The following is a 72,089-nucleotide window of genomic DNA, read 5'->3' as shown; positions in this document are numbered from 1 at the left end:
TGCTATTTCTTATTATAATAAGTTTTATCATACTTAATTTTTTCTTCAGCAGTAAATGATTTTAATTAATAAAAGGGGTAGTCCAGTTTTTCCTGCAAAAATTTCAAATTTTACGCTCGTTTTAATCATTTAGCCCTTCTTGAGTTTCAGACATTTGTGTTTCATATAGTGAATGCGACGTGAATGAATTTGTGAGCATTAACAAATTTCAGCTGAAATTTTTAATCATCTTTTAATGTTAAAATATCATATGACTTCCGGTCCAGACCGGATGTTCGTATATCGTAATCAGGCTTTTGACACCACTAGACTAAAAGATAAAAAAGCACAATACATTAAAACAAATTGAAGAAGTTTTCACTAAACATTACAAACTATTTATTTCTTTTAGAAAAACGTGTGAATCGAGTAGATACTTCAGATGCAGGAATATGTAGATTCAATATTCAATTTGTAAAAATTTTCAATTTGTAAAAATTTGTTTTACTATACTAAACAATTTGTAAAAATTTGTTTTACTATAAACATTTTAAAAAATGTTTATAGTAAAACAAAAAGATAATATTCTTAATGGATCAATAAATTATCGCTACTTGTTATGCTTCTGCACGTCTTATTATACTTTCCTGTTTACTTTTTGCATGAAGAAAAATGGAAAATGAAACATTCAATTACAACTAAATACAGTTTATTAGCGTAAATTTATTTTTTAAAATATATTTGAAAAATATATTTATAAATAAAAAATATTTGAAAAGATTTTTCAAAAAAATTTACGTTAATAAACTGTATTTAGTTGTAATTGAATAAATATAAAATATTTATAACTTTTATACTGGAGCAAGTTATAATAAGATTAACTAATCACAACTATCTAAATCACAAAGGAGTCACTCCTTTGTGATTTAGATAAAACCATTTCTGAATAGAGTTGCTCAGACGATAGATTGATTCTTACAGTTCTTATTGAAAAATGGCGCGAGAAGGAAGTTGAAGGATAGAGTAAGTTACAGCATGTCCAGATAACTTGCTCCAGTCACTACTGCCCATCACCTGATCCTTTATTAACATATACTATACATGTAGTATTTTGCCATTCTGCTCATGTGCTAGTAATCACAATGCCAGGATATGGTATTTCTCTCAAATTGCTACAAATATCAATAAAAAAATACACATCGATTTCCAGTCGGAAACGAATATAACACAAGTTATAAATTTTTCTTATATTAAACTTATAAGCCGAACACCCTGTATAATTTGTATATGGAAACTGATCGGATGAAATGAAAATTTACTGCTATTGTTATGGGAATTTAAAAAAATTACCAGAAACTTGAAGATGAGATCATTTATAAGATCAGCAATACTATCAGAGAACATTGAGCAATATAAAGAGTGAATATATTAGAAATAAAATGCTCAGATGGACATTCTTTCTGTCAAGACGATAAAGTTACAATATATAGAATGGAAAACAAATTAGATTTAAATGGCTTGGACAGATGAAACGACAGCAGGGCAATGTCCCAATAAAGAAAATAAAATATCGAAAGTGAAAGAATGTTGAGAAAAGAAAATTACAAAAGATTTGGAATAAAACAATAAATAAAATGTGGAAGAGAATAAAATAATAAAAGAAATGAGTAAGTGAATTCAAATCTAAATAAATGCTAAAATATTATGATAATTATTATAATAACGATTAATTAAATAGTAACATCTAAAATACATATTACATATTCTTACAATTATACAAACACAAATTATGTTACACATTCTTATGTACTGTACATATTTATAATATTCTGAATGCATATATATATAATTATATTCATAATGGAATTATTCTTTCTTTTAAAATTGTTTTTAATTAATGTTTGCATTTAGTAATTATTTTTCAATTATTTTATATTAAAATTTCTGCAATAATTTCTAGGCTGTCTCAAAAATAGTCATGTAATATAAAATAACTTAGATATAAATACTGTATATTCAAATTATATTACATTCAAAATTGAATTTAATGGTTTTCATTGAATAAATTGAATTACAGTTTAACTTTCTCCTTCAATTTATGTAATAATTTCTATGATAACAATTATTAAAATATTAATTGATTTCGATTAGTTTATTCACAATTCTCTGTTAAATATACTAGAGGTTATTGTCACATTATCTTGCACTGTATCTAACAATTGTTATATGGCAAATTTAACAAATACAGGTCGTTTATAGACAATTTGGACAATTTAATAATTTGTCAGCTTTTTCAGTATGACCAGAATTTTAATTTTATCGCATAATGTAATAATTTTTATCAAATCAGATTAGATGATAAAGAGAAGTAATTATAAGAAAGATGAGCTTTTTAAGGTCGTATTTAATGAACTGTTACTTAAGTTCTAGACGAAAGTCATGCGACGTAACATTAATGCATACATTAATTAATTAAAATTGTAAAATATGTAAATATTTAATATTAATAAAATTGAAACCTTAACAAAAATATTTATTTTTATTGTAAATTTTGTTTTTTGTATTATTTTATTACCGTTTACGCTTCAAACTTTACTGTATTTTTAAAAGGTTTTCAATGGTATTAGTCCTATAAAAGACTTTTTGAAAGCACATTGAATTTTAGGGCGATTCAGGAATATCCATTATTCCGCTAATACTTTTTTCTTTTTTTTCTTTTTTTTTTGCATTTCCAGAAACAGTAAGAATGAATGGTTCCACATGTTCTATGAAATTATCACATTTTTACAGTGTATCAATGAAACATGTTTCATTGGATTTCTCCAGATAAAAGCACTTTTGATGGCAGATAACGTCAATTTCTCCACGTCAGAAGTTTAAACGAATTGATTATTTTACTTGTGCCTATATTAACTGTGTGAATTAAAATCACAATGATAATTTTAAAATAATACGTACTGTACAGTACATGACATTCGTCATTTCACGAATCTTGTTTACAGTAATAATATCATACTTCATAAATCTGTTTAAGCATATCAGAGGAATAAGCAGTTCTTTTCTCACTTAAAATTTGGAATTTCTCGATGACTGTATCTAAGCTTTTAAATGATAATGAGCGTTATTCATAATTATTACAGTTTTTCTGAATTAGGTAATAACTGTTCTTTAAACCATCTACGAAAACAAATACTGTTAACTTCATAGTGATAAATTCGTTTCAGATCGAATAAAAGTAAGGAATTTGGGTACCATTAATAAAACTGCCATTGTTCCACGTTTTACCACGATGTTCATTTACCATATTTCATCTAAATAAAAAAATAAGGTATCTAGCAACCTTGCTTATATTGATGTAAATAACTAAATCTATGTGCAACAATTTCCGATAATGCGTAATGCCCTTAAACTAAATTTTTACCTCCTGTTTCTGTATATAGAGATGTCTATTTTGAAGCTTCTATATTATATTAATTGAAGCTTTTTCGTTAAAACGTAATTCAACGATAACTTATCCCCTTTAAATGAAATGTTTTCATTTATTTTTCTTTAATAGAAGAAAGCATCGGATAACTGCCATCTAAAAATTTCCAAAATTGTTACACGAACAACTGACGTATCGAAATAGTTCATATCTGTAACTAGAGCTTTTCGCGTCCTTATCTTTCCAGGAGTTAAAAGTTTCTTGGGTGAATCTGGCTTGTCAATGTTGTCAGCCATGACGTTCTAATCCTTTTGACCATCGATGCAGCTACACCAGCACATTTTGATGATTAATAGCCTCGCTGAAAGTTGTATTTTGATGACATAAGTGATTATGGACATTTAAAATGATAGTTCTAGCTCGATTGTGCAATGTTTCACCCTGTTTACAGATACACGTCTTATTTTCCGCCATTTTCCTGAAATAAACCGAAACCGGAACTAAAAATGATGTAATTATTCTTTTCATTTTTTACTTCCATCGAACTGAAATTCATTTTATATTAATTATAATAAAATTTGTATTTTATTTAGAATATTACTAAATAACTAAGTTAGAAGACAGGTAAGAAATGAAAATTTTCGTTTTCTAAGTAGCTATTGATTGAACGATACCAAATTATAGCATCTTATTCAATTCATCATGTATAAAGTATATCATAGCGCATGTGGCTACACCAACTTTTAGCTTATGATATCATTTACGGAACAGCGATTTCTAATTTTAATACTTGTATATTTATGTGATAATCATATACTTATATAATTTGTTTATATAATAAAGTTCAGAAATCTCGAAAGTCCAGTTGTGATGTTAGTCTCGTGTATGCTGCGTTAAGTTCTTGTAAGTTTAATAGCAAAATTTACGTCTTTATTTTCCACTATAACTTTATAGCCATGTTTTGGGTCCAGTATTTCATCATCCAGTATTCAGTAAATTTTAGCAGTATTTCATCATCCAGTATTCAGTAAATTTTAGCAGTATTTCATCATCCAGTATTCAGTAAATTTTAGCAGTATTTCATCATTGTGAGTTTCCTTCGCTGAACTATATCAAGTGTGGCAGGGAACTCCGAATATGAAGACAGTGAAGGTAAAACTTGTGAGATTACGAAATTCAATGACAGAGATACCTTCGATACATGGTCATTGGAGATCGAGATGGTCTTGGCCGAAAAGGGTGTATGGAAACACATCGAGTCACACATAAAGGACGACGACTCAAATATGATCAAAGCTATGCTTATTATTATTACGCCTCTAATTAATCATGTTGTAAGGCATGTCAAGCACTTTCCCAAGCAAAAATATGTTAAAGAAATGTCTCCTCTGCCACATGTAGCAAGTGTTTTAAGCATTGGCATCGCTTGACACACACAAACGGCATCAAGCAATGTCAAAGCTTAAAACATTTCATACTCCAAGGACATACAAATAGTTTGGCCTAGACAAATGGAGTTCTACAAGTATTTAGGATTCCAACAGGCCAAACTAACAGAACATACAGAAATAAAGCAAAGATGAATTTAAACATACCAAAGTACCTCGTAGGTTAAACACTATTCTCAGTACACAGTTAAAGTAATAAACACATATGTCGTCCCAGTACTCACTTATTCCTTTGGAGTTATACATTGAACTCACACAGATCTGGAGCAACTCGAAAGGAAAACAGGAACAACATTTACTAAGCATAAACAACATCATCCTAAATCCGCCACAGAAAGATTAACCCTTCCACGTAAAGATGACAGACGTGGCTTGGTTGACATAGTTAACCTTTACTACAAACATACAGACACTGCGAGAGTTTTTCTACAAAAAGCAAGAAACATTACAGTTACATAAAGCAGTAACTCTAGCAGATTGAAATAACACACGGTTAAACTTACATTTCTATCATATAGATACGACAAAACATATAAAAAGCATAGACAACATTAAGCAATCGAGGACTTGAAAGGTACTCCACAGCAGACATCGACCTGGCCCAGGATTTTGTTGACAAAACTGCGTCAAACAGCTGGTTAGCTCGAGGATGCCTCTTTGGAAAGACGGGAGGGTCTATGATTGCCATCAGGTCATACTAAAAGCTACAGAAAACACATACTGAAAGATATAACACTCACAAATGAAACATGTAGAAAATGTCACATTATGCCAGAAACTATACAACACATCGCTTCTGGGTGCAAGCTCTTGGCACAGGCAGGTTATTTACATAGACATAATCAAGTAGTTAATGTAATACACCAAGAGCTTGAAAATAAGCACAAATTATCAGACATGCAGGAACCATACTACAAATACATTCTACAGACAGTATTGGATAACAACACACACAAAATGTACTATGACACAGCCATAACCACAGATAAAACAATTTACCACAACAGAGCAGACATCACACTCATTGACAAACACAATAAAATCACATACATTATAGACATAGCCATTCCAAACACTCACAATGTTCAAAACACATTTACTGGAAAAATTGACAAGTACACAGAACTCACTCAGGAAATAAGGCATCTGTGGAGGATGAATAGAGTGCTTATTGTACCTGTCGTTCTCTCCTGTACAGGTGTGATACCACACACACTACACAAAAGCCTGGGAACATTACAGTTGAATAGAAATACATACATCACACTACAGAAGGCCACAATATTGAATACATGTGATATTGTTAGGAAGTTCCTGAATACTGACACTGACACCGACACACTTATTTAATTTTAAATTTTGTTTTGGTTACTATGCCTTGACTCTGGTCTGACATAGTACACAGCCACCGATGTCAACCGAGTATAACCCACTTAACCCAACATAATAATAATAATAATAATAATAATAAAAGATAACATGAGTATATAAACAAATGTACTGTACATTTTTATCACTGAATATAAGTTTATCACTTATATGTATAGTGGTGGTTTGTAAAAATCCGCTTTTAGCGTCCTAGGTCGAAAAACCACGCGACAGAGATAATTAGTCCCACCTGGGGTTTGGGGCTATAAACGGCCGGGAACAACAAAGGGAATAGCGTCTCCGTTCATGGTACACGTCAATGTGTTTGCCACGTGTTGGCCGACTTGTAAAACGTAAACAAGGGACAGACGCGTTTGTAAGCTACGTCGTCGGGCGTAGGGCGGACGTCTTTGGAAGCTCCCAAGGGAAAAAGAAGAACCGATTGGTCGCAAGTGGTCGCCGTTAGGGTTTCTGAAACGGGATCCCGGGATCCCGGGATCCCGGCTGTTTTTTTACCCCGGGAAATATCCCGGAAAATTTTTCTCATCCCGGGAAATCCCGCAATTTTTTTAAAAGTTCACTTTTTTCTTATTTTGTGTTAAGATTGAAGAAATTTTACAAATAGAAAGTATAATTAACTCATAAACTGTCAGAATGCCGGAAAGCATTTATATTTATTAATTTAAGCCTGCTTATTAGTTTTTTTTGTTTATATGTTTCAAAAATAAATAATTGTTGAACTGCGGGCTTTGTAGTAATCCTCAATTGATACGTTCTGAAGTGATTCCAACAGAGGTTTTAAAAATTTGTATATATATATATATTTACAGAAATTTTGCGAAAAACAATTCCTTACTACCACCTGCAGTGAATTATCTGGCAGAGTGAGAGCTCTGTATTCTCGCGATTATTATGAGCACAATTGCAATTGAATAAAATAACAATGTGGAACGTTTAACCTTTACCATAATACTACACATTCTATCTTTTTCTCCTGGTTTCAATGACCGGCCAAATCCCAATTAATTTCAAATAAGTTATTGCAGCTTTTTTGACAACGCGATTTTCTCGCTCGGTGTTATCGCTGTGCTGTCTCGCGATCATAACACGATAAGAAATTTAATACTTTTGATTCTGATGAAACCGTGTTGTAGTTTACTTTGCTTTTTTACAGACACACTACGGTGACATTATTCAATACTTGGCAGATTATTCATTACTTTATTCAGTTGGGACGCTATTTACAAATTTAATACTTTCAATTTTGCAACAATTAAAATCTATGTTTATTACGTAGCAATACCATTTAGTAATTGTGACCCGAACATTTATTTGGCTATTTTATCAATATTTTTTTAATTATTAAAAACAAAATTATAGACTTCATTACTGTCAATACTAGTTGTTAAATTTAAAAGAAAACATTCCCCCGAGTGCAAAAACAATTTGTTAGTCATTTAACTCACTACTGACAGATAAGGGAGTTTTTGAAAACAAAGTAATAAAACGATTAGCACTTTGTTGTCGTTCAAAGTGGGGGACTAGTAGAATCTATTACTTTCGCGGGAGAAAATAAAAAAAGCTTTACTCCCCTAAAGTTGAAAGATAATACAATCCTGTAAAATTTAACAAATCTGATGTGAATAACTGAAATTAAAATTATTTATAAATTGTGCATATGTCACACTTCCTTTTGTGAATTTGTGAGCTGCGAGTTAACTCAAGGATTTTCCTGTAATCGCCTATTATCTACATTTATACTACGTTATAATTTATAATTTATTTTGTTCGTAACCAATCCCTTTAATCAAGAATGTCAGAATCATTTGTTTGGAAATATTTCGTTAAGGATTTGAAACAAGAATTTGCAACCTGTAATGAATGTAAAACACAGATAAAGTGTAAAGGTTTTTCAACAAGCGGCCTTATCAGACATCTGCGTAACAAGCATAATATTGACAAATTATCTGTCACTAGTACTAAGCGTACAGCCGAGGAAACTGGAGAAACTAGCAGTAAGCGATTAGCCTCTCAACAAACCTTACCATCGCTTTTTATTAAAAAAGAAACGTGTGAAGAAATAGTAACAAAACTTGCGACTTTAGATGGCATCTCTATCAACTCTATTACAAAAAGTGAGTTCATCAGAAAATCATTGACAGACAGAGGATACACTTTACCAAAAAATCCATCAGATGTAATGGATCTCATCCATTCGCATTACAAACAAATCAAACAACGATTATGTTCTGAAATTGATAGCCAAATAAATGGAGGATCAAGGTTTAGTTTATCCTTGGATGAATATACTTCACTAAACAATCGCCGGTATTTAAATATAAACATACACAAAAGTGACGGAACATTTTGGAACTTAGGAATGGTGAAGATTTCCAATGTTCTACCTGCAGAAACTGCTGTCCAAGTAATCAAAGAAAAGTTAAAAGAATTTCACATATCTTTAGAAAAACACGTGGTGGCTTGTGTTACTGATGGTGCAGCTGTAATGGTGAAATTTGGAAGGTTAATTGAATGTGAGCATCAGTTATGTTATGCACACGGAATTCATTTAGCGGTATGTGATGTTTTGTACCAAAAGTCAACCACTTCAGTAGCAGTCCCTCTTTCTGAAGAAATTCAAACTGAAGATGAAGAGCGCAATGACGATATTGAGAAAGATGAAGAAGACTTTAGTTATAGTATTGATTTTGAAAGTGTTTTGTGTGAGCGTTTGGCTGAAGATCCTTTCGATATAGATATTTCATTTGAATTACATGACACACTAGGTAATGAAATCGTCTGTTCTCAAATCATTAATAAGGTTAGAAAAATAGCAAAATTTTTTCGCAAATCACCTTTAAAGAATAACATCTTACAAAAATACGTTGAACAGGAACATGGGAAAAATTTGCACTTATTTCTGGATTCCAAAACCCGATGGAATAGCCTTTTAGCCATGTTAGAGCGATTTATTAAAATAAGATCATCCATATCGAAAGCAATCATTGACTGTAATAAAGATACGGACAATTTTGATCTTGACAAACAAGAAGTTACTGTAATTCGTGACATCGTGGCATCACTGCAGCCATTAAAAGCTGGAGCAGAAAAGCTTGGCAACAGAGGATCGACTTTACTTTCATCGGAAGGTATTTTTTCTTTTATTATAAATGAGTTAAATCAACTAAACACACCTTTTTCAAGAAGACTAAAAGAGTCGTTTATTCGACGCATAGCAGAGAGAAGAAATGTAAAACTGACTGGCCTCATACAATATCTCAATAGTGGAAAGAATTATGGAAAAGTTTCAACTTTCCCAAGTGAAAAAAGTTTGCCAGCCTTACCAACCAAGACTATGTTAATTTTATCAGCAAAACAGATGTTAGATCGTCTTTTTGAAGTATCTACTGATTCTACTTCCGGTGATACAGATCAACTACCAGATGTCGCAAGCTCATCTGCAATGACTTTAGCTGAAAAGCTTGATGCTGCTATCAAAGAAGCTGAGATAGACAGATCAAGAAAAGTGGACAACAAAAGCAGTACTGAAACGCGTCTCGAGAACGAAATAGAAATCTTTGAGGCTACAGGTGAAAAAACACACAACATCTGTCTTCTGTTAAATGCGTTAAAAACGATTCCACCCACATCGATTGAATCAGAAAGGGCATTCTCGGCAGCAGGACTTTTTATTACCAAATTAAGAACCAGATTGAGTGATCGGAGTATCGACCATCTTTGTTTCTTAAAATCTCATTATAAAAATTTACAGTAATATTTGTATTATGTTTTATTTAAATAAAAAATATCATTTTCTAAGTTAGAAGTTTGATCAAAGTTCAGTTTTTTTCTTTAAATTTTTAACTCAATTTGTAGTTTTTTGTTATAAGCAGTTTCGAACAAACTTTAACAAATTTTTTTTTATTTGTGAATATTCTACGTAATTCAAAGGTATTTTTAATACATATTTTACACATCATTATTAATACGATTTTGGAGGTTGTAGAACACTTAAATTACTTTAAAAAATGAAAAATAATGATATCATTCGATTTCAAGATATTTTTTATATTTTAAAAATAATTTATTATATCCCGGGATTTCCCGGGATCCCGGGAAACAGTTCACTTTTATCCCGGAATCCCGGGACAAGCAAAAGACCGGGAAATAAGAAACATTAGTCGCCGTAGAATCCCTTAAAAGGTAAGGGTGGCGAGAGAAACGGGAAGAAGGGCGAGAGACCGGGTACGTGGTAGTCTCTGACACTAGAGAGCCTTTGAGGTGTAGAGAGAGCGTTCTCCTCTTACAAAGTCCTCTGAGAAGGGTTAGTGCAGAGACAGGACGGCCACGCGGTTGAGCCATCTCCGAAAAGCGACCTGAGTTCCCCGGAGTATAACAGTCTCCAATAGACAAGCCGACGTGAGATACCACATCCTTGTTGCATAGTGTATGTAATGTTGTCGAACTTGTACATCCTGTAAATATTTGTTGTGTAAATAAACTGTAAATATTCACTTGCTGAGTGTGGAGGTGTAGCTTTCCTCGAACCATCTTACGGACATTCTCGAGTTATAAAACCCAACTCGAGACGGATCATCGTAAAGATCGTAACGGATTACGTAAGGATCTTCACTTGGTTTGACTTTGAATTTAATTTATTCCAAGAAGCCGTTTGAAGTCCAAAACAATTTTTCCATTAGAAATAATGGAAAGCAAATTAATCCATTTTCAGTTCCTAAACACTACCCATTTCGATAAATTCGAAACAGCAAATACGCATAATTTAAGGTAAAAATAACACAATTAAATGTTCTAATAATAAATTAAAACACGAAAGCAATAAATGAAATACTTAATATTGTATTTAAAAAATGAAAATTGCATTTACTGGTCGCACATAGTCGACTTTGGCATTGTAAACATGGCGGTCAGATTTGCCATACATATGTACCGCTTTCACGCTTCGCGATAAGTTCCTTTCTCATCTTAGCCTATTTTAAGCCTTTTTCCTAATAGTTAGATTTTGTTGTTTCCACATACTACGCAAATGTCACGATTAATAGTAAAGGATAGACAAAGTTTTTTGGTATTTTTAACAGTTATCGTTAGCATATGTGTGACTTAATTTCAAGAATTGTGACATTTTACATTGTTTTGGAAATTTTGGGAGAATTTGTTTCGATTTGAAAACAAATCGATTTTCGAACAATTTTTAAGAATGAATTAAGTTCGTAAACTAGTTTGACTGAATTGCTAATTTTGAAATTGCCGTTTAGAAGTTTATTTTACGCTTCGAGCACATTTTTCGGTTAATGTTACCTTAGGATCCAAAATGGCGGCCAGGGAAATTTTTCCCTACGTTGGAGACTGCGACGGGGAAAAAATTTTTCCCTCCATTCAAGATGGCCGCGGTTCCGGCCGCCATCTTGAATTTCTCTGCAGACTCCGCGGATTTTTTCACCGAAATAAACAATAAAAAACAACAAAAAGAGGAGTTTTTTACTCACTTTTCGATTGTTCGATATTCTGAGTATGATCTCCTGTTTGGGGGTCGACGAAATTTTTCGAATCGTTGACAGTTCTATGTTCGACCACTACTCCTTCTATGTCGTCAATATGCATATATCCTTTCCATTCGTCCGTTATTATCGTACTGCCGGAATTCACGTATTTATAAACGATCCAATTCACAGTGTTTTCTGATCTGTCGTTCACCTGACATATGAAGCAATTCTTATCTTCATCGCAATGAATGCAAACGGACTCGGTCGGCTGTATGCTTAATTTTACAGCAAAATTCGATGCGTTATCGATACGGGGAGGCAAACCTAGCTCCGAAAAGTCGTCTTCCATCAACTTGTAGAAATCACGGAAAGTGCATCTCGACCGAAATTCGTCGTTGCAACTCAAATCGGCAAAACTAGTCATTATCGAACAATTGGCAATAAACTAAACGAGGGGGGTAAGGATAGGGAAAAAACACGCTTTTTCCTTAATTTCTGATTACTTGGTTCTCTAACTTTTAGGATTAAATTGTTATAAAAGAAATAACAGTACTTACTAATACTGGAGGAAATAATAATAATAAATATTCAACGACAGCAATTTGTGTGCGAATGAAATATCGTTACGAAAAAAAAAACACAGCAATTAATCCAATACGCAATTCGTCGCAACACAGCAGTAAACGATTCCAACTGGAAACTAGTCGATTTGCCTAAAATTGCCCAGAAATGACCAGAAATCACGTCACAGATCATGCATTTGCATATTCGTTCTTAACACACCTACGAATTTCCCGCCGATTTTACTCTTGCACGACGTCACGAAAAGGCTTCCTCTACCGTCGCAAATTTACACACTACCGTCTCTGTTTCGAGGTTACAGGATACTCGGCAACGTCGAATGCAGGGTAGAAACCGAATGGGGAAAAATTTCCCACGTCGTCGACGTCGCTACTCTAGGGAAAAATTTTTTCCCCGTCGCAGTCTCTGAAGTAGGGAAAAATTTCCCTGGCTGCCATTTTGGATCCTAAAGTAACATTAACCCATTTTTCATTCCGCGCACAGTTCGAACTTTGAAGCGTTCGAAATTAGAGTCGTTTGAAGTACGAGGTAACACTGTATTTAACTAATAAGTGTATATGTATATATACGTATATGCACTATAATATACAGTACATGCACATTACTACTTTTACATATAATATAAGATTATGAATATCCCAAATTTAAATTCAAATTTATCGTTTAACATAGAATAATAAATTTTACAAAAAATCAAAAATATAACACTAGTAATAATCGTTATTGATTTACTATTTTATACAGAAGGGAGATTATGTTTTTTATACAAAATTATTTTAACTATTATAGTGGTAATGTAAATAATATTTAACTAAATTTGTATATTTCAACTTATGATTTTGTCAAAAATAGAATAATAGTAATAAATTCTTCAATAATATATCTAGAAATATTTTGGTTAATGTTACCTATGGTGCCAAAATGGCGGTTCGTCTCCGATTCCAGCAAACAGAAGAAAAGAAACAACCTAACCTAACCTATTCGAATAATTTGGTTGGTAATAATTATTGTAATTTATTAGAATAGGTTAGGTTAGGTTAGAACGTGCGTCCCCACTGTTTCCTTTCTTCTGTTTGCTGGAATCAGAGACGAGTCGCCATTTTGGCACCATAAGTAACATTAACAAATATTTTTTCATAGAAGTCTTTAGAAAAAAATGGAATTTTGACTTATTATGATAGTTAATTGTTTATTGAGAAACATAGATTTCAGTTTAAATCAAATTTGAAATAATTCGAGTCTATTTTACTGCTTAAGATTTTAATGGTCATTATAATCAAATTAAAAAAGATCTTAAGTAATAGCAAATAATTTACACAATTATTAAAACATTGGAATGAGATTTATGTAGATCAGTTCTATAATTTGTATAACATATTACTGTATTTTAAAATTTCAAATAATACATTTAATTAACCGTACGTAATAATTACATCTGGATATAATAGTGTCTTTAATTTGACAAAATATTAACATGTAAGCCATTATTCTTAATACGGTAAAGATTTTGGAGTTTTCTTTTCAATAGTAAAATATAATTATGTTTACTTTTCTCCTTGTATCTACATGAAAATACAATAAAGTTCTGTTGAATTAATTAATACTTTCTATAGTATTATTGTATACATATATTATAATTCACTTTTCAGTTAAATAAACATTAAATATTCAAACAAAAACATCGAAATGTAAAAAAAATTGAACTAATAAAAAATTTTGACAATTTAGACAACAATCAAATTTTTTTTGTTAGGAGTTTTTCTTTAGTAAAGATAAACTTGGCGTTTCGAAGCGATATGTAAAAAACATTAATACGATAAAAACATTGTTGGTACCGCTTCGAAACGCGACGTTTATCTTTACCAAAGAAAAACGCCTAAGAAAAACAATTTGATTGCCGTATAAATTGTCATAATTTTTTATTGGCTCAATTTTTTTACATTTCGGATGTTTTTGTTTGGATATCAATTGTCTTTTGGTTAATAATTGTGGTATTACATCAAGACCTAAGACGATAACGTACTGTACAGTTCTGTCGGCGATCGGCGAGGCGACGGCCGTAAAATCATTATAAAAAGTGTTAATTGATATAAGTTTGAGCTTTTGTTTTTGTTTTGGAAAAACATTCCTTATAAGGATGAAATTAAGGCGATAAAAGTAAAATAACTGTGTGAGGAATCCCCGTGAACTTTGATCTATCGACCCGAAGTTTTGCCAGTAACTCACTGATAACGTTTAAAATGAGCTGTCTAGCCCCAATTGTTTTTCTCTAGGAGCGTCTGCAGTGCCGAATAAAGAAAATACAGCTTTTTGGAGTTTTTTTTTTTTTTTTTCACTTTTCGATTGCTTATATTTCTGCAACCCTTTTGTAGAAAAACCTGAAATTTTGCATACTGCCTTAAAAAACAAATATCTTTCGAACGAGATATTCAGAATTACTGCAGGATTTTGCGGGCAGAGAAATCGACCCCCGAAAATCGGTAACTCTGATTTTTACATATATAGTCAATGACTTTTTCACTTGGCGCGGAGTCACTGCCGTGACTCTCGATATTAATTTACAAATGAAGAAATAATGTATTTTTAATTCTACCTATAAATAAAACCAAAATATCATTTTAAGCGCGTACTATATTTTATTTTAATAAATAACTGTATAATTTATTTTCAAATAGTCTTTAGTATATATAAAATATCAGATTTTGTACAGATTACAGATTTAATATTTGGGAGTTTAGAGTATGACATATAGCCTAAACGATAATTACAATAATTAAATAGGTTTAGATTTTAATTTTTAGATTAATATTTTTATACTACGATATTTTCTCCATTAAGCAGTAAATAGTATAGTTTATATTTTTAAAATTAAACATGTCATCTCGTCGACATGCATTCGCCTATATTTTCTCTAAATCTGAATTTTTTGAAAAGCAAAAAATATCGAATATTTGTTCCTTTAGTTTTTCTGGTATAGTTCGTACAGTTGTAAACAAACAGACAGGCAGACAAATAACCTTTATTAGCACCCGACACCGCTAGGCACAATCGGGAACGTTGTTCATAAGGTACGGTACATTGCAGATACATACAGATACATAAACACAGAAGAATATAAATAAAATTTAAAAATTATATTAAAATTTAAAAAAAAATAAAATTAAGAATAAACAAACATAACGTAAGTAATAAGACAAAAATCGCATATTTACAGTAAGGAGGATGCTGGCTGGCATCGAACAGTACAGTAATTACGTAATGGGCGGCAGTACAAGCATAAAACATCTAGATAATAGTCGTTGTAACAGTTGTAAACACCTCAACTCCTCTTTTTTATATTTTATAGCAAAAACAAGCTATAACTAACTAATAATAGTGACTGCTGTCTGCCCCGCACATGACGTCATGTGTAACTTCTACGAATTTTGGGAGTCGTTACTGACATACATGTATACTTACACCGTGACAATGCATAAGGCTTTTACCATCGGAACATTCCTATTTTCAGCACTGTATTAATCGCCTCACAAAACACGTTCCTAAATTCTAATCGAGCAGACGCTGAGAGGACAGCGGAAACGTGATTCGAGAGTATTTTTGGAAGCTTCTCGACAGGCTGCTTTTTATGCTTAGGCAAACATGGCGGCGACCAAGCACAAAGAAAGTTAGAAAGAAAGTTTTTTTTATGGAGAAAACTTCAAAGCTGATGCCAACGGTAGTAAATCGTCATTTTTTCTTCCTTTATATTCTCTCTGGAAATTGCGCAAGAGGAACCTTTTTCTGTGCATTAAAATAAGCATTGTAGAAAATGCCGGAAACCCTGTTCTAGCCTGTCTAATACACGCCGAAAATAGGAATGTCCCCCATATAAGGGAGGTCATTTTCAGGTGACGATCTATAGTCATATCTAGCATCTTTGGCACGTTTCTTTATTTCGCCATTCCGTTACTACTTATTATTTATTCACAAAGTTTCAATATAGCATATAACCTTCTTCTCTTGCGATTGGTTTAACATATAAAATACATCATCTTAATAAAAAATTTAATGCAAAAATAGAAGAAAATACATAACAAAATGAAATAACAAAGAAATTACAAAAAAAATACTTTATAAGAGAAAATGTAAAATAACAAAATAAATTTGAAAAATTATCTGTAAATAAGTTTCATTATAAACTATATTTATCTGGACAGTTTGAAAAGAGGCATATATTTGCTATACTAAAGTAAAAATCAGAGAGATAACGTAAAATCTAGATGTTACAATCAAGAAGAAATTATGAATCCTACAAATGAATTAAGCAATATATATTTTATACTTCCAGTAATATCTATTACACTATAAAGTAAGAATTAATTTTATTCATATTTTCCAAATAATAAAATTTATGACTTTAGATTTTAATAAATTATTGTAGCATACTAACATTAAAATTACGTAGGAATAGTTATTTTTAATTAATCAATCGTTGTTAATAATAATAATAATAGGCTTATATTGCTAACAGGATAAATATTCATATCAATGCCGGTTTTAAATCCCGAGAAAAAAGTATTGAAATATAAATATATAATTTCGTAAATTAGAGAACAAATTCTTAAAATAATTTTAAAATTAGTGTTGCTTGTGTTTTGAAACATTGTTTATAAAATATTTAAATTCAAATAACTATTATTGTAGATCATGCAATATATATATATATATATATATATTCATAAAATAATAAAATGGTTGATTAGCTTATCAATAAAAGAAAAATATTTTTCAAAACATAAACTTTAATTTTATCTTTTAATATGATTCTGATACAAGGCCCAAGTAGGCACAATTTTAAAAGATAAAACGAGCAATTATTTATTATGACATCGTCACAATGTTGGGCTGCAATTTTTAATCATATTCTTAATTTATTTAATTTAAAATATGTTCTCTACCTCAACAGACAGTGAGAATTTATAGGTCTACATTTTTTTTCAAAATGCAGCCCAATTAAGGACAAGCTACTTTCACAAATAAACTGTAATGTATAAATTGCTGTACAATTTTTGAAAATGTAATTATTGTCTGTCCTGCCTTAATTTCGAGAACAGACTTAGCTTATGGACAGGGGATTCCGATTAACTATATACTAACTTCGGAAGTCATGTTATTTCAATTCAAATGTTCCCCTGCAGTTAGTAGATGACCGGCATGACTCTATTGTTAAAGAAAAAGTATAATGGGAAAGACATTGCTAGTTTGAGGTGGAGATCACATATTTTAAATTAAATAAATTAAAAATTATCAAAAATTGCAGCTCGGCATTATGATAATGTCACAATAAATAACTGCTCGTATTTATTATAAGCTTCAATCAGTAACAAAATTTTAATTTTCTCTAAACTTTTAAGAAATATTTGTTGCAATATTATCAAAAAACACCAGTATGGATGAAGATTTTAATTTTAAACTGTCTTTATCTAACATTTTATTAGAGTGATAACAAATCTTAGAATTAATTTTGTTTCAGATATTTTTATCATGTTTTTCTTTACTCATTCCACCATATGGGCACTAAGAAATCCTTCTAATAAAGCGTGAGTTCGGCGAGTCCATAATGAAGCCCGACATATTCAGGAATACCAACATAAATTTAAAATGTTTCATTGCTATGATATTTAAGTATAAACTCTAGAAATCATAAACCGATTTAAATTACTATCTTAAAAAAATAATTAAAAATTCATTATTTGCCATATTTGAATGCTTCACGGATATATTTAGCTTTATACATTACTATTGGTTATTGGCAGTTATTTTTTTATTTGTAAGAAATATTACACGATAAAATATTAATTAAATTTGAGCATTCTAAAAACTTTGTGGAAATAAATAATAAAAATAGCTTCAAATAAAATAAAAATATTTTTGAATTTATTTAATGTAAAGAAATATAATAATTATATTAATATAATAACAACAATATATCGAGTAGTGTAATTCTTTTCTATTTATTATACAGTATACTGTACTTAAGTTTTAAAAAATAGTTTAAAAAATATTAGTTTAATAATTTTAAAATAAATAATTTTCTAATACAATTTCGGTTAATGTTACCCTAGGTTCCGAGATGGCGACGGGGGAAATTTTTCCCTACGTTGGAGACTGCGACGGGGAAAAATTTTTCCCTCGATTCAAGATGGCCGCGTTTCCGGCCGCCATCTTGAATTTCTCTGCAGACTCCGCGGACGTTAACCGAAATAACCAAAAAAAAAAAAATTTTTTTTTACTCACTTTTCGATGGTGGTTGCCTACTTCTTCCTACTTTTTTTTTCCTTTCCGATCCATTCTTTTTTCGGTTTTGCCAGCTTGGATACTTTCCTTTTCTCTTGGTGCGGCTTTTTTCTTCCCTGTTCTTTTCGATTCGGCTGCTCTTTTATTGGTCGATTGGCGTTTCCCTCCGTTCGATTTATTACTACTTGGCCATATAAACGACAGAATGCAACCCCAAGAAATGTGGCCAAATTTACTTTTAAATGTTCCTTCAAAGGCAGAAGTCTTCGTTCCGCACTTACTACATCGCAAGAAACAGCTTTCTCTATTACTCCGATGATATAATTTGCATTTAGAATCGCACGGAATGCAAACGGACTCGGTCGGCTGTATGCCTAATTTTACAGCAAATTTCGGAAAGTTCAATGTGTTATCGATACGGGGAGGCAAACCTAGCTCCAAAAAGTCGTCTTCCATTAACTTGTAGAAATCATGGGTGGTGCAACTCGACCGAAATTCGTCGTTGAAACTCAAATCGGCAAAACTACTCATTATCGAATAATTGGCAATAAACTAAACGCGGGGAGGTGGTGAGGAAAGAAAATGAAATATCGTAACCAGAAAAATAAACAGCAATTATTCCAATACGCAATTCGTCGCAACACTGCAGTAAACGATTCCAACTGGAAACTAGTCGATTTGCATAAAATTGCATTGAAATGAACGGAAATCACGTCACAGATCGAGCATTTGCATATTCGTTCGTAACACCACTACGAATTTCCCGCCGATATTACTCTCGCACGACGTCACGAAAAGGCTCCCTCTACCGTCGCAAATTTACAGACGACCGTCGCAGTTTCGAGGTTACAGGATACTCGGCAACGTCGAACTCAGGGTTGAAACCGAACGGGGAAAAATTCTCAACGGCGTCGACGTCACGACTCTAGGGAAAAAATTTTTCCCCGCCGCAGTCGCCAAGATAGGGAAAAATTCCCACCGCCGCCATCTCGGAACTTAAGGTAACATTAACCACAATTTCTTTATAAATATATATTTTACAATTTTTCAAGTAGTCTATTATTTACTATAATGACCAAAACTCTAATTTGAAAACATTGTTCTTATATATTAAATCAATGTAAAAAATAATATTGTTTTAGAAAAATAAAACGTAGAAAGACTTTCAATGGATCAGTGGACTTTTCGACGCAAAATCAATTTAATAATTTAATCCTTTTGTTTAAAAAATCTTAATATAACTTATTAATAACCAAAGTGAAAACGTTGCTAATATATCAAAGAACAAACAACTTTTGATTTTCATAATTTTTAATCACATATTTCTTTTACAAATAATCAATCTTATTAACCGAATAACCAAGACTTCTAATTAGATTAAGCCATTTAGAAACTGTCATGTCGTTTTTTTTTGTCCATTTTTTATTGTAAACCTCACAAAGAAATGATCAATCAATTTATAAAACAAAAGTTTTTCGATTCGAACAAAAGAATTCTCAATATTTATGGCTTCAAAGTTAGATACGTTCTATTTCCCCAATTTAATTAAATCAGTATTAAAGATTAAACAAAACATTAACAAAAATGTAATTAAAACCTAACTTTAACGCGTTAAATAATTCAAAATAAATATTTACAATTTCTGAATGGTAAATTAATCCTATAATAAAAGAGCTTTGTCAAATTAATTACTTGGAAATTTTTGAAATTTTTCTTTGTTTATCAATATAAATTGCAAACTGCTGTTGCAAATTATTCTTTTAATTAGATGCTGATTTTCGTTAATCAATAAAAGTATATTTAATTTTTCCTTCTTATTGAAGTTATATAATTTGGAGTTTTTGGTTGGAAAAATTATTAAAAGTTAAAATATTTATCTGTCATACGTTTTTACTTGAAAATTTTTTTTAAAAAAAAGATTAAAGTTTTAAGCGATATATAAAGAAGTCTAACAACATTTGACGTTTAATTAAATAGAGAAAAAGATCAATAAGAGTTAAAAGAAATAAAGTTTGTTTCAGTGATCTGGAACAATCTTCCTTTTCTATCGGCAATTCAATTGTCAAGACAGGTGTGTAAAGACGACGTTTTATCTCATTTCTACTTAGAAAATATATAGATATGGAAGTTTTTGATTGTTTATATAACTCGTACATAAGACAACTGATTTATTTCAGATAAAAAATAAATAAATAATAATAATGTTAGTAATAGATAATTTCAGTAAAGTATTAATTTAAATAATAAAACTTTTACCTATTAAAGATTATATAATAATTTAAACAAATCAAACAAATCATTACATAGAATTTCAATATATAATATAATATAATAACATTTAAAAAAATTGTACTGGTACGATATTCCTTAATATACTTTAATTATATCAATAAGAAATAGGAATGAAGCAGGAAAAATTGATTGGATTTGTGACGCGATGTACTCGATCACAACAGACTATTAAGCTGACTTTGTCCATTACGAAAAAGTATGACGTAAAATGGCGTCTATCAACAAGGACGAGCTAAACTACAATTCGAACTATTATATATGATAAGAATCCCAAATTTTATATGACAGGAGTCAGTTGTCCGGCCGACTAGAGAACTGAAAAGGTGTTAATAAAAATCGGTTTCATTCGGATATAAATAGAATTTTAATTATTCAGAAATATAGTAAAACCACTCATTTTTATATATTCAAAAATCAATATTTTGTTGATTCAAATTGTTTATTCACGTCCGACTAATTGCATAACGTTAATACAGACGGACTGTTTATTTATTTTCTTGTATTACTTTGACATATATAAAATATATTTACATTGAAATAATACAAAATAGTGATAGACATTCATAATATCCATTGGCATACTTTACATTGAAACAAGTATGTAAATGGAGATCAAGTTACGTTTCGTATAAATTTAAATCAGAAATATTCTATCCTCTGTTAAGATTACTTATTTATATCGATGTTCTTACATTTTAAGAAACTCATAAACAAATATGTACAGAATTTATAAATGTTATACAATTTACACTTTACTATATTGACAACGTAAGAAAGAATATAAAATATTTGTCAAATATTTTTAAAAATTGTCATAAAAATTCTTAGGCAATGATATCTAATAAATATATTCATTATCGATCACATTTTTACATTATTAAAATACACGTGTCAATAGTGTCAATATAAATTTATGATAGATAAAGAAATTCTGCCGGAAACACTATATTTATATTTATATATTGTAAAATAACAGAATTTTATGTAAATGTGATCACGATGCTTCCGGAAAAACAGTTGACGACTTGGAAGAATAAACTTTAACTGATATCGAAGGAAAAAATTACTAAAAATCTATATTTTTTATCGTGTTAATAATTTATCGATCATGAACATATTTTTAGACACTGTTTTAAATTTCTATCAAACATAATATCGACATAACCATTTTTATTTTATAATATATATAAAAAAAAAAACTTTTAAAAGAAACGAATTATTTTTCTGATTGTAAAATTTTAAGAAAAAATAAATTTACATAAAAATCCTGTATATGAATTTAATATTAATATTTATGACACGCAAAAACACTAATACTATTTAAGAAAATCTTCTTATATCTTTTAATTATTTTTCCAGTTTAGTTAAAGAATTTTTAAAATTTTTCATTATTCTATTAAAAAACAAATTAATGAACTTATCAAAATAAAATATTCTTAATATTAATCACAACCTTTTCAGTTATTAATTAGAAACGTAAATATTTGAAACGAAATATAAATTCTTATTATTAATGTCATCTATTTTTATTCAATCTCCAGTCATTTTGTTATGGTATCTAAATCACAATACCGTTAAGGTGGAATTTCAATTTATTTTTCCAAAATTTGACAAAATTTACAATTTATCAAAATAATTTCCTACGTATCTTTACCAGGAAATTATTTTGATAAAGTTTTATTACACTAAATTCAGAAAGTTTTAAGAATTGGCTAGAATAGATTTTCGTCTTTATATAAAGATAGCTATTGGAATAAAGAGACATCAGATTTCTTTGAAACATGGAAAGGAACGAGCTTAGAATTTACCATTGAAATGCAGAAGGATGATAAAAAGGAAAACCGATTGAAAACAACGTTCTTTTTGGTCCAAAGAAAAGGTTTATGTAACAAATCTCATAAAACACAAAACTTTGTTATGACATATTAAATCTAGACAGAACACAACTCTAACCTGAAAGATTTATTTCTGAATTGATTTTTAAAGAAAATAAACTTTTATATGCTCTCTTTCATAGAGGCATTGTTTAAAAATAATAATAATAAAAATAAATGTAACAATACTATATAAAATTTCATATAATAATTTCTAATATTTTGCAATCTCTGATCCTATTTAAGCAAAGGATTGGAATGAAGAAAATGTCTTAAGGGTTTTGTTATTTTTCTTCAATCTTCTCTTTAAATAGGGTCAGGGACCAGAATAAATGAAATTTATGTAACTCTTCCTATTAAAATTAACACTAGATAACTTTCATCATACTATAATATACTAGATAGAGTCATATAAACTAGTATTAAGTTATATTTAAAATCTTCATTTGATCCAATTAAGAATAATATTCTTATATGCTAATAATTCATAATAAATCCATAATAAATTATTCTATATCAAACAGTTTTTTTTTAACTTATTAGTCGAAAATTATAATTATGCTTTACAAGCTTGAAAAGAAATGTATTTTATCGTATTAAAAATGCCACATAAACATATACATATATTTTAAATATTTGCATAAAAAGGATTATCTTGATATTAATATTAAACTATTCGTAACTGTCTTATTGAATAAAAATTGTCAGTTTGTTTTTAAAATTCTGGAAAATTTTTCAATGCAGAAAAGAGATTTACGCACATTTGGTTTGATATATCCAAATTATGTTTCAATGTTGCCGTATTATTCAATTCTAGAATTTTAAAATGCCAAATTCAATAAAAATTTATTGAGAGAGAAAAGGTTGTAAATTATTTACAATGTTTTTCCTTTTTTAAAATCATATTTAATTTAAGACGATTTTATATTATTTTATTATGTTACTATGAATTTTTATTAATATCAATTATCTAACGTTTTTTAAATAAGTCCATATTTTAAAAGATAATTTTTAGAAAGTTTCCTTTATCTTCATAATATATTATTATTATTATTTTTAATATTATTATTAAAATTCATGAAATAATTTACAATTTTATAGATTGATTTAATTATTTTAAATGAAGAAAAATTCGAATTTAATGCAATTTTCTATGAGATTTAAATAAGTTTTTATATCGCAAAAAACTTATTTAAATATTTTTTAATTAAATATAATTAAAAGAAATTAGTTAAATGATAATTAAATTTTTAAAATTTAATTTAAGATTTCTTTTCCGATATTTATAGTTACTTCAGAAATATTAAAGAATTTTCTTTCAGAGAATAAATTAAAAGATCATTTTAAAAATCTATAATTTCGAAAAATGCAAATTTAAAATATTTTAAATACTATTTTGCACCTTTTTCAAATTGATTTTTGATTATTTAAAATGAATTAACACTTCTATATTTTCAGTTTTGGATCTTCCATGATTTAACTTTCTCGAATCAAAATAAATCTAATCGAATTTAAAATATTTCGTTTTTAAAATCTCTTTCATTAATTTCATTTTAAGTTCCTGACAACGCGATAAAGGATTCTTCTGTTGTCTCGCTCACCAGTGGTTGAGTACATTAAACTAATAAGCACTGATAGCGCTTGACCAACGACTGGCCAAGTAGAATTTTTCAGGTTTTATTTACGTATTTAACATCTAAATACGAGCCAATTCCCCCCCTCAAAAAAACTAAAGTTCTCCCGCGAGACACTATTCCCTTACAGATTGTCCATGTGTTACATTGTTTTATTCCATCGCACCACTTCACTCTTCTACTACCTCAAGTCTATTACTCCAACTTTAGATGTAATTCGTCTTCCGAATTTGGTCAGTAATTATAATTTCAATTTTATATTTGAAATATTCAGTCAGTATTAACAGGATAAACAAATCTTTTGAGACACTTTATCAAAATATATCCATATAGTTGCTTCAAATGACATCTAAAAGAAATAAATAAATAAATAAACCGTTCATGTAAAATCGTTTATATTATCCATTGTAAATTCTATAACAAATCAAATCCTTCCATAATCCTATGAACGAATATATAACAGTAAAACTGACAAATTTACCACAATGGCATAATAATAAATACGTGTCTTATTAATGAAAATTGGTTAAAAATATATACTAAAGATAATTGTAAATAATCGTTCTATACCCTCGGATTTGTTTAGTGTTCGATTAGAAAAAGCGAATTGTTGATATATAAAATAATGATAAGAGGAAGAAAATAGTAAAGACAAATGTGTTCACGTTTTCATTATCAGAGAAAGGGAGATCACGTTATCAACAGGTTTGGAATATACAGTAGAAAGATAAACAATTGTAAACATAGTTACAAATAATAGCTTCTTGTCCTGGTTGTATTAATGTCTTCTATGTGAGCATAAAATTGCTATAACGACTTATCATACAGGAAAAACGGCAAAATGTTTACAGCTGTAAACAGAACTGAAGAGGGGTATAATACCCGAAATGCATATTCTGTTTGATTAAAGCCTATTTTTACACCATTTCACCGTTTTTCCTGTATGATAAGACTGTTATAGCAATTTTATGCTCACATAGAAGACAGTTACAAATACTTTAAAGTCAGCTAGAAATACAAAATGTATAAACTGTTTTATACGATAAATAGTTAGATATTTAACATATCAAATATTTTGAATTGTTTTATTTTTACTACAAGTTTTTGTTTTTGTAATCTAAAGCAATCTTAAAAAGATTGTTCGATGCACTGATTATTTAGCAGAAGAACAGAAAGAAAGAAAAAACGATTGAAGTGTTTGTCATTTCTTTCTCTCCGTGAAACGCACAGTACAGTACATTTCGTTTTGTTGTATTATATAATACACAGACGTATTGTTAAACATGATCCAGATAAGGCATAAGAATTAGCATTTGAACAATCATTATTATTCATTCGATATAAAATATTCTATTTAATAAATATTACCTTTTTTAAAATTGGAATTATTTTCATACTTAAAGAAAGAATAAATAATAAATATTGTCTTTTGATGTTATCTTTACACAGCAAACGTTTCTCTTCTTACATTGAAACATTCAATAATCAAAGAATGATTAAAAATATTTCAAACTTTAATAAAAAATTTATGAGTAATCCGGAAAGCTTAATAAATATTTTATAATATTTTTTAACCGGAAGATAGATAAAGAAAATAATTACTTTAAATAAATTAGTAGATAGAATTTAAAACAAAAAAACAAATATATATATATATTAATGTTTATATGTTTATATATATATCCGTTTTTTCACGTGTCCAATACCAAAATATAAGCCAGTTTTCCTTAGAAAATGCTCCCGAGAGGTACACCCTTTGGCATGTCGCTCTCGTATTGTGTTTTCTTATCACATCAAACCAAAGCATATGTGAGTTAATTATGTTCAAAATGTTTGTAATTTAAACGTAATAGAAAGAAAGTATGCTGTGTAATTACTGTATAAAATCTATGTTACATGAAAATAGAATGTTTATAAATTTCTTTGAATATTCCAGAACAAACGGAAGACAATGTTTTTATTAAATTATTTATATCTCATTTGTTTGACTCTAGTTAACTTATAATAAAAACGTTTTACCAAGTGACGTCAGAACGTTAAGATTTAATTAGCTGTAGCATGATCCATTTTAAGTAATTACTACAACTTATTTATTCGTACTTTTCTGCTTTTACTCAATTAATGAAATGAATTTCCCTCGTTATTTATATTTTATACAATTTTTTCACCGGAAAGCGAAAAATTCATAGGAAATAGACTTATTTGTTAAATCTAGAACCAATCGAAGGCCCTCGTTCTCTGTTTAATAAAGATTTAAATTTAAAACATTAAATTCCTTTAAATATACAATTTTTAAATTCCAAAATACACTTTATTTAATAGAACATTCTTCACTATTATAATATTTATCAAAATTATCCAAACGCCATCCAAAATTTTACTTCGATGCACTTGTTAATAAACTTCTAAATGATTTTATCAGTCGGATTTAGTACTAGTTTCTTGGTAGGAGAGAGTCTTAGGATGATTTACGTTGTACAGAATTTAAATTTTTCAGACAGTGTATTTACTCAATTCAATAAAAATATAAGTGTAGACTATATTATTGATATTCATAATTTTAATTTAAATTACAGTTATATTTTGGACATGTTCATGATTTTTTAATAATTTAATTTATTTATTAACTAGCAGGTAGGCCCGGCGTTGCTCGGGCAAAAGTAATGATAGCGAAGATTAAAATTATTCACAAATAGTCACAAAAGAAAGAGAGTAATTTCATCAACAAACTAAGTATTTCTAAAGAAAGATCGAATTTGATAATCGAATGTTCTAATATTGTTCGATTTTCACGACGTGTTCTGATTATATCGTTCGATTTTCATCGAATATTCTAAAGAAGAAAAGTCGAGAAAAACCGAACTACTCTGTTTAAATTTGAAAATCGAATATGCTCTAACATATTACTCTATTTCTTTTTTTTTCTCCAGCGCCCGTTTTTTTCTCCATCTGCATCTTGCACGTCGCTTTCTCTTAACACTTTTATTGTTACGTAACACTTTCATTGTTGATGGAAGTGTTAAGCCTTAATCTTGTCCCTCTCCTCGTGGGGAGGAATTTCGAAAAACCCTTTCGTAGTGTGCGTTCTCGTGACGTACCCCAACTATGTACCAAATTTCAACTTTCAACTCCTAACCGTTTAAGCACGTCTCGATAATGTATATAGAAGCTTTAATCCTGTCCCTCTCCCCCGTGAAGAGGAATTTCGAAAAACCCCTTCTTAGTGTGCGTTCTCGTGACGTACCCTAACTGTGTACCAAATTTCAACTTTCAACTCCTAACCGTTTGGACTCTGCACTGATTATTATTATCAACTCGTCTCGATTATATATATAGATTAGTACAGGAATATTTAATGTAAATTAAAATAGAGACATATACTAAAAAAATTTTATACTATTTTATATAATAATTTTTCAATTCGAATCATTACACGTGATTAAAAGTTAAAACTTTTTGCCATATATCATTTAAGTGAAATTAGATATTATATTAAAAGGCATTTTCAATTTATTATTTCCTTTTTAAATTCTGAAGTTTCTCAAAATTCATTCCTCTTCATTATTTTCTGATTTAATTAATGAACATTTAATTCGGTTTATAAGTTTTGTTCCATCTCGTTTCTTTATATAATCGAATTGAGAGAAACTATAATCGATAAAAGTAATGACGTCGATTGCCCAAAAGGATCATCAACAATCTATCAATGATGATTCCATAAAAATATGTCATATTTCTTATATTACAACATTACAACGTTTTCTTTTCCTTTTGGTTCACTTCATTCTTTCTCGAAGAAGGAAAAATATTGTGGAAAAAAGGACCATAAAATATTTTCAAAACGAAATAATAGTAAATTTGTTACTTTATATCTACTATACCCTGTTTATTAAATAATGCAAACAATAATAGTTACATAAAATAAATTATGCATCATCAAATTAAATAGAAATTCGATCATTACAAAACTAAGATACAACTTTTGTAAATGATTGTATTATTTTTTTTAAATAAAAATATTCTAAATTATTTATCGTATATATATATATACATCTAAATGCTCTTTAACAATAATTAATAAGCACAAATTCCCTGATAGGTTGTTATTAATATGACAGGTGTCAAAATTAAATTACATCTAAAAATAGTTAATTTTGGTAATATGATAATTACATTAGTTGTGATTCTGTCACTAATGCGATAATAAATTAAATAAATAATTTCATTTTTGAAATATATCTTTGCATCTTGAATCTAAAAAGTTATCATTCTTCGTATGTAAAAGAAAAGTATTTACTGACAGAGTTAAATTAGCGTTAATTGCATGACGTATTAGTATGAAGAAAAATGATGGCTCACAGGAGAGAAATCTCCGAAAATAGTAACGTTCGTCGACAAATTAATTCTTAAATGTGTGTCGCAAACTTAATTTATAATTTAAATAAATATATAATGATGATAAATATAGTAACAGAAATATTCTGGTGAAATTACTGAAAGTAGTGTAAATGACATATTAAATTGTGTATAAACAAGCTAAAATATTATCATAGTAGGAGAACGTTGTATTTTAAAGTGTAAGTAATGTTAATATATCTATTAAAAATATCGAACTTATTTTTAAAAATTACATATTCTATTCAATTATCTAAAATTATATATTTATTGCATGTCTGTAATAATTAAAATTATTTCTTACCGTCTGGATCTTTGAATGATTTTGATTTATTTCAGTATATTTATTCTTTAAAACTTGTGTAGCTGTCAACTTTTTAAATTAAAATCGACAAATAAATTTATTTAAAAATAAAAAATATTTTTGTATAAATATTACAATAATTTTTAGGCTTGTGTTAAAAATTTGCCTACGATTTTTATTTTTAAAAATTCTTCCTTAAGATTTAATGTTTTTAAAAGATAAAATCGTTAATATTTAAAATATGCATCGAAAGTATATAACGTTATAGTTTTTTATATCCGCGTATTTAGTCTAATATACAGAAAATCACATAATATTGATATTTTTAGTAATATTATCAATTTAAAGTAAAACATCATTCAATGATCTGCTTGTAAATTTTCCTAAACTGTCTTTAACGCAAGTAATTTGAAATACTTCTTCGCGTTATCGTATTCGTATATGATAAAATAAGACTAAACTCGATTATTTTATTTAATACTTTAGTTAAAGAAATAGAAACAGTTAAAAAACGAAAATATTTTGTAATTATGAAATTTCTATATTTGAAATAATTTTCAAGATAAACTTATACTCATACAAGCATTTTTACATTATCTTATAGTTCATCTTAATCCTTGTTAAAAAAAATATATTATAAATTTTTAATCAATATTTATAAACATAATATATAATACACCGTTCAAAGACAATTCAGTGATAAAATTGCCAGGACAATAATTGTAAAATTAATAAACAATTTTATTATTTTTAAATGTATAATGTATATTATATTTTTATTTGTGTCGTACCGGAAAGGAGTCCTGTAACATTCTGCATAATTAGGTAGATAAGCAGCCTCTAATAAAAGGTTGACTGTTATTTTCCTGTGGTGTGAGAAAGGATATCGAAAGACTCGTTATTGTATAGTCTAAATTGTCTATTAATTTTATAATTCATTGATTTTATGTTATAACACAAGTAGTTTTGTATTATAAAAGAGATATTTATAGACAGAAAAATAAAATATGCAATTCATAAAATTTAAATAAAACAAAATTTTGTTTACTTTTATTCATATTATTCTAATGGAAAATTAATTAATTTATTTATTATAAAAATTCATGAAATGAAAATACTAAAAATGTTTATTTAGTCATTATCCTAAAAAGAATTCATTTAAATATATTTTTTTTTTTTTTTGGTATTTATAAAATTTGAAAATTTTTAATATTACTCTGGACTAATTAGGCTGCAATTTGAAAAAAATGTAGGCATAAATTTCCACTGTCATCCGTCCGGTGTCCGTCCTTAATCTCGAGAACAGAGCTAGATAGACGAATTCCGAAATTAAATATGGAAACCTTAGGGGCTGCACACCCATGATTAACTATATAGGAACTTCTGATGCAAGCCGGAAGTCATGTTATTTCAATTCAAAAATGTTTCCCTGAAAGGTGTCAGATAGATGACCGGCACGACTCTACTTTTAAAAGAAAAGTATGATGTACAGGGCAAGCCACAATTAATTTGAGATGGAGAACATATATTTTAAATTAAAAAATTATTTAAAATATTATTAAAAATTGCAGCCCGGCATTATAACGATGTCACAATAAATAATTGCTTGTTGTAGTTTAAATTCTTTTCAAAATATAAATAGAATTTTGAAAATTTGGATTACAAAAATACTTAAAAACATTTAATTAAAATCGAAGCAATTTTATTAATTACAAACATAAAAGAATAATAAAGAATAAAATCTAAATCTATAATCGTTAATACATAATTGCATTATTAACTTAAAGTAAAACATTTAATTAAGCACATATATTACTGTCGTACATTCAATGGGTTCAGTAATGTAGATCAACGTCTTCGCTATTAAACTATTTTTACAAAGTTTTATAATAAAATATAAAACTTAATATACTCTCAAAACGATTCATCTTAAAGAAATGAGTATTATTTGAGAGACAGTTTCATTTATGATGCTAATGAATAGTTTTTAAGAGCTAATTATCATTACTTTTATTTTATTAATAAAAATAAAAGTAATGATAATCTTATTATTATAATCTTTTATTAATTTATCTTACAAATATTTTTCCTTAAAATATTAATAATAAAAACTATAAAAATATAATAATTAATGTAGCATTTAAATATTTTCATTACTACATATTACTATTGAATTAGATATGAGAACATAAAAATGGCCGTCGTTCGGAAATGGATGTTATTTAGAGGTTTGACTGTATAACAAATATCATGTATTGTTTTTAGACTGTAAGGATTCGAAGAAAATAAGTTACAGTATATGGCTTAAATATATTTAATTCTTTATCATTAATGATATTAATTAAATTTAAAATATTGTAAAAGTCTTTTTTACTTGCATAGCATAACAAATAATTTAGGATTAAATTTTCTTATTTTTCAATGCTCATTATATTTTCTATTTTAAGATAATCATTAAATATAAAAAGCATAATTTCAAGTATAACAGAGAAAAAGAAAACTGTCCAGTGAGGCTTAAAGTATATACTAATCGTAATATAAAATGACTTATAATTAGTTTTTTAAATAGACAAGTGTATTTGATATTGTTTAATAAATAATAAAAAACTGTTTTTGATCCGTAAAAATAATTTAATATAATCTGAGTCATGTTAGATTATTTCCTTGTCAAAATGGAGGAAAATCTCAAGAGATTCGGATTTCATTAAGAGAGAGAGTGGCATATATTCGTTTAGACTGTAATAACTGGTAACTTGCATTTTTGTTTATCGGTATGGATGGAAATAGGACGGTTCATTTCAGCCCCAACAATCGTCTGGAGTACATTTTTCTCCTGGTAACTGAGAATCAATAACAGTAGGCTACTGCTATTGATTTCGATAAAGTTCCGGTATACTAGCGAACAAAAGCTGTACGTATTGATAAAAAAAAGTTTATAGTGTAGTAGATTTTCGTCTTTTTCTAATAAAGTCTTCTATAAATCTGTTGTTCATTTATTATTTAATATTACTTCGCATATATTAAAATGTTTATATGCTAATGCAATTTTAAGAAAGAAACTGTATTTATATTTTAAATAAAAATTGTTTTCTTGTAGAGAGAGAATTCAATTTTCATAACACAAAAATTTTTAAGGAAATTTTGATTTTAAACTGGAAAAATAACGTTAATGTTGAAATATTAAAAGCTATATATTTATTTATACAGTTAAATAAAATAATTTTGTAGAATTTTGTAACTGTTTTTTTAATCAAATATGAAGAATTAAATTAATGAATTTTAATTTATTAAACATGTTACTAAAAGTTGCTATTACAAATTTTAAAATTTTCTTGGTATTAAGTCCCATAATAATATTCTACTTTTGATAAACTGTTTGTAAAAACGTCTGTTATTATAATTTTATTACAACATAGACTGTGTTAATATCGTCTTTCATATATTATAAATTATCAACTCAAACTGAATATTTTTAATAATGACTGGCTATTAAGTAATCATTTTAAACATATTTTAGCGTAATTTCCTAACTGAATGTTTATATAATATAGAGAATCATTCTTTATCTACAATTTCTTCAAGATATGTAAATTAAATAAGAGAGAAAAGTAGAAAATAAAAGAACAAATCTTTGAAGTTTTTGAGTTTATATTTGCTAGTTATTCCACATCGATATTTAAGCATGCACTTTTGCATCATGTTAATCCGTCTTCAGAATTAATATAACAGTTTCCTTTCCAATAATAATCTTCGCAAAAACAATGTACAATCTAGACGATTTTATCGATAAAGTAAAGTTTTACATTAAAAACAAACATAGTTTTCAATAACATTATAATTAAGTACTAATTTTATTTAATCCTTAAATAAATGGTGTGTTGAATAATTAAATAATTTTTCAATGACAATTCTTTTTCAATTCTGCATCATCCATTCTGTAATTCAAAATTGCATATTTTTTCTATCTAATCTTCTATTTATTAGTAAATAATAAATTGTAATGACTTAAGGTAATGAATTGTTTTTATAATTCGCTTTTATTTAATCCTTCTATAGGTGTCTGATAATTTTTCATCTTTATAAAACTTTGGGCAGTATTTATTACGATAATTCTTCATTCTGGAAAACAATTCTTTAACTGTAAGAAAATATCATGTTGAAACTAACGCCAAAACCAAATTTATTAAATTAAAAACAAACAGCTTCAATTTATTATTATCAATTTTTCTAAGATTTTTTCAATAACAATAGTAATAAAATTTATTTATTTTTAAAAATTCCTATCGAGTTTTAATAAAATATACTAGAGTAACAAGCGATATGTTTTTTTTATTCCACAGTTTTGTAGTGAGGGATCTCATACAGCTTGAAAAATGCAATTCTGATTTACACTGACGAGATTTTTATAGACAGATACCAATGGAACATCGTTCTCACTCTCTTATATTAATCTGTGTGGCCAGCTTCGAATTTTCGACACTACGCGAGATCAATATAGACGAAATAAAGCAATGATATCTGGCACAAAAATCAAACAAAATTAATTTTTATTTTTCATATCGCAGAAAGAAATACTAAGACACATGTTAGAAAGGATCAAAGGTCTAACAGGATTACATATCTTACAGTTAGTTATCGTTATTAGTAATTTGTTCTCTCCCTTGATAGTTATTGTTCGAGAAGCATTATGGAAATAGATTAACGATAAATTATTTAAAAGCTATAAATATCAAAGACCATATGTTACTAGTCTTCGCTATTTTATGTGTTACTTCCATTAATTAAATTATTTGTTCATCTGATGAAAACTCCATCAAATAGTCAGAAAATAAAGAAATCCAAAACAAGTTAGACATTTCGTTAATGTCTTAATTATCGGCCTAATAGTAATGAACACTCTACAATTTATGAAATATTTATGGTGTTTATAAACATATTTATTATTTCTCTATTTCTATTTTTAATGTAATTAAGATGATAAATAAATTTAAACATTATGAAATATACAACGATAAATAAAATATCTGAGCAATCAACTTATTCAAATGTAATATTTTCCAAGGCTGATTTGATGTTTAACATTTATAATATAAAATTGAATAATATTTATCTCACAAAGTTTTATAAAGGACAGCAATTACGATCATTGAGAGAGCTTAACCATATTTCTATTGCGCTATTACACTATTTTTGCATTTGTTCTTTGCATTATTGCATCAGTTAACAGTTTGTCTTCATACTTTTTACAGAATTCACATGGAATATCTTTCATAATACTCTAGAAACTCTTTTTTCACTTGATACGAAAAATATAACGACAAAATCACGTGATATGCAACTTCTTCGATATTATCTTAACGTTCGCACTCGTATTCGAATACGAGAATAGAGGCTTGTACTCGTACTGAACGAAACGAACCGATTTTATTTATTCATCAGGGGCAGGATTGGAATCTTGTTGACTATTTAGAAATGAAGATAGAGAAAATCATCGAAAATAAATAGGCTATTTCTGTGTAATTAAGCTAATTCTCTGTCTATATTACCTTAAAAAAGAAAAAAGAAAAAAGCCTAACGAATTGCCAGCTCGCAAGCTTTGCTACAAGTGTAAAATCGTGCTTACGATTCTCAAAACGAGACAAGTGTATCATTCGTTCTCGTGTTTCTGTTTTTTCAAGTGAAAAATGGCTAAAAGTCCCTATTAAATGATGCTTATCTTTCTTTACGTACAATATCTTACAGTTGTAAAAACGTATCTTTTAAAAGTTACTCGAGCGATTATCTACATTTTCGCAGACTTACTCAAATAACTTATTTATTTATTTATTTTCAAAGATCATACCTTAATAATAAGCACAAAACACAATTATATATATTCTCAAAATTTTATAAAGCTATTTTTTTACTCTATTAAATTTCATAAAACTATTTTATTTAATATTTTTTTACTTTAGTTGCCGCATTTTGTTAGTTTTGACATTGTTAAAGAATCTGTCAGCCAAATTGAGAAATATCGCCTGTATTTGAAATTCAAAATCCAACTGTTTAGCTACAAGTATGACTAAACAAAACCTAAAAGCTTTATAAAGTAACGATAGATACTAGACTTTATTTTAGCTTATGATATAAAATACTATCATATAAAATGTTTCATACTCAATAAAAACTCTACTGTGAACAGATAAAACGGTAGTATTCGAGGGTACCCTCAACACAATATAATGGTTTCCTTTATGGGCTTATTGGTTTCGAATTTTGAGTGTCTACATTAATTAAAATAACTATAAAGGTGCGAATTTCTTATTTTATAGCATAATATATATGAATGATGCAGTTAGATATAAAAATAGAATTTCCCTCTTATTTTGATATTTATATTATTAAAAATACAATGTACAGTACTAGTATATAGTTATAATTTAATCAACTTTTAATCAATGGCATAGTCACAATACTATGAACATTATAACAAACAAACAATTATTTATTGTAACATCGTCACAATGCCGGGCCGCAATTTTTAATCATATTTTTAATAATGTTTTAATTTAAAATATGCTCTCCATTTCAAATTAGTAGTGGTTTGCCCTGTACATCATACTTTTCCTTTAATAAAGTCATGCCGGTCATCTATCTGACAGCTTTCAGGGAAACATTTTTGAATTGAAATAACATTAATCGGTTTTCATCGGAAGTTCATATATAGTTAATTGGAACCTCCTGCCCCTAAGATTTCCATATTTGGTCTCAGCTTTCGTCTATCTAACTCCGTTTCGTCTATCCATCCGACAGACAGACTGACACTCCAATTATCCAGCGCGGATTATCGGATGTCCCTCAGGCTTTGTTAAAAATAAATAGACATATATGTATATGTATTGTGTGTTCAAGAAAAGTAATTTTTTCTAAATGCAAAAAATAAACTATATTTATTTGTAGGTGTAGTACATTTCCACATTTAATATTTTATTTGCATATAATTATGTACACTTATACAGTGCAGTATATAACGAAATGTTTGGCTAGGGAAAAAATGACTATTTTAAACAAAAATCCGGACGGTCCGAGTTACAATTAATTCGGATAATTGGAGTTTTACTATATACAATACGCAACATTGACGGGTCGGTATATGCAAATTCTAATTGTTTGTGAGCCTAATATCATCTTATAATTTGATATTTAAACGAGTTTATCTAACACTGAATTATCATCATAATAATTATGATTAAATAAAGCATATTTTGGTAACGACTTGCACAATTCTGTAACAATTTATTTTATCAGGATTCATGGCAATGACTCCCCTCCGTGTAAAAAAAAGTCACTGACTGAATGTATATACAGGAATCAGAGTTGCCGATTTTGGGGGGCGGAGAAGTCGACCCGAAGTAACTCCGAATATCTCGTTGGAAAGAAAATTGTTTTCTTAGGTATGTGTAAAATTTCAAGATTTTCTATAAAGCGATTACCGAAATATAAGCAATTGAAAATTGCCAAAAAAAGCTGGACTTTCTTCTTTTTCTTCATCCGGCGCTGCAGACACTCGTAGAGGAAAAACTAAGTAATAGAAAGCTCGAATTTTAAACTTAAGCCTTTCTCATTATCAGTGAGATGCTGCAGAAACTTCCGGGTCGATAGGTCAAAGTTCACGGAAGTTTCCCATAGAGTTAATTTAGTTTTACGGTTTAATTTTATGCTTATAAAGATAAAATCGCACGGAAACAAATGAATTTTATTCAAAATGTTACTCGAAATTACAAAAACTCAAATTTATGCCAATTAAAACTTTTTATAACGATTGTTCTAAACGGCGTATCGGAAACGTCGGTCGGCGACATATAAAAAAATTAAAATTAATATTAAAAATATTAAAATTTATTTTAAAAATATCTGTAATGAAATATAACAGTTTATATATTTAAATAATTATATGTTAAACCTGGCAATTTGGTGGCAGTCCCAATTTGATAATTTTTTCTCGTGGCATTCCTACTTTTTATACACTTAGTACATGCATTTACAATATGTAAATTAGTTTAAATCAATATGCATTAATTAGTTTAAATCATATATAACAGGCTATTATCATATTATAAATTATTTAATACTTTATAATATTAATTACATATGAATATATAATAATTTTTAATAATACACGTAAAAAGCAGTACGATGATGCTCATGGCTATATTTCATGCTCAAATGTCATTGCAGCACCCCATTTGAAAATTACTGGGTAAGAGTAGCAGGAAAAAATTCAGCAACGAGTTGCTTAACTTTTCCGCCAATATTTAAAACTGTTTGTGTGGCGCTATCTGTTATGATATTTTATTTTAAAATCTTCATATTTTTAATTATTATAAACTAGCAAAAACTTAATTTTGAAAGTAGGAATAAGTTTTATTTTTTAAATGACTTCTGATTCCAGTTTTCTGACCACAAGCTCACAGAGGTCTCCTGCGACTGGGCTACCCATAGGTACACCCCGTTGTTGTTGGTACGTAATGCCGTTGAATTTAAAGAACGAGTTAAAGCAGATCAGGTGTGCCATTTCGAGGATGTCAGGTTGTAACGTGCTGTCTTGAGTGATGTTCATAAGTGTATCCCTTATTGCGCAAAATACCGGTGGGAGTTTGATAGAAGGATATAAAGATTTAAAGTCTAGTACGGTTATAAATTTCGGAGGTGTTGGTAACCGTTTGAGTGTATTGGCAAGATCTGCCGGGTTGGTAACGGTGTGCGGATACCCTTGCAGGTGAGGAATAAGTAACTTGTGAGTGGCTTTTTCTAATAGGAACGTGGGTGCTCTGGCCTTGTCCACCACCGGTCTGAGTTCTTTTCCGGGTTTATGAGTTTTCGCGAAGGCAAACATTCTGGGGGTATCCGGTGCAGGTGTAACGATGTTGTGGAAGCCAAAAGATGAAATGCTACACCGGTCAAAGGCACTAAAGTTGTTGATTTTCATTAATTACGTTCATTACGTTCGACCCTACTGGAGATATGACACACGACCTCCCCCTCTATTCCCTTATCCCCTCGACCTTTAATCACTAAAAATCGATATCATAAATCCCCTGACAAAAAAAAACCTGCAAAATTTCATAAATATTCGACAAAAAGCACAAGAGTTATTAAGCTTCAAAAAGGGCGAACAAATCGTGCCCCCCCACACACATCCATACTTAAAGAAAAAATTCTCGAATTTTCTTGTATTTCTCGACGTTTCAAGGTCCTAGTCCATAAAAGTCTTGAGGGTCATTTTTTGGTCGATAGCCATAGTTTCCCTATATTATATATAACAGAGCCGGGAAAGTAAAAATGCAATATCAGTGTACCCAATCCTATATTGTTAATATTTTTCAATGTTTTGCACTGTATTTTTAAGCATTCACTTATAACAATGTAACTTGCATAAAAACATTTAATAAATTGAGCCACTTCCCTCCACTTGCAATTAAAATTGGAATAATCTGATCAAAACTTAATCTCTGGCACTTCACTCGCTGCATTCGTTGAGAGTCGTAATTACTTAGATATAAGTAATTTCTTAGAAATTCAGACTAAAATATCAGTAAAATCCAGTAAATAATTTTAAACTGTTTAAAAGATTTTAAATATAATGGAATAAAAATTAAACATTAAAACCTGGCATATCTTTTGGAATCTTATGAAATGTTTTGTTCTAAAAATCCCCATATTTCAGAGCTCAAATTATTATCGTCAAACTTAGGCATTAACAATCAATTACTTTGTAAATATATTTATAATATAAGCACTTTCATTTATTAACAAAATGTAAATTTAATGCGTTTTTACAATAATACTACTATTTTTCTATTTATTAAAGTTTTAAGATTTAAATAAATTTAAAAGTAATTATAAAAAACTTCTATTGAAACTTCTGTGTAAATTCCACTAATAGATTATTGATAACAATTTTACAGCATATTATTTACGTATTAATTTTACATTTCCAAAAACAAAAATATATATACAAGTATATATCTAATGTAAATTAAACTTATCCTTTATATTAGCCCTTTTATTTCTTGTAGTTCAAGAAGTATTTACTGCAAAGCCATTTAACCTGGGATTGTTGAGTAAAGTATCGAATCGTATCCAACAACTAACAATGTAATATAGTGTCGAAAACACATTAAGTGAAGTAAAGCGACTAAAAAAGCTTCCAAGTTTATCGTCTCAGCAAGAAAATGTTCCCAAGTGGATTCGATAAAGAAAATTTTAAATCAGTTCAATTTGTGGTGATGCACTTTATTTTCCATTATATAATAAACATGATTATCGATAAATGAACTACAGAAAATTCATAAAAATTAATGTTCGGGTTAATAAAAAATATATTTGAAATTGAATTATAAAGTTTTCAATTATCACTTTTACACTTAAATTTAAGAAAAAAATAAATAGATAAATAATTTTTTCGCTGTACTTCCTTAAATATGATTATTATAATTTTAATTAAAATTGTTCTCATTCATTTATTAACAGTATAAATATTGATATTAATAAAAACGAGTTTTTAAATCGAAATTATAAAACTATCAATGCGAATCTCATTCACAAAATAATTAAAAGACAGAATTTACTGTATTTTTAAAAAGAAGTCCTAGTTTATTTTGTATTTATTCATTATGAAATAAATATCTTATTAAAAGAAGAAAAACAATTAGAGAAAATTAATATATTTCAATAATACTAACTGAAAGAATATTAAAAAGGTAGGCAAATTTTAATTAGTTATTGTTTTCACTACTCTCACTTTCTAATTATTCATTCTCGTTTACATTCTGTAATTAACTAATGTGTATATTTTATAACGCTACACCTTATTTTGTATCAAAGTAATCGTGTTTTGAGATAATTAAACAATGTTATTTTTGTTATTTTTCAAAATAAGATATACGATAGTCTTGTAATTAGCAAATGCAGCCTATATCAATTATTTTACAATGACGCATTTACTCTGAAACACATCTGTACAGTCATGTTATTTGAAGAGTTATTTTGAAATTATTTATCGAACTTATTTATTAATTAAAAGACAGTTTATTTGTCGATGCTGCAAGTAACTTGTGAAGCTCTTTCAAAGGTTTTCTTTTTGTTGTTCTGTAATGTATATCATTATTCTACATTAAAAATATCATATTTCATGGAAATCATTTACATACCTGTGCTTTATTAAATTTATTCATACAGCCCTGCTCAATTTAGTTATTTTTACAGCAATAGAGTAAAATGACATAGTTTTAAGTCTAGTATACAATTGTAATGTGTATTACTTTTTATTCTGTAAAAGGTTATACATATAATAATTGTACTATATACTTAAAAGGAAATAATTGCAAACAGTTTTCTACAAAATTTCCGTAGAAACTGGATAATGATTAAATAATTAATAACGAAGATATGGCAAACGTTATTAAAAAATAATTGCACTTTATATACAGTATTTTAATGCATAATATAAATGAAATTAAATGTATTCAATAATTGATGAAAGCAATGTAACAGTTATAGAATTCGTTATAATTTTTCCTGTAACGAAATTAAAGTTACAATAATAGGGGAAAAAAGTGATCACGTGACATAGGTGTCGCGCATATCGATACGGTTGTAAACAAGCTGTTCCGTTCGAAGGATAGCTTACTTTATAATAAAGGAAGAACGAAAATATTTTTTAGGAAGGTTAACAACGGTACAATTAAAGGAAGAATTAAAAAAGTACAATGCCAAGTTAGCTGGTAGAAAAGCCGATTTAATAGAAAGGTAAGTTAAAATAATCTACATCTATATTTTTATCGTTAATTATTACATTTATAATTTCAAGTCATTATAACTATTACATGATAAGGTAACTTACCAGTAGATGAAAGTTTTAAGAATAAGATTTCACAAAATGCACATTTTTCGTCTATAAAAACATTTAAAGATCAGTAAAGTTCTCATTGATTCCTTTCACATTTGTCTAACCAATACATAAGGTCAAAACTTTAATTAAAATAAATTTTTTTTCCTTTGGAATATGGTCATGTACTGAGCCTGATATATTATAACCAATTTATATCAGTATCTGAAATGTTAACTGTACCAATAGGTTATCACTGTAATTTAGAACAACAATCAATACAAACAAAACTACTTTCTATGAAGTTCTAAGACAATATAAGAGATATATATCTTAATCTTTTACCAAGAGAAAACAATATTTGGAGTATTTAAAATAAATATAATCAAAATGTCTTTTTTATTGGTCACAAGTCATCTTGTTTCAATAATTTAATGCAATAAGACTAATTTCTTCACCAATAAACTTTTTGTACAAGTGAATTTTTGCCCATTTTCTTTTACTAAATCTGGCATACACTATATATATGCCATATTTAGGTGCTTGTCAATACTGTTCAGTTACCTTATACTGTTTATTTTTATATTATATGTAATATATTAAGGTAAGAATATAATATATAATAATAATTTTTGCCTTTCCTGTCAATGAGACAGAAAAAACTAAATAAAATATTGGTGATCATATCTTAACTAGTTATTAAACTTGTTTACAATAATTTTCAGGTTACTGGCATATGAGAGGAATCAGGAAACTCATAATTTTTCTATATCCTGTGATAGCTCTCCTGAACTCAAACTTCCTGATTCATCTGAATATAAGGATCTCTCTCCAAGTTTACAAATACCAGTTTTGACTATAGAGACAATTGATGCCTACATGGAGATGTCAGATCAAAGAATGCCACTGTCTGCTGTGCAGATGTATTTTAATGAATTCTTATTAATAATAAGAGGAACAAAAGAGAAACATTTTTTTATATTTTAAAGGTAATGTAAAATCTGAATTAATCAAGGGGAACAGATTTACACAGATTTAGTAATTACAGATGATGGGGTTATAGAAAATGTAATATGTGAATGTACAGCAGGTAAAGGGCCTAAAGCGTATTGCAAACATGTATGTGTAACACTATTGGCAATAGAAGAATATGGAAGAACAGGCACATATAAGTGTCACAAAACATGCACACAGGTTCTGCAAACATTCCATCAGCCTACCCGCCAACATAAAGGTTCCCCAGTTAAGGCTAGTGAGCTTCCATTTCATTTATTTAAGAAGAGAGGAATGAAAAGAAAATTATTGGAAGACATAAAATTTGACCCCAGACCATCTGGCAGTACAATCCCTGATTATACAAACTTTGTTATTAATTTGGCAATGAACATGCAAAGTGGTTGTGCAATACCGATATTGCAATTAAGGCAACCAGCAAACATGAGGGCTTTAGAATCAGATCATGATTATTGCAAAAGCACAATGTCTGAAATGTTTTTTAAGTGCTTTACATGTAACTGAAGCAAGTAGGGAGTACATAAAACATTTGGAAAAAGAGACCAGATTACAATGAAAAAGTGCAGTTTGGAAGAAGGAACATTTGTTGCATTTGACATCTTCAAACTTTGGAAAAGTTTGTAAATTAAAATCAACAGACAGAGTAAAATTGTGTGGCTCATTACTGTCAAGTAGGCCAATAAAAAGTAAGGCAATTTCTCACGGCTTAAGGTATGAAAAAGAAGCAATTGAAACATATTCTTTTGTAAATACTCCTGTGAAAGAATGTGGCATGTTTCTTCATTCAAAATACCCATTCTTAGCTGCAAGTCCAGATGGGCTAGTGGATGATGATAAAATATTAGAAGTTAAATGTCCTTACTCCAATTTTAAACTTCCTGTGAATGTGCTAAAGATACCATATTTGGAATGTACTGATGACAAAATTACTTTAAAACGGAATCATGATTATTTTCATCAAATCCAAGGACAATTAGCAGTGACAAATAGACAAGTTGCTCATCTGTTTATTTACACAAAAAGTGACTTCAAAGTTTGTATCATTCCAAGAGATAATAAATTCATTGCAGACATGATTGAAACACTAATTATGTTTTTCCATGAGCATATTAAGCCAGTTCTTTTTTAAAAAAAAATGTTTTATAAACATTAAGTTTATAAAATAATTGAGCTAATTGTTATTTTACAATTTGAGTTTATGTAAAATTTTTCTAGATGGTGTATAGTGTGAATTTTTTTAAATAATAAAAAGAGATTTTGTTTTAAAGATTAAAATTCTTTTATTAGCTTACAAGTATTTATTCAACTATAGTACAAATTTTAAAACCACTATATTACTTTGAATTGAAGTTCCACAATGAAGACCTTACTGTGTATGATAGTATACATCAGTGGCGTGCCGTCATTGGAAGCGATGGAAGCGCCGATTCCACCTTCCAATGACCTTCCCTTGAATTTTATAAAATATAAATTTTCATATTTTAACGTACTTTGAATTAATTAAAATTAATATTTTATTATAACTGCATTATGTATCTTTTACAAATTTCTATACTACATGTGAAAAAAAACGATAAGATTGCTATTGTATATTCGAATAATTCGGTGGCGGAAGGAATGTCGAAACCGGGTCAGTCTCCAATCAGCCAGATTATATAGGCATTAGCACATGCGGTTTACAGTGCACCAACCTCACCCGGTTTAGCTGGTAGAAGCGACACACTCGTAAAGAGTACAGCTTTATATCCCAGAGCGGTTGTGGGCTGTTATCCGCCTGCCTGTCAACTTCCAAGCAGCCAGATTATAGGCATTGGCGCATGCGCTTTACATAGCACAAACGTCACGGTTTAGCTGGTAGAAGCGACACACGCGTAAAGAGTACGCGACTTTATATCCCGGAGCGGTTGTGGGCTGTTAGCCGCCTGCTAGATATTCGGCCACCCTCGCTCGATTATGTGAATCACGAGCAGACTAGATCAACGGCGGGCAACCCGCGGGCCAGCTACGGCTGGCGAAAAGTTTCTATCCGGCCCGCGAGATCTTTAATAGATTATTAAATTGGAAAAATAACTAATTAATAGTTATTTTTCCAATTCTTTGTAATTTTCGAAAACGATAAGAGAAATAAATGTAGTAATTAACTTTTTATTTATTTATTTCATATTTGCAGACTAAAAAAATTACGAGTCACAAGAAGGCGTCAATTAACTACTACGGCGCGGAAAAAAACGTAAAATTTATTCTGGCCCATGTTATAAAAAGGGTTGCCCACCCTAGACTAGATTTATAACAACCCAACCGATAGGAGTTTACTGGCACGTTTTTATGATAGTTCTGTATAGTTGACAGGAGTTTAAAAAAACTCCATTAAAATATTTGATATATTTATTCTGCGTTTATTCCGCTCTCCCATCTTATATTACTTACGGATTTCGATGTTAAACCGGTGATATTACGATTTAGTATGTCTCATCTGTAAGGGGATGCAGAAAAAACGTGTACAATTCTAGTACAGTGTTAAAAATTAACTGTTACTTTGGCAGCATCATTTACAACCAAATTTAATGAATGAGACGTACAGTACATACAATGGTACAAAAAAAAAGCTCTAGAATTTATTTTCCTTAAATTTACGATTTATATATCCGTTGTCATAAAAATTTGTCTTTCCACTGTTTTCCCAAGACTACAGATATTCAGCTACAAAGTAACTGGTTTCGACTTATTTCTACTTAAGAAGTGACTAAATAATTAAGAGATTAGGGAATGGGGACATAAATAAAACCCTGTTGAAAGAGCCAGAATTTTACTTCAACAAAAGCTTAACAGAACCAATCACTCGCTCAGTACAGTGGGAAACTGATTTCCGTGTACACCTGATATTAAAACGAATTAGTTAGAAAACGAATGACTATTAAGTTTAACATAGTTAGATTTTTACAGCTACGGTGAGAAACGTTTAAAATTTACAACAGCCCTGTGGCGTCCTTTGAGATATACTAGTGATGCGACAAGAGGCATTTGACATTGACCGGTATCGGCACCCTCGGGATTTGGCACGCACACACTCACTACACACCTACCTGGACCGTCACTAGTTCCATCCATTAGCTACTCGTATCAAGATATTTGACTAAGTGGATTGTTTTAAGATTTAAAAAGTAAAGAATATTTTATGTTATTTTTATGTACGTTTCTTTACAAAGCTATATTTTAATTATAATTTTCTTTAAAAGTATATTAATACAATCGAACAATACATTGTACCAGGTATGTATATCCACCGCACATTTTATTTCACCGAGTAAGTTTTTATAATTTATTTTTAATTTTAGCCCTTATATCGTGGCTAGCGATTCAGAATGTAATTATGATATTAAAAATACATTTAGAGAAGTCTACAGTTTTTACTGGCTTATCGAACAAATGAATACGAATGGACCCTAGACCAGTGATTCTTAACAGGGGGCCGCGGCCCCTGGGGGTCCATAAGAAGTTTGCCGAGGGCCGCCAAATTATGCAAAATTTCCTTCAGAATATAATAAAAAGAAAATTGATGTATAATCCGAATATCGTATCGAAAAGTGAAATAAGAAAGATAAAGTTTTCCTGTTTAGTTTTTATTTATTTATTTTGTATTTCTTCCTACATACAACTTTGTTAGTACAGAAGAAATAAGTGTAAATATGCTACTTACACCGCAGTATTTACTTCTTTTATTCCAAAGCAATTTTAAGAAACTATTAATGCTTGGAATTTTAAAAATAATTAGGAAAAATAGTAGGCTTTGAAAATTTAAATATTTTTGCAAAAGATATGCAAAATCCTTACGACAAGTGGGCGTTTTAGTTTTAGTTTAGTTTTAGCATCGACATTGGATCGATTTATCGACATGTTTCTTATTTTATTTTCTGTTAAAAATTAATGAGTTTTCATGTTTAATTGTGAAGTTTGAATGTTATTTAAATAGATAATGAAATAATAAAGTTATGATTTACATTTATTATATAAAAAATAAAGCAATAATAAAAAAATCAATTTATTATAGATAAATTATCAAATTATCAAATATAAATTATTATTAAAAAATGGGGGTCACAAAAAAATTATGAAATATTTGGTGAGCGGCGAGTATAAAAAGGTTAAGAACCACTGCCCTAGACCATCACTGACGCGCAATTAACTGATTGCCCCTGGAAGTCGGCTTCTTACAGAAACACAGCTTCCCTGTCATCAAATGTCACGGCACGCCACTGGTATACATTCTTAATCTTAGAATTTATAAACAGACAAAAATTTAAAAATACTATAGATGGAAAACTTAAATTAGGCTAGGGTCTAGAATGGAAAAAAAATTATATACGGTATTAATAGAGAGCTAGACTAACAGTGAAACAAATTAAGAATCTCTGCCAACAATGCATGGTCTAAAATTGCATAACATAAAACATATAAATATAATTTCACTGCCAAGTTTCGTTACTGCCGGATGCATGTGTTGCCTCAAAATTTTATATGTACAGTACGTGAGTACGAGCCATTCCTATAATACGTTCAATATGTATTCTTTTACTAGATGTTTTTCTGTCTCGAGATGACAAACTGCTGCTCAGCTGTGCTTTTCCTCTCATAAAAGTGGGTATATTTACCACAACTTCTTTAGTAATTAGTTATTCCTGAATGTTAAAACCTCTATCAGCCATTACCCAGTCTTAAAATAATTATTGGATTTTCGTTTAAAGAATTAACAAATCGTACTTTAGAACCGACAACGTATCGCTTAGTCTGTTTACAACCTCGTCGATACTAGCGCCGCGTACGGAGTAGATTTCACTTTTTTCCCCTATTATAATAATGATCTATTTAATACATTAGAATAGAATATCTTAGAATGTAAGATGTCTTTAAGAAAACTAAAGTTTCACGTCCTAAGAAGCATACGTACAGTACAATATATTAGGAGATACAGTTCTAATGAATGGCAAAAAGCAAACGTCTACTATATAGTAAGTTGTGAAAAGATTCCGAAAGTATTTTGCGATAATAAAATTCGGATTTGGCAACAAACTATTTGAAAAATCTGGCAGCGCTTACGAAGAACAGAACAACGACCGCGAAATAATATTCAATAGAGGGTTATATAAAAGATTCCGGGTCACGTTCCGCAAATGTCCTCAAAAGATGTTTCATTTCATACATAAGTAAAATTTATACGTGAGCTGTTCACTTTTCTTTTTCGTTATTGAAAGGAAGCCTCCAAATTTTTTGTTTTTTACAGAGCATAATCAATGTATCGTACTCCCGTTGATTCTAATAGCTATAAACATTTAACACGTGGAACATGTAGAATAAATGTTTATATTTTATTATATACTTGAATCAATGAACTTTATATACAGATAAGAGAAAGGTCGGTCGTCAAAAGTTTGTCTTCCGGAACATTGAAACTGAATAAATAGTGATTCCGTTTTCAACAGACTGTCTTCAATTTAATTTTTAAATTTACATATTCTCTAAATAACTTTAAAATTTAAATGTTGTTTTACCATTAAAAGTAAATTATATCTATCTAAATTACAATTTTCAAAAATAGAGCTAGGAAACATCCATGAATTACGTAACACTATTTTTATACTTTCTAACTACTATCCCATTACGTACAAAACATTACAGGGAGTGAGAACCCCCTGTAATGTTTCGAATATAATGGTAGTTTATATCGGTCATTTTTTCGCCATTTGGAGGAAAAACTACCGATATAAACTACATCCCTAATAGTTAAGAAACAACATCAGTTGTTTTAAAGACCATAGCATTACATAACGTTTTGTAAACACTTTCTCTTCCTTGTAACGATTACCTGCACAGCTACCCATCCATATCTACATTACGAAATTTATTGACAGCCCCACAATGTCACAAAAATTTTATTATAAGTAATAATACAAAAAGTAAAATGTATTTATATAATAATAATAATAATATTTAATTATACCTAATATTAAACTTTTATGAAAATTTAACCAAAATAATAAATCGTTATTAGGAGGAATATTATATTAAATGATTTAAAAGCCATCTAACGCGATTTGTCAACTATTACTGTTTGAACTTTTATGGAAGACTTACGATAAAATGTTCTTATTAACAGTTCTATGATATTTTAGCAGTAAAGATGCAGCATTTAACAAGAAATTTTTTCCAAATTTTTATATAAATCAAGTTAATGTTTCTATTAACTTTCATTTTTCATAAAAAAAATCGACCCTTCAAACTCTATTATATAATATAAATATGTGTGTGTGTGTGTATATGAGTTCATGCAGTTGTTAGAATTCCAACCGGATGCTTGACAGTTTCCGTAGAAGTTATTGCCTATCGTAAAACAGAATGTGAACTGCGTTGAGATATATGAAAGAATTTCAAGATTTTTTTTTATTTTTTATTTTTACGAAATTTTTATTCTATAGCTCTCTAACACTTTCTGTTCATATATTTTATATGAGTAAGTTCGAATTTTATTTACTTTAAAATAGAAAAATGATATTATTTTATATTAGCCATTTATTTTTGATTAAAATATATAGTTTATAAATAATATTAATAAAATAAATTACGTAAAATAACGAAATTATTTCTAAGAGAAAACTAATAAATAGGTATCTATACTTAATAAAAAAAACTTTAATCAATTTAATAAATCTTAACAAACTTTTTATTTACTTTATAGAAAAGATAACTTAATCGATATTAAATAAACACATTTCTAAAGTTGGAAGACAATTTTCCTAAGGAACAAATAATATTAGAATTTCCCAAACAATGCATTCGTGTTACAAAATATTAATCTATATTGTTTTTCTTCATTAAGAAATTCTGTTATTGTTAAAATGTTTTCGAGATTAGAAGATTGCCTTAGTGGCTAAATTATTTAAATTAACCTGAAGTTCGGTACTTTAAAATAACGGTATTTTCTTTAGACAGCTGCGTTTGACATTGACATCGTTATTTTATAAGAGTACTATTTCTGTCTATGCTATTTATCCAGAATATAAATTCCCTATAGCTATTCTTAAAGAATATCCTTGAAAAGTTTGTTTAATAACTATCACTTTTAATAATAATTACCTTTAAGTTTAAGACAATTCATTAGAATTCAGAAAGATCAAAATTATTGTTTAATAGTTATTTAGTAGTGAATAAAGCGAACAAACGTTTCTAAGTCTCAGTATTTTAATTTAATATACGATAATTATAATCAGTTTTATTCTATAAAGAAATTAATTTATTAAAATTCTAATTAACACATAATACAATTTGTTTTTTTAATTTCTATCTATCTAGGCTTTATTGCCATTTGTCTACTATTATAGATTGTAATGAAAAAACAGTGGTTTTAATTGGTGAGCGTGCTGTACTGTACCTCTTTTATACAAATTTATTTTTAAAAGTTAAACAAATTTCTATTCATTACGATATTTCAACGGTAAGTAAGTAGTAGATATTATTATTGAGTTCAGTATAAGAAAAGAATAAAGACAGAACTTGAACAATTTATGTACCTGTTTTCATTTAAATTCTATTAAGTATATTTGTAAAAACATTTCAATTTTTAATAAATTCTCAATCTTAAAAGTATTTGTCTTAATATTTAAACTTATTTGAAAAGTGCAAATGTATTTTTGAAGAGTTTTTACTTCATTTTCCAGTTACCTTAGCCATTTTCTTTATAAAATTCGACTCATTAAAAATGCAAAAATGTACATTTTAGCGTCATCTAATTGTAATTTGTATAACGTAAATCATTTAATTATTATTTATATTATAAATTTTAATGAACTTAAATATTTAAACTTTTACAGTTTTAATGAATCTCAGATGTTTTGTGAACAAAAGTATTTTTTTTCTAATACTTTATAAATTTCTAACATACTTTATCACAGTGAAGCTTCAGATCATCACTCAAATAAGAATCGCGGAAGGTCTGGTGTAGTCTCAAGAGAGTTTTATGGAAACTCAATCATTATTTTTAAAAATTTTAAACAGCATGATTACGTAACCGTTGGTGATAACAACGTTGGTTACGTAACCAACTACATAAAAGCAGAGTTAATTTCAACTATTTGTTGTATTGCAACAGATGTTTTTCAACTGCAATTTATACTATCAAAATGTAGTCGTCGAGCTCTGAATTTATAATTGACACTTCAGTGCATAATTTGAGATGTACAGATTTTTGGGAGAAAATTATTCGCGATAAAGATGGAAAATATGTCGAATTTAGGCTGGAAATGTAGGATAAAAAAAAAATTTCGAGATACAGACGTTTTCGAGATAAATACGTTTGAGATAGACAGGTTCAACTGTAATTCTACACTTACAAGATATAAAAATATGGAAGTTATAAACGGAAAATTTGAATGATCAATAGCATAATTTATCATATGGAATAAACAAAAGTAGCTATTATATTAAAAAAAATTACAGTATAATTTTATAACATAGTTTATAACAAACAAGTTTTGAAACGATTTAAGTAATTTGAATCAGTCGAGTGCATCTTTCGCCACAAAAACTACGTCATCAGCACCGGGATTCCATCAATAAGATAAGCGATGATAAGTTCACTTATGCTCTACTTACAGAATTCAATGTATTTTTTTTATCGAAGTCAATATTCCTTATATCAAAGTTTGCGTAAATTTTATCAGACAACGATAAAATATTTCCATATAAAGTAAACGCAAATTCACGTTATTCAACCTATGCATTAAATTTACTTTTAAAGTTATTTTTCAAATTGTATATTATTATGTATTGAAAAAAAATTATAAAATTTTCTCTCCTTGGTGGGAATCAGCAACATTACATAAGAGTAATGTAAATCGTGAAGTGAAATAACTTCAAAAGTTAATGTATTGTGCAGAGACGTAAATATTTCATTCATTAATCTTTTTATAGAAAATATTCTAGAAATACTACTGCAGCAATCGAAAAAAACAGAGTTTTCGTCACTATAATACTTATGGCATAAGAAATATTTTAATTTTATTCCTTCTAAATTTATATTAGAAATTCTAAATTTTCGATATAAATTTACTTAAAATGGACGAAAAAGTGACGTGAATGTTATATATAATTTATATATACCACTACTTTTGTCAATTGAAGTCAATAAAACTTATAGAGGATCGAGATGAATCGGAAAATGGGATGTTTAAATGTAAATCTATATTAAATTAAACTGTTATAATAAAATTATCATAAAATTTAAATACGATAGGTTTAAATTTTCATAAATTAATTAAAGAACATATAAATTACTTATGGAAATATTTTATAGTGTGATTTATGATGTTGTTAATTATTAATGTATTAAAGTTTCAGATGAACTTAATAATTTAATGTGGCTCCATCTGTTAATTTAATTTCGAAGTACTTGAAAAACTAAAACTCTATCGAAAACTAAAGATAATCAACACCAGGGAAGTGTTGAAATTTATCAAAAAGCAATAAATAATTTGAAATTTCTTGACGTTGAATTCAAGATGTTGATTTAATCAACATTTATTAATTCAATTTTATAAATATACTTTATACTTCTTCTTTTTTTATAATTGAAAAATTTTATTTCATCGCTGTAAATGTGTAAAATAGAACAAAATGTTATGTTAAAAGAAGTATATGAAAATAGTTTAAGTAATATTAAATTTTCTATTGTGTCAATAATCCTAGAAACAAGCATTCTTACAGAAATAAATTATGTTTCGAATGTATTTAAACGAAGATTGATTTAATCTGTTAAACTGAGTCAATGTGGTAATAATTATCATCTGTATTCAAATTGTAATGTTTAACTTATTAGAAATTATTAAATTGGAACAATTAGAAGGATTAAACAGTACACGAAATTATTACATAATTTTAAAATGTATTATTGAAAATTTTATATTACTTATATATTTTTAAAGTATTTTATTTCTATTCTTATAAAAATTAAAATATCTAAATTCAAAAATTTTAAGGGAATTTTTTTATAAGCTAATTCTGTATAATATTTTTTTACTTTCCCGGCTGTTTAACAGAGGGAAAGTATGGCGATCCTTCAAAAAATGACCCCACCACCCCGATATTTTTACATTTTTCGACTTAGGACACCTTGAAACGTCGAGAAATGGGGAAAAAAATGGGGTGTTTTTCTGTGTGTATGGATGGTAGTTTGTATGTGGGGCACGATTTTGTTCATCCTATTTGAAGCTTAATAATTCCCATGCTTTTAGTCGAAAATTTTTGAAATTTTGTAGGGAGGTTTGTTTATTAGGGAGATTAATGCTATAAAATTTTGGTGGTTAAAGGTCGAGAGGTGGGGAGATAATAGAGGGTTGTGTGTATCTCCAGTAGGGTCGGATTTAATGACGGTATTACTCGTTATTAGCTTTTAAAATTTTTTATAAAAACTCATCCCAACCCTCAAAATTAAATTTTTTGCCATTTTATAATAGTTAAAAATATAAAAACTTTTAAAAATAAAATATGATAACAGATGGCGTCACCAAAATTTTAAATGTTGCCTGAAAAGTTGAGCAACTATTACTTTATTCTGCGTTTCATTTGCTCTAAGTTTTTTGCAGTAAATTTATTAGCATAAATCTTGTTTTAAATCAGCCCAAAAATCTCTGTTAGATAAAGTTAGGGCAAACTTGGCGGATTTTCATGTTTTTTTTAAATAATTAATTTTCATACTTTCAAGTAGGTTGTTTGCAAAGTATACTTGGAATAGTGTGAAACTGCGATGTGGAATGAGAGCGCATAACGTTATTTGGGGTGAAATTGTTTTTTTTTTTTTTTCTTTCATACAATTCCCAATTGTTTGGTTTTAATACCAATTACTTTCGTAATATATCAAATTTTTAGCCAAATTAGCTTGGTTGTCGTCATAATTTTCTAAATGTTTTTTAAATATCGCCAAACGTTTTGAATTTAATTTTGACTGCTTAGAATCGTTCCTCTGGCATCTTTCTGGACCAACACCACTTTTTAATCTTCTAGCACATCTGTAGACTGTTGATTCACTGATATGAAATTCGGTTTTAATTTCTCTGCAGCGCTTATCTAAGTGATCCTTTAAATATTCAATTGCGATTTTTCTAACGTCGCTTACCTTAATTAAATAATTATCTGTCTGATATAACGGTTATAAAATTTCCTAATGATTTTTTTATATTATAAGTCAATAATCTTAAATTTTTTTATTTTATGTTACCGTCAGTTTTTGTTTTTTATCGATATATGTCTTCAAAGTTTCAGCCTTCTATCTTAATTAGAAGTGGGTGAAATTTGAGTTGCAAGATTCGAGGACATGATTCAAAACAAGTTGAGAAATTGAGAAAAGTATTATTGTTTCTGGCAATGGAATGCCTTAAAAAGTATAAGTTGAAAATATAATCATTTTGCAGTATATATTTGTGAATCAGATCTTATTCACAATATCTTTTCTCAAATATACCTTTTAAAATATATACAGTAGCCTACGTTATACGTTCTAAAAATACAGAATAATTCCATTATATCCGGATATTTAGAAATTACTTTTATATTTTTATGGGAAAAAACTTTCATAGAATACGAATAAGAGCATATTTAAAAAGCAAATAATAACAAAAATAGCGAAGATTATAGAACCGAATCGAAAAAAACATTCATCCGAATCTACTGGAGCGTCGTGAGGAAGATTGAAAGAGAAAACATGACAAAAGGAATCTATAAGATAAACCACGAACAGGAAATCAAAAGAATGGAAAAGAAATTACACAAAAAAAATTAATTGTAAGAAAACAAAGCTCAAACATCTTAATTAAATAAACAACAAATTTCAATACGAGTCTAAATGATAATTACTTCTGTCATAAATAATAAGAAAAGATCAAAAATTGTTATCTATAATGTGCGACTCTCATGGAAAAATATAATAAATTATTCATAGGCGTATTAAAATATTAATAAAAGTAAACTTTGATTTATAAATATGTTTACAATTATTAAATATTGTTTAAATATTAAATATTTTCTTCATCATTTAAACTGGAATTTTATACATTTTTTTGCTATTATAGTCTTTGAACTTTAAAAAATATTAAAACATTACTAAGAATATTTAAATTAGTAATTAAACAAATAATTTTTTAACGTAAGTAGATTAAAGGAATTTTTTATTTTTTTATCTTTGTGCAAGTTAAATAACATTATTGGACTACAATTTGAAAAATTTGTATGTCCATATGCCTGTCTGTCTGTCCTTTCTTAATCTCTAGAAAGATATTAGATAGATGAAAGTCGAAACCAGATATAGAAACCGTAAGGGCAGGAGGCTCCGATTAACTGTATAAGAACGTCAGATGAAGATCTAATTCGAACATTTTCCCCTGAAAACAGTTAGCTAGATGATCAACATAACTGTTGCTAACAGGAAAAGTATTATGCACAGGAGCAAGCCACTACTAATTTGAGGTGGAAAGCATATATTTTAAGCTAAATAAATTTTAAAAAATATGATTAAAAATTGTAGCCCGGCGTTGTGACGATGTCACAATAAAATAATTGCAAGTTCTAAAATCTACAAATTATCTACACTTGAAAAATTAATTAAGAGCATTTTTTTATAAAAGGAAAACAGATCCTATTTATTTTTCAAGCCTTCTATAATTAATTATTTAGGACGAGAAATATAAATAGTGATTCAGTTTATTATTTTTAGATATAATTTTATATAAATCCTGAAACAATCGTACGCTTCTTTTATTCAATTCTTTTCAAAATATATAAGATTTGCACGTATCGTATATATTCAAACAGGAGTTATTTGGATAGGTGTCTAGTATTTTATCAAAGAATATTGTTACTACATTCACACTTTATATAAGAATACGTGACGGCTTCGAACCGAATAGTTTCCTGGTTTATCACGATGCCAATGGTGTCACTTCTTCGATCGATGTGTCATCTCAGGACAGTCATAAATGTGAGAAAATATTTTAACAGTCACAGAACACCGTAAAAGAGTTGAAAGAAACATCCTCCTTTCGTATTTTTTTTATATGTCGTATGCAACAAATGGAATAATAAATACATAGGCCTACACTTATAATTTAGAATAAAACACGATCATCGGAAGTTTTACTAGCTCTGTTTAATTAATTAATTGTAGTAAAATCTCTAAAATTGAATTTTTATATTAAATATTTTTAAACACTACGATAAAATTATATCGAATTTTCATGATAAATTTGCACTTTTTAATAAAAAAAAGTTCCAAATCGAGAATCGATATTTTAAACTTGAAAGGTTTTTGGAAAAGCTTGAAAGATTATATAATCTTAAAAGAAATATCTTACATTTATAACAAAAGTTTATCAATTTAATTTTTTCCCGTTAAAAATGCAGATTGCTGTATTTCGTTTCATTAAAAAATGTAATAATTTTTCATAAAAAGTTTAAAAATTTTTCATTTAAAAACACGATTCCATTTTCTATTATCAAATTAACATTATTGATACGAACGTAATTAATTTCAGTTTTCTATAATAGCAATTTAATGAGACAATAATTAAAAATAATTGATTCGAAATATTTAATTCTAATGAGATTATCATCCGAAAGGTTTATAATCGAATTTTGAAATAGCATTTCCGGTTGAAATCATTTTAAAACATCCTTTAAATTAAATTTTACATATTAGAACACATCGTTAAAAAGTAAAAAAAAAAAAGAATTAATGGAATTTATAGAAATTGAATAATGCATTCGAAGAAATTTATGTTTAACTGTAAGAATTATTTCCTGCAGTTTTAGATTAGTTCTGGAATGGTTAGATATTTGATTCTCGTAATTTTCAAGTATACTTCTCTCGTCGATTTGCTGAGTTAGCTCTCATACAATAGTTAAAGATATCGAGCAAGCTTAGAAAATCCGATTTATTTCGGTTACTTTTATGTGAACAATAAAGCATTACTTTTTCTTTAGAAGACCGTCAAATAATTACACGTTCCTAGGTAATTATTAACCTTAAAAAAGAGAAATTAAAACTGAAAGCCTTCTTTCAACTACACTGTATTTTATCAAATATAATAATTTTTTTTTAATTTATAAAATATTAAAACGGTGTCATATATTTGTAAATATGTACAGAATCCTCGAAATTAAGTTATTTTATATAAACAAATAAACAATTTTAAAACTTTAAATGTTTATTCTTAACTAGAATATATAGAAAAAAGAATATTAAAGCGAATATATGAAATTACAAGAAGAGCATCGTTAAAATGAAATATAATCATGTTACATGAGCTTAAAATCTAATAGAAATGTAAGAGTGGACTTACAACATGAAATCTTACACCAGAAAAGTATATTATATTCTCTTATATCAGTTTAAAATATCGATTTATGTAAAAATAATATCATGCAATTGAAGAATCTGAAAAATTCTGATAATAGTAATGATGAACCTAAGGATTTACGTAATGATTGTCTTTAATAATACGTCCAACTTAGAGAAAATCGTAAAGGTTATTTTTAACAAGAAAGATTCGTGATTTTTTCGCAGATATTTGATACTTTAATCAACTGATAAAAGAATCACTTGCAAATAATTATTTTAAAAGTATTTATAATTTTAAAACTTTTTCTATATTTTTTCAAATTCCATAAAACTTATTAATTTTTAATTGAATAAATAATAAATTTTTCAAATAATTGTAGTTTTTATAATAAAAAGAAATAAATTTTAAAAGGATATTTAATTTTAAACACTTTTAATAAAGTATTCACAAGTTCGTAATGACTAAATATTTCCTTAGTTGACGAAGTAAAATTTCACAACAGACTTTTCCTTTTAAGTTACTGCTAGAGCCGGATTTTATTTCTTTTATTATTATATAAATTAATTATTGTTGGAAATCCGCAGGAAGTCGACTACAGAGGAATAAAAAATCTGGCTCCAGCAATATCCTACAAGGAAAAGTCTATTGTGAGATATTACTTCGTCAACTAAGGAAATATTTTGTCATTATGAACTTAATTTTATACTTTATTGAAATTCTTTTTAAAATTGATTTGTATTTTTTATTTTTTTGGAACATTTAATTTTACATTAGTTTACAATCGGAAATAATTTTTTTTAATATTAAGAATAGCTTTAATTTGTTAAAAACATATCCTCTATTATAAATGTCTTAAATAATATAATCTAATTTTAACCTTTGCTAAATTATAGTGGGTTAGACATAAATAACTGTTTTATATTATTATTTTCATGTAACTTAATTAAATTTAAATTTTTTAAACGTTTGAAGAAAGATGTTGCTAAAAATATTAATTTATTGATTAAAATTTTATAAATAATATTTAAAAAAAACTTAGTTTATAAAGCGAGTCAAACATAAATATAATCCTAGTATGAAATTTATCAGAACTTTTATTGATGCCAGAATTATAAATAAGCTGTAACGATTTAAAACTTAAATGCTAATAATATGTCTCCAGTATTAGAAGTATCAAAATTGCAGAAAATAAATTATATAAAGTCCATTACATGAAATACTTTTAAATATTCGTCTTCACACTTTTAACATTCATGGAATTCATCTCAATAAAATTGATTTTCGCAAAATCCCGCAATAAAAGCAACTTTTGGACAAAAAAAAATTAATACAGACGAGTTTTAAGAAAGGATAGAGAAAAACTCGAATGAAAAGAATATGCTACTAATGTACGTATTGTCGGAGAAAATCTTCGAAAACTACAACATATAAAAATTTCAAGATTTTTATTGAAGTTTATGATAGTTTTCTGAGTTTTTGTAGAAAAAAATATGCAAAGAAACCTAAAATTGCGTGTGTCCTACAATTATTTAATGTAAATCTCTTGAGCCAATATTAAATTTTGAAGTGTGTAGAATTCTTATATGTGAACAATAGTTCATAAGAATTGTACACACTATTTTCTTCTAACTTGTCCAAAATTATTGTATTTATTCACTTATGCTTCATATTGCATTTCTCTTTAAATATACTTAATCAAATTGTTTATATATCTTGCTTCACATAAAATTAATTTATTTCGTTAATTATAAAATTTTAGCAATCTGTTTTCTGTTATCAAGTTAACATTTAAAATATTAAATAATTTACTTAATCTCTTGTTACATTAAATTGAAGTTAGCTTTACACATTCAATAAATCAATTCAGGAGTCGCGATTTTTATAATCTCTTAACTAGTTTGCATTATCTTCATATTAATCCGTGAAAAGTTACTTTAATAGATTTCTGCGAATATTAAAATTATTATTAGTCCTATATATGAATATTTGAAACTAAATGTTTTGTTAGATAAATTTTAAACTTTTATTTTAATAATTTTTGGTTGTATAAATAACAAATTGATGTAGCCTAATATTATTGTTTACAAGAAACAATTTTTGGTCTTTCATTAGCATCAATTTTAAAATTTTTATATAGAGCCCTACACTTAGCGCTTAGTAATTTTGCCTTTACTTTTTTTACCTTTGAAGAATGAATGAAATTGCTCCATACGTTTCTTTTTAGTACTATTTGGCTACAAATAATGATATGTACCAAAGGAATTCCGAAGTGCTCTAATGAAAAACGTCATTTTCCCTTGAGTACTGTACCTGGTTCATGGCTAGTTTCATGTTTTCTTCGGATCAGAAATCTCCTTTTTTAGTATATTTTTATGTTTATAGACCATCTGAAATATAAATTAACACTTAACAGTAGAGTTTGTACATCATTTTCGAGAATTGGTTTGTAGTTTTAGAATATTGTATAGGCGGAACAAAGTGGATCATGATCCATCATGCCCATCCGTCTTGCCCATATCTAGTAGTGAAGATCCTTACGTAATCCGTTACGATCTTTACGATGTTCCGTCTCGAGTTGGTTTTTACGACTCGAGAATGTCCGTAAGATGGTTCGAGGAAAGCTACACCTCCACACTCAGCAAGTGAATATCTACAGTTTATTTACACAACAAATATTTACAGGATGTACAAGTTCGACAACATTACATACACTATGCAACAAGGATGTGGTATCTCACGTCGGCTTGTCTACTGGGGACTGTTATACTCCGGGGAACTCAGGTCGCTTTTCGGAGATGGCTCAACCGCGTGGTCGTCCTGTCTCTGCACTAACCCTTCTCAGAGGACTTTCTAAGAGGAGAACACTCTCTCTACACCTCAAAGGTTTACCTAGTGCCAGAGACTACCACGTATCCGGTCTCTCGCCCTTCTCCCTGTTTCTCTTGCCACCCTTACAATTTAAGCCGTGGTCACACTATGCGACTTCCAGCCGCGCGGCAACTGCAACCGCGGACGGCTGTTCCCGTTAACTAGTAATCTCCCCTCGAAAACCGGCGCGACTGCAACCACAACTAGAAACAAGAAAGTTTGTTCTACTGGCGACGGTTGCAAACGCGCATCCAATCAGCAAACGCCTTTGAGCCACGTCATGCGGTGGCAACATTGAAAATAGTTCATCATGGCGGATAACAAGAATATGGATGACACGTGTATAGAATCCAGGTTGATCGAACTCATCCAGTCTCACGAATGCCTGTGGGACTTTAATTCTTCATTTTATCGAAGAAAAGATAAAAAAGCGCAGGCATGGCGTGAGATTAGTGAAAGTCTCGGCGTTGATCGTAAGTACCATTTTTAGATTTCTGGATATAGAATGTTGATTGTTTTTAGTTTGGTAACGACAATATTGATTTAAATATAGCTAAAGTACTAAGTAAAAAATTCCACCATCTCCGAACGTCGTTTCTGAGGATTAAAAAAAAAGTAGATGACAGCAGGCGAAGTGGATGTGGAGAACACGAGATATATAAACCAACGTGGGAACATTGGTCGTCTATGAGTTTTCTTTTAAATTCATACAAGAAAACGATGTCACCGCTGTCGTCATACGATGTAATTATATAAGTTATATATATTTTATATATTAAAGTAGGTAAAAATTAATTAAATATAGCCTATTTCTATTTATAGTTAAATCAAACACAATCCACTTCTGGCTGCATATCTGATGAGGCAGAAGAAGCAAATATAGATGTGCATGATGATAATGAAATGTTAAATGAAAGTATTTCATTGTCACCATGTACATTTGATGCACAGCCACCTAAGAAGAAAAAAAAGATGGCAGAAAAGGAGAAAGAAAATTTTTACAAATGTGCAATGAATGTAAGTTATTTAAAAATGTATAATTTATTTATTTATAGTTTACAGCTCAGAGTGAACAACTAAACAACTCAAAATTATTGAGTAAGTGTTCACTTTAGTAACTGATACTATAAATATTACACAAATACAAAGATTATTATTAAATAATATGACTGAAAACCTGATCTGCCTTTTCATTTAAGATTGTCTATTAAATATTTTTTCAGGCTCTCTGTAATGAACCAAAGAAGGATGTGTTCGATGAATTTGGCAATCTTGTAGCTGCCAAACTAAGAACACTTCCCCAGAAAAATGCCTTAGATTTGCAGATGAAAATATTTTCACTTATTGTAGAAGAAGAAAAAAATATTATGAATAATAATTAATTAATAAATATCTTTCACTTATTGTATCAAAGTTGTATTTCTTAACTCAAAATAGTGTATCATTTATAATGACATAATCATAATAATTCCAAACTTTTTAAATATTTTTACATTTCACATTTATTATAAATAATTTTATAAACAAATTTCATCTCATTGCCATTCTACTTGGCCTACAGTATTAAAATATGTCTTGAATTCATCACGGATTGCTTTTGCCACTGTTGTTGATGGATTTAAATTACGACTGCTTTCCAAGGGTGTAAACTGTTGATGTTGCTCTCCAAAGTTGTCACTGGTAGCAACTGTGAGATAAGATTTTATTTTTCTTTCCCGTAACATGTTGTGAAGAACACAACATGTTAGGATGATTTTTGCAGCCTTATCCGGGGATAATAAAATCACTGTAGAGAAGACTCGCCAAACAGAAGTGAGGATGCCAAATGCATTTTCGACAACTCTCCTTGCTCTTGATAATCTAACAATAATTTCAATTTGAATTAAATTAAACAGTTTTCATTAGTTATACACTAATAATAATAATAAACTGTCTTAAATAATTAATATTAAATAGCTCTTTTACCTATAATTAAAGATGGATTTCTCAGCTGTCAACTGTTTCATTGGGTAAGGCCTCATTACTCGTGAAGACATACCAATTCCTTCATCCGTAACAAATACATATGGAATTGGCTGTCCTCCACTTTGAAGAGGACTATCTGGTGGAAAGTTTAACTTTCCATCATCAATGGCTTTCTTCAGATTTGATGCATTCCAAATCGAAGAATCACTTTGTCTCCCATTAGTGCCTGCATCCACATATGTAAATGAAAGATCTGCTCGCACTATTGCCATCATAACCACACTATAAAATCCTTATTTGGAAAAAATAGAGTTTTAGCAAACAGAATAACTGAGTACAACCTTAAATAATTGACTAATAACAAAAATACTACCTTTGTAATTATAATAAGCAGATCCAGATTGCTTAGGACATATGATTTGTACATGTTTTCCATCTATTGCACCAAGGCAATGAGGAAATTGCCACATTTCATCAAATTCCCTAGCAATATCTTCCCATTCACATACTGTAGATGGTACCTTAGAAAAATAAACAATTTTAAATTGATGTAGCCAATATAATAATAAAGTTAAAAATCAAAATAATATGAATTTCTTTAAGAGCATTTGAAATAAATTTTTTCTGCACAATTTTTTTTCAAATTAACATTATTGAGATATACCTTGTGTTGTATATTTGTCAAACATATCTTGATAGTAACATTAAATGTATTAAAACTGAATTAATACAAAAGTTAAATGCTATATTTGATATAAATCAAATCTGAATTTATGAAAGTTATTGTTAGATTTATTTGATTACATTTAATAATATACAATTGAATAAAATAAATGCTTACATAAAAGAAAAAAATATATCGATTAAAAATGAATTAAATCATTCAAGCTTTCTTCTGAACAACACTTACCCTCAAATATTCACTTTTATAAGATTGATAAATGGCATCCAAAACTTCTGGGATAATGACTGATATTGTATTATGGGCCACTCTAAATTGGTATGCCAAACTACGAAACGTTTCTCCTAAATTATATATGAACCATTTTAATCGTAAGATTGCATAAAATATAAATTAAATACAAAATATATTCTTACCGGTAGCTAAATAACGAAGTGTCAACGAAAGACGTTCTCCGGGTGAAATAGAACCTCGAAGATGTGTATCTTCTTTAGCTATTACGGGGGTTATCTTCCTTAAAATACTTTGGAAAGTATTTGTATCCATACGGATATATCCCCTATAACCTTCGGCATCCGAAAGCCTTAATTCGTTCATCAGCTGGTGGAAGCACGATTGTTCAGCCCGTTTATTTTCATTTCGCCAAGTTTTAACCCAGCATGAGCGTTTTTTCTTATTTTTTTCTTCGTGTATTCTCGCGCAGCTGTAACAAAATTATCGCCTTTTTTCTCTTATTCATTTCAGAAAAGGAACTGCTTGCCATTTTAATAATAAAAGTGGCTAAAATTCCGTAAATATTCTGAAGTAGAAAGTAAAATGTCGGTAAACTCACGAAAGTAGACAAAAACAAGCTACTGTAATTTTATTGGTTTATTATAGGGTCACGTGTTTCGAGTTGCAACTGCAACGAACAATGTGTGACCACGAGAAGACGCGCGCGACTCGCGCTTGTTGCGGTTTCGCGGTCGCCTGCGCGGCTGGAAGTCGCATAGTGTGACCACGGCTTAAGGAATTGTACCGGACGTACAAACTTGCGGCCAATCCGGTTCTTCTTTTCCCCTGGGAGCTTCCAAAGACGTCCGCCCTCCTCCGAACGACGTAGCTTACAAACGCGTCCGTCCCTTGTTTACGTTTTACAAGTCGACCAACACATGGCTAACACATTGACATGTACCATAAACGGAGACGCTACTCCCTTTGTTGTTCCTAACCGTTTATAGCCCCAAACCCCAGGTGGGACTAATTATCTCAGTCGCGTGGCTTTTCGACCTACGACGCTAAAAGCGGACCTTTACACTAGTCTTCGTATTTCGAATTGAGATGGTGCGTAAAAAACTTTAAGGGTGGCAAAACGTGTCCTGAGAAGCGTGATTAATCCTTGTTATTTTGGAACCAAAGTGGAGTCTTTCGTTTCCATTGATTAAGAACGGATCGAGAAAATGTGTTTTTCTAACATTTTTTGAAAAAAGTAGCGAAATGAACTTTTAACTCATCTTATTTTAATCGATAAACAAAAATCTTACAGCACCTAGAGTATTCTGTTCTACACGTCCTGTGGCACTCAATCACAATGCTGTCTGCTTCTACATTCGTTATTAAAAATTAACGTGCCACTTTGTCCAGTATATTAATTTTGTCCGGTCCTTTCTTAAGTTTGGTTAGTTTTGATATTAAATTGTTCATTCTGGAACGAGATAACATTAAATTATGTAGAGAACATCAGCCACAATAGCCAGAAAGTAAAGTATCAAGCGTATCATTTTGAAGCATTTAAATTCGAATGTAATGTAAAACTTTAAATTTATCATGAGTAGTTCAGGTCACGATGTCGTTTCCATCCTTAACTTATGCTAACTGAACTCCATTGCAGATCGTTGAATAGCTCGTGTCAAACAACAAAAGATAGAATGCAAGATGTTATACTCTGGGAGAGCAAACAAAATGTTTACATACGAGTAGACAATGCAGCAAGGGAAATAAGTTTCAAACTTTATAATTGAAGTGCATAATTAAATAAAAGTTCAAGATTTACATGTTTCTTGAAAAGCATAGAAGGACAGTAACAAGCCGGTTTGGTAAAGTCTACTCTTCCCATAAACTCTTCAAATTGTCCAATCTGTATTCAAAGTTACATTTGAAAATTTTAAAATGTATTCTTAATAAATAAAGGAAATACGATTAAATAATTAACCTAACTATAATTAAGAAAGTTCGTCATCTTGAAAATTTAAAACTTAATTTTATGAACATAAACGTTAAATATTACAGATATAGTTTAAATATATTTGAAACAAAATAAAATTACAACATCTAATAAAGTTTTGATTTAAATTTATTTGTTTCGTATATATAAACATACGCGGAACTACTGAGTTTCACAGCTGCTGGAGATAATTTTTCGCTAGAGCTGATTCTGACTTATTGTAAATTGTCAATTACTATTAAATGACGGCTTTAATTTATAATTCTATAAATGTGTTTTACTGTTGTTGCTATTTTGTTATTTATTTTTAACTCAAGACATAGAAATGACTGTCGGACTCTGCCTCCTAGGGATGAGTTTCAGCTAAGCGAGCCAATGTGTAAAGGTAAAACGTCTAGATCCTTATTTTTAGCCTCAGGGATAGCAAGATATTAAAACGAATAATGACAGCATCATTGAGAAATTTCTTGAAAACTTCTTTTTTCCAATTTATCCGAGAAAATACAACTTATTGCTAAATGTTTGTCATCGCTAGATTAGTATTGCAATAATATTACCTCGATAACAGTGAAATTAGAAGAAAACAATAACCTGAAAACCGAAAAGCTGACTTGAAAGTGTCGTATATGAAAGATGCCGTCCGTTGTAGTAGAATTTGTAGTCATCTTATTGGATAGATAGATCATTAACATTAGAATTAATAATTATTTAATGATATTTAATCTCTCATTTTCGATGGAATTAAGTACAAAGGACTATATTGTTCAAGTACTTATTAAAGATCCTAACCTGAGTAATGTAAGAGAAGAATACGTCATTAATGTAGAAAGGAGAGGAAATAGCTCGAACATTTATTGTGTCACACTCTCTAATGTAAGGTTTCGAAATCTGATTCTTGATAAACTTTAGGAAAAAAAACACCATTTCTGATAAAACGTAGTCCTCATCACGGATTTCGTTCCTAGTTTTCGATTAGGTCATAAGCATTTATTAAATTATTTTAAAAATATTAAACCAGGAGGTAAAAAATCTTTTTAAGAGATGATATTTTATCAATAGACAATAAAAAATTTACATATTCTCTTCGCAACCAAAAATTTATTGAAATCCTGATTTTTTAACACAACGGATAGGTATGAGTTGTATTAAAAAGGGTCATTATAATCATAATAATTAACCCAAAAATACTTTCGCACTTTCTCGTAACAGTTTATTAAAATGAGAGATACTCGCCTTTTCTGGAGTCAGGTATTAATATATATCGTCAACAGCAAATTTCGTCGAAGGATGAAATTTCATTGGACGAATGATATATCTTTTATTTTGTTTTATGCTCAAATAGAGTTTCTGTGCCTGTAACAGCTCATATTCTAGAGTCTCGGAATATGAGGTGTTATACATGTGAAATTTTTTAATCGATCCCTGAGAAAGAAAAAAGATACATTTGCCCTTTCCTCCCTGGAATCGATTAAAAATTTCCCCAAATTGTAATAGAAAAAGTGATTGAGATATGTAACCTTACACCCTTGATCATGGGACGTTTTGAAAAATACTGTATTCTGTAATTTACTTGTGAAAAACAAACAAAAAATTAAATAAATAATTAAATAAAAATTTGTTGATGTAATTATTTTTCACCGAGGTTTGACTCCCTGGAAAATATTCTGCGGATGCCCATGCCCAGAACCTGATATTCAAACCTGATATTGGACTCCACGGATCTCCAATGGCGAAATAACTGATTCAATAAACAAGCTTAAAATGATTTCTACTCAGAGGACTTGTTTCCATCCGTTATAAGATACGCAGGACCAGAAATTTGTCGTTATATACTATTATTATTCGATGAAATTTTTAATTTCAATAATATTCCATAAGAATAGAAACTGATAAAATTAAAAGTAATTTATAAAAAAAGAAGATAAGAAATAATCCGTCTAATTTACCGTCCTGTAGCTCTTCTTTCTACACTTCGTAAAGTATTCAAGATTTTAGATAATGATCTGAACAAACACTTATTGCTGCACAATTTATTAAATCCATTTCACTTTGATTTTCGTGAAGGACAAAGTACAATTTCAAATATTTTTATATTGTGCACATTACTAAATATGCAATTAACTGTAAAGCGCCATCGTTTATTAACATGTTTTTATGATTTTTCAAAGATTTTGATCCAGTTAGGATACTAAAACTTGTGAATTATTAAAAGGAGTTTCAACAAAATTTTCATCACTGATTAATTGTTTTCTTCTCAAGTCTGATTGCTCAAATTCATAAGATAAATGGCCACACAGAATTTTTTTTATTATTAAAAAGAGACTTGCATCAGGGAGATCCTCCAAGTCCTGTTCTTTTTTCAATGTATACAAATGATTTACCATCAATATTTAAATTCTTAGAAACAGATAGGTTTTTGCCATATAATACTGATATTAATTTGCAATATGCTAATGATGAGGTTATCTATGCAAAAAAAAAACAATGAATATCCAAAAGAAGTTAACTTACATAAATAAAAGCAAGAAAATGGTTTTAAAATTGACCAAGACAAATCAAAATTCTTATATTTGGCAATGGTTCCTGTCTACGAAAAACAGATGAATTCTTTACTGATAATAATCGTAAAGAAAGACTGTATTTAGAGAATTCTTTCTTGATATTGTCTTCACCTCTTTTGCAATTTTTGTTAAACATTTTAAATTTATAAAGAAGAAACTCATGTTGAGAAATAAAAGTATTAAAAATTCACAGCTCAATAAATCTAATATTTATTTACACATGTCTATTAGTAATTCATTGTGACACACTTGAATTTTATGATATCTAAATTTGAGACATTCTCAATTTAATAATTTATCAATATTGCATCTTATATATAGAAAACTATTTAGCTTAGAGAGATCTGTTCCTTATTAAGCCTTAAAGTTGAACTAAATGTTCAAGATATGACTAAATGTACTAAAAAGGATGTTTAATTATATTGAAAGGATTTTGAAATACCGCTTTCACTGGAATACTCAGCATATGTGAAGTTTAAAGAACTCAATGTAAAGAAACATAACTGATAGGCCTACTCTCAACTTAAGAAAATTTTGAACTTAGTTGGATTTTCCTTAACTTTGTTGAAATATTATCCGGAAATATTATCTGCGCTTTCTAATTTCATTGTTTATAATTTTCAACATTATTTATACAGAGATGAATCATCTAAAATAAGTACTGTATTCAGTCTTTTTATCCTTATGCAATTTACAAACTGGAATATCAATTTTAATTTAAAAAAGTGTTTATTCAACTCCTTCTAAACAAGTTCTTTTTCGCGTGAGAAAATATCGGGATAACTTTGATCGGCTCAGATATATGTCAGTTCTTATTATGCCACAGAAATATCAACGATTAAAAATATGGAATGAGTATATTTTTGTAGAAGAAAGTTATACTAGAAAAATAAAAATATAAGAACTATATCAACTTAATTTTAATTTTCTTGTAGAAAATTTCCTACTTTCCATCGTCATTTACATAATATCCATATTTTGTTGAACTTAGTTGAATACCGAAATCCCTTTATTTATGTTTTAGATATTATTTAAAAAATAGTTTATAGTTTTCCCTGTTTTATTCACATAGTTACAATATTTTTTCGGAATGGCATTAAACGAAAAAATTGAGTTTTTAAACGTACTGTACCTTGAATAAACTTAAAATAACAACTTCGTATAAGAGAAATAAATATTCTAAACATTTATCGTTTTAAAATAATATTAAAATTTGTTTTTGACTTTAAATAATTTCTTCGTACTTGAAAAAAAAAAGTTAATAGAATGATATAAAAACCTTTAGATGCAATTCATGTTATATATTTATTTAAATCTTAAGTTATCTAACGTTTATAATGACAAGAACTTGATATTATATATATATATAATAACGTAACAAAATTTTTTATATGATTTATGTCAAAGAATTACAAAGAATTAAATCCGAAAGAACCGAATTGAAATCGAAGAAAACTAAAAAGAGAGACTTTTCGACAATATTTATATTAAGAAATAGTAAATGTTTATAAATGAAATCGTTATAACCCATATCAAATATTAATAAATTAATTTAAAAATTACAAAAGTAATAGGAAAATATATATATAGACCTATATTTATATGTATGTATAATTTTATATAAGCATAAGGATTTCTACAAATTGAAGGATTTTTGCTTTAAATAATTTTATCTTAAACGAAAATTAATGATTTTCTCCTTGTTGATAAGAAATTTAAAATTCACCGATTTTGTAAATAAAAGTATAAAATGTATGGTGTTTGCAATAAAAAGATCTTTATATAATAAAAAATGAAAAAATATAATTAAGGAATAAGAGAAGCACATATACTAAAAATCTTTGTTACTACATGAATATTTAGAGAGGATGTGGAGAAAGAAGAATGAAAACGTTATATAATATGTAACTTGAAATATTTAAATATGAAAAGTATTCAAAAACTGACTACTGTAGAGAAGGATAAATTAAACGTTGCGGTATCTAAAAATATCTTATACTACAGAATATAGAATTTTCTTTAATAAAAACTTGCATAAGGAAGAAAAGATACCGAAGATTGAGACAATTTATGGGTCTTAAATCGTCTGTGAGTGCTAAAAGATTGGTTTACAAAGTTTTTAATAAGTGACAATAATGACATGTAATAAAAAAAGTTTACCTAAAGAAAAATGTTCAGGAAAGCTTATAAAGCTTTAAAAGCAAGTGGCCTTGTGATATTGCTTATGTATATAAAAGTAAATAAAATATTAAAAAATAGCGTGAATCCTACAAATTCTTTAAATCTCTTTTTTAAGTCTTTACGATTCTCTAGTCTCTTTAGGCAAGAGACTAGATTATCTGACGATACTATTGATACGACTACGGAAAGAGTAAAAATTTCGTCCTTATAATGGCGAGCATTCTTATTTATTTATTTAAGATTTTAAACGTTATCCCTCGAGTACATAGTAAATAAATGTTCGGTATTTAAGTGTTTTATCAGATGTGTCTCACGTCAGTAGCAAGCAAATCCGCTGACGGCATCATAAAACGCCTCGTGCTACTTCTCTCGACTCCTTCTTTCGTTTGACCACCCGGGTAATAATCAGTTAATTGAATATTTAATACTTTAATGTTTGCATTTTTAAATTTTTTAAATATTCAAATGGTTATTGAAAAATTTATCAAATTTACAAAACATATTTTTAAAAATTACTACATTATTTCGTTGTCAATCAACATATTTTAGGTCTAATTGAAAAATTTTGAATTTTTTATCCAGATTGTATCATGATTACAACAATAAAATTAATATTAAATAAAATCACTTCATTCGTGTTAATTTTTAAGTGGTTTGAATATAATAATTCTTTTTTTAGTGTCAGACATTACATAATATGTAATTATAGAATTTTCATTTAATTTTCGATTTAATTAATTTGTAAGAATATATGTTGAAAATTTTATGACATCATCATCATACACCATTCACGAATTTAGGCCATGTTGACCCGTTTCGGTCTCAGCTAGATAGGATCTAGGAGTCGTTTTTGTGGACGTCCAGGTCGTCGTCGTACTCGTGGTTGATACTGTACAACTGCATGAGGTATCCTACCCGGCGACATTCGAGATACATGTTGAAGCCATTTTTCTCTATATGTGGAGAGTTTTTCAATTAATGGTCTCATGTGGAGTTCCTCCAAAATATCCTCATTTCGACGATGATCCAGGAGCGTATATCCAGCAGTTCGACGCATAAACCTCATTTCAGCTGTCTGTAATCTTTTGATATCTTTCTTCTTTAGAACCCAGATTTCACTACCGTACAAGTGAGTCGGAACAGCCAGAGTTTTATATAATTTCAGTTTGGAATGTTTTCGTACATGGTGTGGTTTTAGAGTATTATTTATTATTCCTAATATTTGTAGAAATTTTGTGAGCTTATTTATGCCATTCTCACTTTCATAAGAAATATTGCATCCTAGATAAAGGAAATTATTAACTTGCTCTAAAGTTGTATTATCGACTACGATTTTGCTGCGTATTGGCTCTGTGCCTCTAAATGCCATTACTTTGGTTTTAGCAATTGAAAATTTTGTGCCGTATTCTTTTGAAATTTTATTTAAGGTGAATAAACCTTTTTGTAAATTATCTTCAGAGTTAGCAATAACCACTCGATCATTAGCAAATAGAGCATGGTATTGAATTTTATGTTGTTTGGAAGCTGAATTCCTAATGTATATTCTTCCTGCCATTGATGTATTATGTCATCTATAGATTGTCCATTAAAAAATCTTATAAATAGACTACAGTATATATTGCAGAAAAAGATATAAATTTATATAAAAATTTGAATTAAGAAAAAGATATTTAGGATATTAGTAATGTGGGAAGGTGTGTTAGTACTAAATCAATAGATCACTCTGAATAAAATATATTATATCAATACAAGACCTATTCTCATGATTATTGCAGTATGCCGCTCGCTACATAATTAGTAAGGAGACTTTTAGCATAACACATCACTATCTTGTCTAACACTTCTATTTCTTTATTCTCGGATTGCGTAAAGAACTATTTGTATCAGTCAAATAAATTCGAAACGAGAAAACAGTCGATAGCAGAGAGATAGAAAACATTCTTTTCATAAACGACTTTCCATGTTCTGCTTAATAAAATCAAAGTTTAACGTCTCGCATCATGCATTAATTTAAAAGAAAATATGTGATATATACAGTATTTACAAACTGTTTGGAATTTAAAGTAAATAAACAATTTATCTAAGGTCAGTTTTGTCTACTACTTTAACTCCGAGCTTCAATACTGCAATAACTATGAAGAATCAGCCATTGATATAACATTGTTTTACTCAGAATGACTTCTAAAATACACTGAAGTACTGGTCTATCTATACAGGATATCTTGTTTATTTTTTTATTTGTGAAATATATGATACACAATCGTATATTTAACGCTTTAATGCACGTACTTTAAAAATGTTTTAATATTTTTATAATTATTTAAAAAGTTAAACAAAATACAAAACGTATTTCTATATCTGTCACCAATGTAATTTCCATCCAACCAATATAGTTTAGATCTAAATTAGAAAATTTGGATTAATTATGCACAATTTATCATGATTATACTAATAAAGTTATTAGCGGTGAATAAAATCATCTTGTTTATTTTTATTTTTTATACACTCGAACCTGTTTTTGTGCGGTCTTTTTTTGCGATTTTTTACACGTGCAATGTGTTTTGTGCAATTATTTTTGTGCAGTATACCAATTTGATTGAAATTCATATACCGCACACAAAAAATCACACAAGACAAATCGCACAAATAAAAAATCGCACAAAAATAGACCGCACAAAAACAGGTTTGAGTGTATATTTCAGTGAAAATTGATAATAATATTGATTAGATTATAAGATAAAATCTAAATAATCAAGCCTACTTTTAGTAAGTTTATAATTTTACATTTACTCTTTTCATCCTGTAGGCACTAAAAGAGCCTTTTTATCATGCCATTATGAGTTTGACCAGACCCCCCCCCCATTGGGTGTAGCCTAGCTCATAAGGGTATGGTAGAAAACTCATTGTTCCGGGCCCAACATACAGTATCGGGAACAGACTGCCACGAAAACATTGTGGAGTTGCTCGCCCTGAATCGATCCCAGATTTTCCGGAGCGGTAGGTTGACTCTGTAACTGCCTCAGCCATCTGGCCGATGTTTTACATTCCATCATTCATAATTTTATTTTAACATATGTTTGTTGTAAATAATATATGGCAAAATTTCAAGAAAATTTTATATATTTTTTCAATCTAATTGAATATCATAATATGTGAAATAACAACATCTGTAAATGTAAATATTTTCTCAAATATTTCTGAGTGTGTGAGATATATCTTCCGTAAATGGTATTAAAACATTCAACTGACAAAACTTCAGAAATTTGAAAATGTAAATGTTTCCCAGAC

At 28.7% G+C, this 72,089-nt stretch overlaps 2 protein-coding genes across 2 annotated transcripts; one reads left to right on the top strand and one right to left on the bottom strand.

Moving 5' to 3' along the window:
- The first annotated feature begins 59,886 nt into the window (after nt 1-59,886).
- Nucleotides 59,887-60,622, top strand: LOC136980602 (uncharacterized). Its single transcript, XM_067276744.1, has 3 exons — nt 59,887-59,953; nt 60,032-60,226; nt 60,433-60,622. Exons 1-3 carry the CDS (start codon nt 59,897-59,899, stop codon nt 60,589-60,591), a joined length of 411 nt encoding a protein of 136 aa, XP_067132845.1. The 5' UTR covers nt 59,887-59,896; the 3' UTR covers nt 60,592-60,622.
- Nucleotides 60,623-60,685: 63 nt separating this feature from the next.
- Nucleotides 60,686-62,532, bottom strand: LOC136980601 (uncharacterized). The gene is made up of 5 exons (XM_067276742.1): nt 62,273-62,532; nt 62,085-62,200; nt 61,548-61,695; nt 61,175-61,466; nt 60,686-61,069 (listed from the first exon to the last, which is right to left on the bottom strand). Exons 1-5 carry the CDS (start codon nt 62,451-62,453, stop codon nt 60,745-60,747), a joined length of 1,062 nt encoding a protein of 353 aa, XP_067132843.1. The 5' UTR covers nt 62,454-62,532; the 3' UTR covers nt 60,686-60,744.
- Nucleotides 62,533-72,089: the final 9,557 nt, after the last annotated feature.

This window comes from Centruroides vittatus, unplaced genomic scaffold (assembly GCF_030686945.1).
Source record: "Centruroides vittatus isolate TY-2023 unplaced genomic scaffold, ASM3068694v2 contig_717, whole genome shotgun sequence".
Classification (NCBI taxonomy): Eukaryota; Metazoa; Arthropoda; class Arachnida; order Scorpiones; family Buthidae; genus Centruroides; species Centruroides vittatus.
This window is presented reverse-complemented; position numbering and strand designations above follow the sequence as displayed.

Bases quoted from the DNA above. Each gene is read 5' to 3' on its own strand.
- LOC136980602 (XM_067276744.1), top strand. From the start codon at position 59,897: ATGAGTTTTCTTTTAAATTCATACAAGAAAACGATGTCACCGCTGTCG. The intron at 59,954-60,031 runs GTAATTATATAA...TTCTATTTATAG, and splicing joins CACCGCTGTCGTCATACGAT to TTAAATCAAACACAATCCAC. The intron at 60,227-60,432 runs GTAAGTTATTTA...ATATTTTTTCAG, and splicing joins TTTACAAATGTGCAATGAAT to GCTCTCTGTAATGAACCAAA.
- LOC136980601 (XM_067276742.1), bottom strand. From the start codon at position 62,453: ATGAACGAATTAAGGCTTTCGGATGCCGAAGGTTATAGGGGATATATC. The intron at 61,696-62,084 runs GTAAGTGTTGTT...TATTTTTCTAAG, and splicing joins ATAAAAGTGAATATTTGAGG to GTACCATCTACAGTATGTGA. The intron at 61,070-61,174 runs GTAAAAGAGCTA...AATTATTGTTAG, and splicing joins AAATCCATCTTTAATTATAG to ATTATCAAGAGCAAGGAGAG.